Here is a 67,244-nt window from a genome sequence, read left to right as displayed (position 1 = left end):
GAACCAGCAGTCAGGTGACTGTGACTCAGACACCAGTAGTGTCCTTTACTCCAGGATCCACAGTCACTCTGACCTGTAAAACAAACACAGCGGTTCATGGCAATACCCATATATTCTGGTACCAACAGAAACCTGGAGAAGCCCCCAAGCTCATCATACAATATATAAACCAACTTGTATCACCAACACCAGCTCGGTTTAGTGGCAGTGGAAGCAGCACTGACTTCTCTCTGACCATCAACGGCGCCCAGCGTGAAGATGCAGCAGTTTATCACTGTCAGAGTTACCATAGTGGCAATGTGTTCACACAGTGATTGAGAGCCGTACAAAAACCTCCCTCAGTCACACTGCGTAGACACTGAGCTGTTACAGCAGGAACCTGCTGCAGCTGCTGAGGGGGAAGAGACTCTGACACAGAGCGCTGAGCACAGAGCTGGCTCTAACCAGGGGCCTCAACCAAGAGCCAGCATTAGATTCCTCAGCATTATTAAACATACAAGTACTACCTCAACTACCACGTTTTACATACAACTACTACCTCAACCACAAGATATAACATACACCTATTAGTTGTACGTGTATGTTATATCTTGTAGTTCAGGAAGTTGTATATTATCAGATAATATACAACTTCTACCCCAACTACAAGAAATTACATACAAGTACTTCATAAAATACAATATTTTGCATACAACTGATATTTCAACATATTGAATACAACGACACCCCCCCCCCCCCCCCTCAATCACTCTGCATGCCTGCCAATCTCTTGCCAACCTCCCCCCCCCCCCCCGCTCATCCACCTCAACCAGCCTCCAGTCAGGTCCTGTAGCTCCTCCTCCTCCTCCTCCCCCTCCTCCTCCTCCTCCTCCTCTTCCTCCTCACCCCCCAGTCCCTCTAGCCCCTGCTCCTCTCACAGCTCCTCAGACCCTACTCCCCCTCCCAGAATCTCCGTTCCTCAGACCACAGACTGCTTTACCCCCCCACCCCCCCACCCCGGGTTAGGGACTTCAGCTATGGACAGAGCCTTTAGGGTGGCTGCCCCCACTCTGCGGAACTCGCTCCCCGGGAGATCCTCAACGCTGGATCCATCTGCATTTTTACAAGCTGACTGAAGACCCACTTACTGGGCCTGGACTTTGGAACATGATCTTTACTTATTGATTCATTTATTTATTGTTTGATTGTTTGAAAATATAATATTGCATATTTTCTTGTTCTGTGTCCACAACACTTAAAGTAGCTTGGGTCCCGATGAAAGGAACGACTTTATTTGTATTATTATGAATAGAATATAGTCTGCTATATATTTCATAAAACCTGAAGATAATTTAGTTCATGTAATCAGTCCTTATTGTATAGCGTTGGTTTGACACTAGAGGGCGTCATTGAGCTGGTATGGAGACATGCACACATACTGCTTTCCCTGGAATCTCCAGAGACTCTTCTGAAAGTTTCAGCCCTGCATTTCCACTGACTTTCTGTCACTCGACAGACACAGGTGCACATCTGCTAAAACTGGACATCATTTGAATAGCTACGGTTCACTGCTCACAGAATACGTTTAAAGAAACACATCTTTTAGCGATGCCGGTTTGTTCTTTGACTCGTAGACAGACATTATGAATATGTTACTGTTTCCACCACTCAGCATGCTAGGGGTTCTAAGGTCTGTTTGGGATATACTGATTGTCTCTTGAGACATACTTTCACATGTTTACAAGTATGTGCCTGCAGAAACCTGGACATTTCTCTGAACTTCAATTTTATGAAGTGACATAAAGTCATTCTGACACACATGGGTCATTTCAGCAGCAGTGGCTCTATGACTGACACTGGTCCACTGAATACACTGAGCACACTTTACAACGACATCCACACAACCAACACTTTGCTCATTCAGAGATACACAGCTTTAAGCCTTCATTCAAAATGGTGATGAAGCTTGTCTAATAAAGATAACCTTTATGGGATATACTCATTGGTGTAAAGATTAATCGACAGACACAGCAGTTACACGATTAGAAAATATCACAAGTAATATTGTATTTTTTGCGTTTTTATTAAATGTTCAACATGTGACAAATCCAAGCAAGGGGTAAAAACCAGAGAGAATAATGTTAATGAATCAAACGCGTGTTATTTTAATGTAATTCAACAAAAGCTACAGTGCCAGCTTGGACAGAGAGAGATAAAGCAGACGTGTCAGAGGAGATCTGTATCCTCCAGTACCTCCATGCTGGAGCCTCTCTACTCTGAACACTCTCCAGGATTCAGGGTTTGAGTGACAGGCTGCGTCTGGCCATTCTTACTGGCCTCACAGCTCACTGAGCCCGCCTTCCTCCACTGGTCTGCAGGGAGGGTCAAGGTGCTGCTCCAGCTGTAGTGTCCATCTTTCCCCAGGACCACCAGGCTATCTGACACCCCCCCAGACCTGCTGCTACACCCCACCTTCCAGCCAAGCTTCCAGTCTGAGGGGAAGCCCCCACTGGCCACACACAGCAGTGTAGCAAAGCCCTGCTCCAGCTCCACTCTGGAGGGAGGGAGGACGCTCAGCGTGGGCTGCACCACTCCCACTGGAAGAGAGAGAGAGGAGTGGACAACAGGCTCAGTTAACATCAGCCCTCATAGGAGCACAGAGGGAAGGGACAGCTTCCTGTTCACCAGCAGTTGGTGACATTAAAGAGGAAGGAAACCATTGTGTTTAAAATCTCTTCATTAAAACGGTAACAACATGTTTATATTTAAAACGATTGAACTTCAAAATTTAGCAATTTATTGGGTTAACATTAATCGACAAGTGTGAATTTCTTCAAACTTAAGTGTGACTGATTTGCCAATTCAATAAATGAATAATGTCACAGCAATAATGAGGTCTTTCATGAAATATATTGTAGAACATATTTAACATATGCAGTGTATTTTAAAAGTCAGAAATCTGTACGACAATATATTTACACTTTGTCCTCAGGTTATCTTTAAAAAAAAAACGACAAGAAATTGAAAATATAGAAAGTTCCAAAAGATAAGATTATCACGCTTAATTATATTTAGAGAAAGTTAAATATGGCAGGCAAAGAAAAGTGTCCTTGTACTTACAGTCAACGATGAGTTTGGTGCCTCCACCAAAAGTGTACCACAGTGATACAAACTCATTAAGAGGCTGTACAAAAACCTCCCGCACACTAAAGACTCATCTCACTGACACACAAACACTGGCTTTTCACTAAAATGGATGAATTAGTCAATATTTGATTCATTGGAAATATTATAATAAATATATAGTAATTTTATGAATGTATAGTAATTTAATGAAATACATTCATCATTCATTTATTGTCATAACCTTTTTAAAGGCTCTTTTACAAAAAGTGTATTGTTTTAAAACATGTCTATTCATTTGACTTCATAAAAAACCTTCAAGCCAATGTTATATTCATGCATTTATTATGTACAGAACAATATGTTTTTATCTATTATTCTGGGTTCAGGTAATAATGTAACGACAATTTATTTCAAACAAATAGAAAGTTAAAGGATTTCATACAAACCAGGATTGGTGTCAACCAGATAAAATGTTATGCATTATAAATTCCAATAGTTTCTTGTAAATCTGAATTTGTATTCCAATAGTGTGAATGTAGAAGAGATACAGCGGTCCCCCCAGAACGTCTGCAGTCACTCTCACCCCCAGTCTGATGAGTGGAAACAGGTCATTTCCATATAGAGGAAGCTTTGCATGCTCAGCTGAAACTGGGGTTCTGAGAGGGTTTAAAGTCCTCTGAGTTCAACACTGCAGGACTCAGAGCTGTCACTCAACACCCCAGAAACCGTGGCAACCATGAATCACCTCACCCAACTTTTCTGGACAGTGGTCTGTGGATCCTTAACAGGTTGGTTCATTCCACTCAGTCTAAATGTGGACCACCCTTCTCTGTTTGCTTGTGTTTTCTATTGGATAACTCAATGTTTGGTTTGTTTGTTTTCTACAGGAACCAGCAGTCAGGTGACTGTGACTCAGACACCAGTAGTGTCCTTTAATCCAGGAACCACAGTCACTCTGACCTGTAAAACAAACCCAGCGGTTTACACATATAGTTCTAATCAGTATCTAAACTGGTACCAACAGAAACCTGGAGAATCCCCCAAGCTCTTCATAAAATTTGCAAACCAACTTGTATCACCAACACCAGCTCGGTTTAGTGGCAGTGGAAGCAGCACTGACTTCTCTCTGACCATCAACGGCGCCCAGCGTGAAGATGCAGCAGTTTATCACTGTCAGAGTTTCCACTTTCCTAACAGTGTCTATGTGTTCACACAGTGATTGAGAGCCGTACAAAAACCTCCCTCAGTCACACTGCGTAGACACTGAGCTGTTACAGCAGGAACCTGCTGCAGCTGCTGAGGGGGAAGAGACTCTGACACAGAGCGCTGAGCACAGAGCTGGCTCTAACCAGGGGCCTCAACCAAGAGCCAGCATTAGATTCCTCAGCATTAGTAAACAAACAAGTACTACCTCAACTACCACGTATCACACACAAATACTACCTCAACTACAATATTATACATACAACTACTACCTCAACTACTACAACTTTGTATGCAACTCAAACGTCAACTAATTGAAAACGGCTACAACCTCAACTTCCATACATTACATGACCCCCCCCCTCAGCAGTAAGAAGACAGAGTCCCAGAAGGTCGGGGATCTGGTCCTTCCATGGACGGCTGCTCCGTCTGCCCCTTCTCTCCAGTCCCCAACCTGGGGGGGTCCCAGACTTATCCCTATCACTGGTTCCTGTTACCAGGCTGGCCTTGCGGCGGTGGAAGGATTGAAGGCAGTGCGACCGATGTTAGCAAGGCCGTTGGCATGAATTTATTCAGGTACAAAAAATGTCCATCAGGAGGCAACAAATGGAAAATGAATAAACAAAAAAACCGAAATCAATAATTCAAAATAACTTTAAATAATCTAAACTTTCAATCTAAAAACAACAGTGCTCCCCTCGGCACTAATTAAGCCCTTGGCTGGTCTAAGAGCCAGGTGTTGTCACCCGCTCACCTCAGACCCTTCTGCCCCACCTACATGATTTGGACCTGAATATATCCTACATGGCCTGAACCATACCACTTTTAATTCAATTAACCCTCCCCTACACATCCCCTCCCCCTCCTCCACCTCCACCTCCTCCTCCTCCTCCTCCTGGACTTTGGAACATGATCTTTTCTTATTTATTCGTTTATTTATTGTTTTTGATTGTTTCAAAATATAATCTTTCACGTTGTTTTGTTCTTTGTCACCTACATTTAAAATAGCTTGCGTCCTGATGAAAGGAATGACTTTCTTATTATTAGTAATATTAATGGATTTCATGGAATCAGTCTTTATCGTAATTTCAAAATATAATCTTTCACGTTGTTTTGTTCTTTGTCACCTACAGTTAAAGCAGCTTGCGTCATAATGAAAGGAACGACTTTCTTATTCTTATTATTATTATGAATCAAGTCAAGCTGAAGATAGTAGAGTTCATGGAATCAGTCTTTATTGCAATGGCGTTCGTTGGACACAAGATGACGCCATTGAGCTATTATGGAGAAATGCACACATACTACTTTCACTGGAATCTCCAGAGACTCCCAGCCCTATATTTCCACTGACTTTCTGCCACTCAAGAGACACAGGTGCACCTCAGCTAAAAATGGACATCATTTGAGTAGCTACAGTTCACTGCTCACATACTGCGTCTTTGGTTTAGTTGCTGTGATCATGACTGGACGCCTGGCCACACCACCTGACAGCGACTAGCTCACTCACCAGCACATCAACCTCAACACCCTGGTCACTCATTTTCTATGTTCCATTTACTCAAAATCTAACAATGACTGCCCAACTAAGATATTACTACTGTTGGTTTAAGAAAAAAACAAATACTCTTGTTGAGCTGGTCAAAGAAAAGTATTTTATTGTATCTTCTTTTGACATTTGCTCTCCATTGTAATCTCTCCTTACTTGTCCTACCTACATATCATCCCATTTAAGTTGATCAACAAAGTGTGGGTTCCCATTTTATCACAGTTTAGTACTGCTGTTCTTTAATAACGAGGCATATATCGTAAAAGCACATATTTTTCACATGGCAACCGTTATCATGTAACCATTTGTCATTATTTTAGTGACTTGAGTGAAGCAGTGTAATCGTGACTGTGCCTGCCTTAGGTTGTCCCAATGTTTAAGGTGGGATCTTACCCGTCATTGACTAACCAGCCTTCCAAACTCGCCTATTACAGGTTGCCAAATAGATGCAAAGGCTGCCATGTGCATTGAGGAAATAGAATAATTTTTATTTTCCTAGATTTGTCTACATGTGTACCAATGAGTGGAGTCTTCTGCTTAACCAAGCAACTGTCCTCACAGTATACAGCATCTGCCTTCATCCCTCCAGTAGGATTTAGTGATATGAGAGCCAAGTGTTCTTGATGAAGCCACCTCAGCATACACCTTTAGAAGATCAGTTCATGTGTCCATACAGCTGGTGAAGCAGCTGCAGAAGTGGCTCATGAGTTAGGCCTAAGAGGGAACATGTTGCCTGCTTTTCTGTAGACACTGTAATGCTAAATTAAATATGTTCCCCTCAACTGGCAAATGAGAAACACAAAACAAGGCTACTTACTGGTAGCTGGTGGTGGTGGTGGTGGTGGTGGTGAGGTTCACCGGAGTCAGGAGAGACCATGGCAGCAGTGTAGCTTGATGCCCGTCGTCCTGCAGTCAGACGTAGGCTTGGTTTGCGGCCTTGGGCGGCTGTCATACCAAGAGGTGTGGGGGGACCCTCTGTCCGTTCCTCCCTCCCTCCTGACCAGGTGGTACGGCCAGGATGGACAGAGGCTCCCCGACACTGGTTTGCATTAAAATTTTGTAGTACGAGTTTATGTGAATATGAATACAGATGAATACAGAAGAAATTAAAATATATGTCCTTTCCTTGTAAATCATGCTTGGTACACAAATATATATGAAATAAACAAATGACACTACATTGTCAAATGCTCAGAATCCAATATGAACTGTATTTTGTATTGCGTGGCATGGAGGTGCAAAGCGGGAATTAATGACTATATGTGCATGTGTGCAGGTGTGTGTGTGTGTGTGTGTGTGTCTTCTCATGTCATAAGAAGTAGGTGTATCAGAATGGGAAGACATCGTCAATAAAAACAGCTGAAAACGAAGCGGTATGAAACTAAAACTGTGACTCTGAAGAAAGTTTAAATGATATCGAAATTCCGTTCAGATATTATGGAAGATACAAGTGTGTAGATTTGTTAAACGGTTTGAACGAAGATAAACGGTTGAAAATTGATTTAGTTACAACTGTGGTGTGTGTGTGTGTGTGTGTGACGGCTGGTCTATAATCTGTGCTTTGATTACTGATTCTCCACAGGTGTGAGCCCGTCTCAGCCCAAGAGTCCAATCAGCCTGACTCAGGCCAGGTGAGGCTGCTTCAACCAGCCATCGACCACACACACTCCACCCCCCCAACACCAGAGAGAGAGGGGGGGGGGGGGGGGGGATGGATACCCAGCCGAAGCCAACTCCCCCCACAAGATACGAACAAATATATAAATAATAAACCGGGTCAGCATACCCAACAGTTCACCAGACTCTGACCGAGGTTACTAAACCGTACGTAGCACAATAATAAATGCTGTCCAGTCAGAGAGCTCACATTCAATAAGGAGATTTAAAAGTGGGTTGATGTGATTTATCTATGAACCAAGGGTCATAGGGTCAAGGGAATATTTTAATGATTGTTAAAGAGGTGAACAGAGTGGAGTCCATGGAATCAGCTTTTCCATTAACTACTCTAGCACTGCGCTAGTAGTCAGTGACGACCCTAAGCTGCCTGACCGTCTTAATTAATTTTATTGCTGCTTTGACTGGAATGATACAACCAACAGGCATCAAAACCTCCTTTTGTCATACAGGAGGATGAGGTTAGGCGACTACTAAAAAAGATGAATTGCAGGAAAGTTGAAGGCCCTGACCTCGTATCCTCCACTACCATCAAACGTTGTGCTGATGAACTGACCCCAGTACTCACAGACATTTTTAACTGGTCTCGGATGGAATGCAGAGTCCCCACATGTTTTAAGTCAGCCGTTATTATTCCTGTGCCCAAGAAGCCCAGCATCACTGGTTTAAATGATTATAGACTGGTAGCTCTTACATCTGTCATAATGAAAATCTTTGAAAAAATCATATGTGATCATCTGTCCAAAGCTGTCTGTCTAGACCCCTTTCAGTTTGCATATAGGACAAATAGGTCTGTTGAGGAAGGCCGTGTCACATGGTATCCATTCTATTCTATGTACTGTCACGAGCTCACTAAAAAAAATCCCTAGCAACTTGTACAGAGTTGTAGGGCAATAAAGTATTGAATCTGAATCTGAATCAGCCTTTATTGCAATTGCGTTGGTTGGACACTAGAGAGCGCCATTGGGCAGGTATGGAGACATGCACACACACTGGTTTCAGTGGAATCTCCAGAGACTCTTCTGAAAGTCTCAGCCCTACATTTTCTCTGACTTTCTGTCTCTAAAGAGACACAGGTGCACATCTGCTGAACTAAACTGGACATCATTTGAATAGCCACAGCTCACTGCTCACAGAATACGTTTAAAGTAAAACATATTTTAGCGTTTGTCGGTTTGGTCTTTGACTCATAGACAGACATTATGAATATGTTACTGTTTTCCCCACTCAGCCTGCTAGGGTTCTTATGTCTTGGGGAGGGATACTGAATTGACATCTCTCTGAACTACTATTACATGAAATGACAGAAAGTCAGTCAGACACGTGGGTCATTTCAGCAGCAGTGGCTCTATTAATGACACTGGTCCACTGAATACACTGAACACACTTTACAAGGAAATCCACACAACCAACACTTTGCTCATTCAGAGATATACATCATAGCCTCCCCCCGTGGGGAAATTTGTTTGATGAAGATGGCAGAGGTTTTATATGCTCATTAGAAGCCACATTAATTCGAAAATACAGCAGATAAACGATAGTAAATGATGACAAGGAAGAATTTATTCTTTATATCTTTATTAAATGTTCAACATGTGACCAACACAAGCAACGGGTAAATATCTGAAGGCATAACGTTAATGAATCAGACATGTTATATTAATGTAAATCATCAAAAGCTGCGGTGCCACCTGAGACAGAGAGACATAAAGCAGACGTGTCAGAGGAGATCTGTATCCTCCAGTACCTCCATGCTGGAGCCTTTCTACTCTGAACACTCTCCAGGATTCAGGGTTTGAGTGACAGGCTGCGTCTGGCCATTCTTACTGGCCTCACAGCTCACTGAGCCCGCCTTCCTCCACTGGTCTGCAGGGAGGGTCAAGGTGCTGCTCCAGCTGTAGTGGCCATCTTTCCCCAGGACCACCAGGCTATCTGACACCCCCCCAGACCTGCTGCTGCCCCCCACCTTCCAGCCAAGCTTCCAGTCTGAGGGGAAGCCCCCACTGGCCACACACACTAGTGTAGCACTGCCCTGCTCCAGCTCCACTCTGGAGGGAGGGAGGACGCTCAGCGTGGGCTGCACCACTCCCACTGGAAGAGAGAGAGAGGAGTGGACAACAGGCTCAGTTAACATCAGCCTCATAGGAGCACAGAGGGAAGGGACAGCTTCTTGTTCACCAGCAGTTGGTGACATTAAAGAGGAAGGAAACCATTGTGTTTAAAATCTCTTCATTAAAACGGTAACAACATGTTTATATTTAAAATGATTGAACTTCAACATTTAGCATTTTATTGGGTTAACATTAATCGACAAGTGTGAATTTCTTCAAACTTAAATATGACTGATTTGCGAAATTCAATAAATGAATAATGCCACAGCAATAATGAGGTCTTTCATGAAATACATTATATTGTAGAACATATGTAACGTATGCAATGTAATTTAAAAGACAGAACTCTGTACCACAATATATCTACACTTTGTCCTCAGTTTATCTTTAAAAAAACGACCAGAAATTAAAAACATAGAAAGTTCCAAAAGATACGATTATCACGCATAATTATGTTTAGCGAAAGTTAAATATGCCAGGCAAAGAAAAGTGTCCTTGTACTTACAGTCAACGATGAGTTTGGTGCCTCCACCAAAAGTGTACCACAGTGATACAAACTCATTAAGAGGCTGTACAAAAACCTCCCGCACACTAAAGACTCATCTCACTGACACACAAACACTGGCTTTTCACTAAAATGGATGAATTAGTCGATATTTGATTCACTGGAAGAATTATAATCAATATAAATTAATTGTTTGAATAGATTTAATGAAATAAATTTAGTTACATTTATTTTCATAACCTTTATAAACGCAAAATTACAAAAGGTTTATTGTTTTAACACAAGTCTATTTTTTTGACCGATTAAAAAACCTAAAAGCCAATGTTATAATCATGCATTTATTTTAAACAGAACAATATCTTTTTATCTATTATTCTGGTTTTAGGTAATAATAAATCTAAATTAGAGAGTCAAAGGATGTCATACAAACCAAGATCGACCTCAACCAGATAAAATGTTATACATTAAAAATTCCAATAGTTTCCATTAAATCTGAATTTGTATTCCAAAAGTGTGAATGTAGAAGAGATACAGCGGTCCTCCCAGAACGTCTGCAGTCACTCTCACCCCCAGTCTGATGAGTGGAAACAGGTCATTTCCATATAGAGGAAGCTTTGCATGCTCAGCTGAAACTGGGGTTCTGAGAGGGTTTAAAGTCCTCTGAGTTCAACACTGCAGGACTCTGAGCTGTCACTCAACACCCCAGAAACCGTGGCAACCATGAATCACCTCACCCGCCTTTTCTGGACAGTGGTCTGTGGATCCTTAACAGGTTGGTTCATTCCACTCAGTCTAAATGTGGACCACCCTTCTCTGTTTGCTTGTGTTTTCTATTGGATAACTCAATGTTTGGTTTGTTTGTTTTCTACAGGAACCAGCAGTCAGGTGACTGTGACTCAGACACCAGTAGTGTCCTTTACTCCAGGATCCACAGTCACTCTGACCTGTAAAACAAACCCAGCGGTTTACAACAATGATTTTCTGTACTGGTATCAACAGAAGCCTGGAGAAGAACCCAAGCTCCTAATAACACGTGTCAGTACACGTGAATCATCAACACCAGCTCGGTTTAGTGGCAGTGGAAGCAGCACTGACTTCTCTCTGACCATCAACGGCGCCCAGCGTGAAGATGCAGCAGTTTATCACTGTCAGAGTATCCACTATCTTAACAGTGTCAATGTGTTCACACAGTGATTGAGAGCCGTACAAAAACCTCCCTCAGTCACACTGCGTAGACACTGAGCTGTTACAGCAGGAACCTGCTGCAGCTGCTGAGGGGGAAGAGACTCTGACACAGAGCGCTGAGCACAGAGCTGGCTCTAACCAGGGGCCTCAACCAAGAGCCAGCATTTGATTCCTCAGCATTAGTAAACATACAAGTACTGCCTCAACTACCACGTGTTACATACAACTACTACCTCAACTACTGCATACAACTACCTCAACTACAACTTATTACATACAACCACTACCTCAACTACCACATATTACATACAACTACTACCTTAACTACTAAATAACAATACTACCTCCACTACGAGATGTCACATAAAACTTTGACCTCAACTAACACATATTTACTACAACTAGTCTTGAACCTCAAATTATATATACAAGTTCCACCTCAAATAACACATATAAGATAAAACTACTGTCATATCTTCAAGATATTAAACATATTAGATTAGATACAACTTTATTTTCCCCCATAGGAGAGGTGTGTTTGTTGCAGCGAAAAAACACAGGATACAAATACAATACAAAACAATAAGAATGCAAAGTATTAATGCAAACAAAAAAATAATTACCAAAGCAACTAAAAAAAATTAAACAATACAACTAGAACTTCAACTACAACATGTTAAATACAACTAGAACCTCAACTACAACATATTAAATACAACTCCTACGTATTGAATACAACACGAAAAGAGTCGACTCGTCTTTATTGTAATGACTGGTTGGCCACAAGAGGATATCATTGAGCTGCCTGTTTTCACTGTAATATCAAGAGACGCTTCTGGAAACCTCAGGCCTAGATTCGATTTCCACTGACCTTGTGTATCTCAATTGACAGAGGTGCACTTCACTTAAGACTGGAAAGCACTTGAATAGCTACAGTTCACTAAACAGTTTCACATATATGAATAAGCCACAATCCCATCGTTTTTAACTGTCCCTCAAAATGGAACTATTAACTCAATTTGAACTACCCACATTTATGTCACATTAATATCGAATGTTCTTATGTATATATATATATATATATATTATAAATGTGGGTAGTATATATATATATATATATATATATATATATATATATATATATATATATATATATATATATATATATATATAGCTTTAATGCCGCCAAAGACAGCAGAGGGAAAAGAGAGGTAGCCTATACGGTGGGTTGAAGGGTTAACAACGTATGTTTTTATTTCAGGAGCAGGAAGGACATGAGAGCATCTTTCTCAAGGACACACACATGTCGAATCCCTGTAAACAACAGGGATTCAAACCGGAGAACCAAATCGGCTGGTAGTTTAAAAAAACACCTCAACCATCCTTTCCCCTATTACTGTTATCAATCAGTTATTCCCAACCGGGCAATGCCTCCATGCAAAACAAAAGCGACAACAATAATTCAACAAATTGCTGTTGTTGTATCTTATGAAGGTTAGGCCTACATGTTGCTGGCCAATAAGGTAAAGGCTGGAGAAGATTTATGAGTTAGCTTCCATTGTTAACGCCTATAGCCCAGTGGTTTTCCAACTTTTTTTTGTGTGACCCTGCTTAGAACTATATTCAGCAGAGTTACCCCATCAACGGCGCAACAATATTTTGGGGAGAAAAATTAAAATAACAAATTATGTATGTGCGTTCTATTCGGCAGTGTAAACATTAAAAGGGTGCAAATACTCAATTTACTCTCACAATTTAGTTAGAAAGGTTGGCCTGTGCTGTGCTTCATGCAACTGTTCCCTTATGTCTCCCCACAAACGAAGCACAAAGCCAGGGGAGGGTCAGAGAATGTAAATCCGATTCAAAGATATTCTTCCTGAAACTGTGTGTGTGTGTGTGTGTGTGTGTGTGTGTGTGTGTGTGTGTGTGTGTGTGTGTGTGTGTGTGTGTGTGTGTGTGTGTGTGTGTGTGTGTGTGTGTGTGTGTGTGTGTGTGTGTGTGTGTGTGTGTGTGTGTGTGTGCGCGCGCGCGCGCGCGAGTGTCTAGCTATTGCTCCTCGTCCATCGTCCAAATACAAGGATCAGGACTTTATGGGATCAACCACGTGTGACGTCTGTCGTCATTGTCTGACTGCAAAGAATTGAGCTGTCCCGAGGTTAGCTTGGCCGCTAACTTGACACGTCTTGACTCCTTGATCTTAGCAGACGTGGTTAGCCTACCTTCCGAATTAGCATGGCACGGCACTGACAGAACCCAGTGTTTACAGCGCAAGAGAATGCCCTCTTTCCAAGCTTTCTGGACTCGTTTCAAGTGGATGTTAAAGATTCTATTATTTTTTTCATATTGCTAATTGCTTATTATTTTATTTCTGGCGGAAAAAAAAATCAATACTTCTCTGACCAGTTGGCAGATTACGTTTTAGGTTTTGTTTGATTCAGTAAATTTGGATTCATGTGGGTAATAAAACATTTACTCACCCAAACAGTATTGTGTCTTTACTTCATTAGCCTTTGTCTTGTGGCACACAACATGCAACAGGCTTTCCTTCGCTTGCCTGATGGGTTTAAAACAGTGGCAGCACATGTGTCTAGGTCGCAATTAAAATACTCTGAGTGGAGGCCAGGTCTGTGCACGAGAGGTAGGCCTACCACAAGTAAATGTGTGACAGGTAAACTTGTGACAGTTGTAAGTGTAAATTGATGAGAACGCACTATCAATTCATTGTCATTATTATTAGTTAGTACGTTTCAATTCCTATTATTTATTACTTAGTTACAGCTTATTGTTATCATTATAATTTTTGTAAGTATATTTTCAGGTTATTAAGTAGAAAATAATGTGCAGTTTCGTTGAAAATATAACTCACTGTTCATTGTGTCCCAGCTTTATGTTCCACTGGTAGAAATACCAGTGGAACATAAAGTGTAAATAAATTGGGTCATTGTAACGCGTAAGGCTAATAGATAATGAAACACGGTCTGTATGAGTGGAACGAAAACGAAAGGCATGTGGTTCCAAGTAATCATAACAAATGATTGAGAGTTGAAGCTACCGGCTGGAGAGTCATGAAGCACGCATGGATGCATTTAGCCCTTAATATGCTCATCCTGTTAGCCCCACGATGTACAGGGAATTGATTAGCCGGTGCTTCCTATTTGCGGCTGGTTGAGCCCTTCAGTGTAAAGTTGGACCGCAATACGAGCACACACACACACACCTACCAACTGCACCCACGTACAACTTACACCGGCATCACACACACACACCCTCCAGCACACACCCCTTCACCTGAAATACAAACAGCTGCCTCACTTTCGAGGGACTATTGAGACGAGGAGCTTGACATGGAGATGTTACGTAGGATGTTTAGGAACATGGTGTCGGTAAAAGTCCGGGAGTATGTGAAGGACTACTGCCGGCGGAACGGCCTCTTGACGCTGTCTGTGTTCGCCGTGGTGACGGGCTGCGTGCTGGGCTTCCTCCTGCGGTCATTCAACCTCTCCACGCAGGTACGGCAGGGCGCATATTTGTCCCCACCTCCAAGGCCTGGTAGACCGACAGGGTGGGAATAGATGGATGGATGCAGGAAAAGCTGAAATGTTTTATGGGCGATTCGGGTTTAAAATGTTGTATAAAGTAAAGTAGAATATCGTGATTGTAGCAATTCGGGTATAGTCATCCGACCCCACCACCCCACCCCTAGGGATAATTAGGATCACCATACACAATAGTTAGTATTAGGATACAAATATAACAGGCCTACATAGATAAAAAGTGTGTGACAGCTATATACTTCCATACGTAGAAATATTGGTATTATGTGCAGATCCCCTGGCCTACAACACATGTGCTTCACATTGAGGCTGTATGACTTAATTGTTAAATACTTTTACCCTTTTAAATTTCATTCACATTGTTCGCTCGAATTGTTCGATTGTTTACTATTTTCTATTTAAAGCGATGCCTTGAATTGTGTAGGCTATTATTATTGTTATTATTATTGTTATTATTATTATTAGGCTATTATTAATATTATTATTATTATTATTATTATTATTCTTTTTATTCTTATTGTTCTTTAGGTGAGCTTTCACTTACTGAACCGGTTTATGTAGGCCTACAACTGGCTCTCATCCACCACTGAGGGCCTTACCTGGCGGGAGACTAACGATCACAGGGCGCCGTCTGCATCACGTTAGCAACACGTTGGCAATACGTTAGCATAATCAAAACCATCGATAGAAGAGTACCGTTGTTATATCATGCAACAAACATGAATTAAAGTGGATACCATGCATTTCCAACATATAAATCAAACCCATTTCACACTTTTAGAATTTAATATAAATGGTTCAGTTGATCCTCCCAATCTCTGCTTTTCTGCAGGCCAAGATCTACTTCTCCTTCCCCGGAGAGCTGCTGATGAGGATGCTGAAGATGTTGATCTTGCCCCTCATCACCTCCAGGTACCGCGCTGATATGACAACAGGACAGCTTTGTGATCCGGGGGGAGCCTGTCTACGGCTGTGTAGCCGCGGGGAACGTTCACGTTCTCTCTGACCATCAGTCTGGCCGTTGAAAGTCTCTCCCAAAAATGAACAAGAGGAGAGAGGAGAGGAACAATCAGCGATAGGGTAGGGGGACCAGTTGTGCCTTTCGTCCGGGGAGAGCCCCCGTTTCTGGCAGCGTCAGCTGTCCCCAGCCGAACCTGTCGACATTTAAAAATAGGGTTTGTAAATGCATTAATGGATTTTGAATCGGGAAAGGTTCTAGCTGGCTGATGAATATACATTTTAGGGCAGTTGGTAAAAAGTCTTGCGTCTATCTGATAGGCTGCAGCACGTCACCTCACTACATAGGTTCTATGTATCGACTTTCTCCCATAAGCAGGCATGAGCCATAAACAATTGGCTTTCAGTACAATTTAGATTTGAACCCTAACACATCCATCTCCCTCCCCCACCACCTTACCATCATGGGAGGGAGTTTTAGTCGAGATAAACTTCATAACAATGTGGCACCCAAGGAACGGGTGGCCTTGGAGTCAACCGAGACTGAATATCAATGTTAAAAGATGAAAATCTGCACTTTTCATAGGAGAAGGTGTTTTTGTTACACTTACGACTGAACTAAGACAAGAGGTTAGCACGAGAGAGTCCCTCTGATTTGGTGGTGCTTTCTGAACAACGTAGGGCCGTAATAATTTCCCGGCCGGACTGAAATACCATGTGACACGCAAACTTCAATGCCTGGATGGCTAAGTCTAAGTCAATACAACGCTAAGTCAATATGCTGATGCTGCGAATGGAAAGTGAATTATATAACCTCACTGGGAGCCGAATAAAAAAAAAAAATCAGACTGAAATCCAGTCCAAAAACGGAAAGGATTTTGGACCCCCCCCCAATGCTCCTACCTCCGACTACTCCTTGATCCCCTGTCTAGTCAATTAGCAGATGTGTTTATCCAAGCGACTTGAAAGTGACCATTTCTGAGTATGTAGCCGTCATCCTGCTCAAATATTCCTCTGGGTAGAATCTGGGATCGGGGTCCGAACACGAGTCCTTACGAAGGGAAGTCCCTCCCCCCGGACCACCAGACCTTCCTGCCCCTGCCGGAACACGAGTCCTTATGAAGGGAAGTCCCTCCCCCCAGACCACCAGACCTTCCTGTCCCTGTGCTTACGAAAGGGAAGTCCCTCCCCCCGAACCACCAGACCTTCCTGTCCGAACACGAGTCCTTACGAAGGGAAGTCCCTCCCCCCCCCCCCCCCCCGAACCACCAGACCTTCCTGTCCGAACACAGAGTCCTTACGAAGGGAAGTCCCTCCCCCCGAACCACCAGACCTTCCTGTCCGAACACAGAGTCCTTACGAAGGGAAGTCCCTCCCCCCGAACCACCAGACCTTCCTGTCCGAACACCCGAACCACCAGACCTTCCTGTCCGAACACAGAGTCCTTACGAAGGGAAGTCCCTCCCCCCTAACCACCAGACCTTCCTGTCCCTGTCCATACGAAGGGAAGTCCCTCCCCCCTAACCACCAGACCTTCCTGCCCCTGTAGCCTCATGTCCGGCCTGTCTGCCATGGACACCAAGGCCAGCGGCCGGCTGGGGGTCCTGACCATCACCTACTACCTCTGGACTACCTTCATTGCCGTCATCGTTGGTATCGTCCTGGTGCTCATCATCCACCCGGGAACCGGCTCGGAGAAGGAATCCGGTCACCATGGCGGCTCCGGCCCCGTCATGACCTCGGCGGACGCCCTGCTCGACCTCATCAGGTACCTGGCCCCGTCGACCCTTGTCTGCCTCACACCTGTCCTAGCATTCCAACGCCTGTCCTAGCATTCCAGCGCCTGTCCTAGCATTCCAACGCCTGTCCTAGCATTCCAACACCTGTCCTAGCATTCCAGCGCCTGTCCTAGCATTCCAACGCCTGTCCTAGCATTCCAACGCCTGTCCTAGCATTCCAACACCTGTCCTAGCATTCCAACGCCTGTCCTAGCATTCCAACGCCTGTCCTAGCATTCCAGCGCCTGTCCTAGCATTCCAACGCCTGTCCTAGCATTCCAACGCCTGTCCTAGCATTCCAACGCCTGTCCTAGCATTCCAACACATGTCCTAACATTCCAACACTCATCTAGCATTCCAACACATGTCCTAACATTCCAACACTCATCTAGCATTCCGAAACCTGCCTGGCATTGAAACAACTGTCCTGGCATTCAAACACCTGTCATATCCGTGTCCTGCCATTCCCACACCTGTCCTGATAATGTGTATATGTTCTATATCCACCAAATAGGGCATGAAGAAAATGTGTTTAACGTTCAGTGTGGAGATGACCGTCCATTCTTAGTGTTCATTGTATAAGCCTAAGTGGCTTGGCAGTGGTTTGTAGGATGGACTGTATAATACCTCATAAAACCACATACTACCCCCACAACAGAACAAAGCGTTCAGTGCAGAGGCATATATATACTTACAAAAATTATAATGATAACAATAAGCTGTAACTAAGTAATAAATAATAAGGAATTGAAACTTACTAACTAATAATAATGACAATGAATTGATAGTGCGTTCTCACCAATTTACACCTACAACTGTCACAAGTTTACCTGTCACACATTTACTTGTGGTAGGCCTACCTTTCGTACACAGACCTGGCCTCCACTCAGAGTATTGTAATTGCGACCTAGACACATGTGCTGCCACTGTTTTAACCCTGCTACGTCCCAACGTGAACCCTCAGAGGACGGCCGCAGATATTACGCAGAGAAGATTCTAAAAAAACTTTTCTCAGCTGAAGGTTGGAACTGGCGGTCTCAGCTTCTGTTTAGAAGAAGGTTAATGATTTTAAAACCAAAAGCTCCTGGGGGCAGTTGTCATTGTTTAAAACTAAGCCTAACAAAGCATGGTTCCACGGTCGTTGGTGAGCGTCCGGCTCTTGTCTACATTGCAGTAAAATTAAAATGAAAAAGTGAGCAATACATAGTTACAACAACACAAAGTTTTATACCCAATGTTATGCCCAGACCGGTATGTTTATATCTTCTGAGGTTTGGGGAGCGGTTCAAGAGGAACCCCGAGAAGGTCCGTCCTGGGACTCCTACGACCTACAGCTTGACCCAGAACAAGGGGGCCCTTATAGGCCCAATTCTACCCCTTACCCCTTCCCTTTACCCCTCCCCCTTGTTTTGAAAGGGTAAGGGGTAAGGGGTAAGGGGTAAGGGGTAAGGGGGAAGGGGAAGGGGAAGGGGGAAGGGGAAGGGGAAGGGGGAAGGGGAAGGGGGAAGGGGAAGGCGAAGGGGTAGAAATGGGATTGGGCCTTAAGGCCGAATCTCGATTCTTCTACTTGCCCCTTTTGCTTTGTCTTTGTCTTGGTTAAGACAAAGACAAAGACAAAGCAAAAGGGGGCAAGGGGAAGAATCGAGATTCGGCCCAAGTGAGCTCTCAAATCATCTTAAAAATAAGGGGTACATAGCACTCAATCTTATCCCTTAATCTTGATCAAATTGGGTATTGAGACACCACTAGCTCTCACATGAAGGCGCAACTTCAAGGGTAAGGGGGAAGATAAGGGGTAAGGGGAAGTATTGAGATTGGGCCTTACTCTTACCCCTTCAAAACAAGGGGGAGGGGTAAGGGGAAGGGGTAAGGCGTAGAAATGGGATTGGGCCATATCGTCATCCTGTGCGCCTTTATGCTTTCTCTGAACGCCCTCGCCGCTACACCCGTGTCATTCATCCACACAGCGATCCTGTTCGGCCTCCTCGGACTGTATTAAATTCAGAGGGTCCAGTGCTCGGGTGGTCCAGCCACAACGGAGGGCTGCGTCTGAGTCCTGTTACGGGTTTGACAGACAGGGCATGAGAGATCCTTGGGCTTCAGGGTCTGTCCTCTTCCTTCTGTAAAACTCTTCCTTCAGTTGAGGCACTTTCGGCAGGTTTTCACACCCTTTTTATAAAACCTTTATTTTTTTTATAAAAAAAACCTTTTGTAGGGGTGGGGTTAATATTTTGTTCTTTGGTTGAAAATGTGGCGGAGAAGGTACAAACGTAAGTGTGTATCAAATAAATAGCTATTACATATCTTTATTTTATTATAATCATTCTTTTATCTGATTGCTTACTGAAATCATGTGCAAAGATTAAGCAATGACATATATATTAACATGACATCAACAGACATTGATGTCATGTCTAATAGATAACTGATATTCACAAAATAACAACTGTAAATTCAATGTATCACAACCTTCAGGAAATCATCATTCAACTTATTCACATTAGATTATCAGCCTTGACCACATCATAAAATTGTTCTGAACAGTATTGTGTCATTTCTATTACAGGAATATGATCCCATCCAATTTGATCGAAGCAACCTTTCAACAGGTGAGCGGTTAGAAGTCTTGCTAGCTACGAGCGGCTCAGTATTCCTCTGAAGTCCAACCCTCATGTTTCATTTAGTTCTCATTCATTGTTTGGCAAAGAGAGAACAAATGAAAAACATCTCTGTAACCTTGTCAGTTAGCCGGGAGGCTAGCTTACAGACCCTGGACAGCACAGGCATACAAACACATGTATACACACACACGCACACACGCACGCACACGCACACATGCATATGCATACACACACATATACACACACTAATGCATATACATAAACACACACAGATACATATACACACACACATACACGCACACACATGCAGACTCGGGGCAGTTCATTCATTAAAAAGCATCAGACGAGGTTAAATGACGTCATCGTTCTGACCCCCCCCCCCCCCCCCCCCGCCGCAGTATCGGACGGATCTGATCCCCATCGTGCAGACCGACAGCGGGAAGGAGTCCCAGGCCAACTACGTGTATGTGATGCCCGACTACCACAACCCCCAGCTGGGCCACCCCGTGTTCCTGGAGATCACCCCAGCGCCCAACATCAAGTACAAGATCATCCCCGGCAACAGCAAGGGCATGAACGTGCTGGGGATCGTCATCTTCTCCGCCACCATGGGTGAGAAGCACATGCACATGCATATGCATGCATGTGCACACACACATGCATATACACACACACACACACACACACACGTATATACTCACACATGCATATCCATGCATACATGTGCTCACACACATGCATATACTCACACACATGCGTATACACGCACACACACACACACACACGTATACTGTATACTCACACATGCATATGCACACACATATGCATGTACACACAGACATGCATACACACACACATGCATATACACACACACACATATGTATATACTCTCACACATACATATATGCACACACATGCACGCATGCATACAATACATACATACATGAATCCTATATTAATACATACAGTACATACATATACCTGTATGTATGTATGACGTCATATATATATATCTATATGAATATAGATATATATAGATATATAGATATATTTATGCATGTGCGCACACACACACATTAAAATAAGACACGCAAACACATGCAAACAAACGCAGATGTGAACAAGGAAACCAACAGCCATTCACAAAGCCAAAGTAAGGAACTCCCAGAGGTTCTCTGTGACATCACATCCTGCCCCCTCTCTCTCTCTCCCCAGGCCTCCTGCTGGGCAAGATGGGCGAGCGAGGCGCGCCGCTGGTCAACGTGTGCCAGTGCATCAACGAGTGCGTCATGAAGATCATCAACGCGGCCATGTGGTGCGTGGCCACTCTGGCTGGCAACCGTGTTGTGCGCACGCCGACAACAGGCGACGCAACACAACAGACACACAACACAACTGTACACAGCAGAAAACACAACACAACAAAACGGACAACACAACAGACGACACAACAGACAGACAACACAACAGACAACACAACAGACAGAACCAATCAACCAGCGGCTGCTCGGGGATTAAGAAGGACGGATCTGTTCTAGAGATAAGCGGCTGAGGGCAGGAAGTGTTTCGGTCAGGGCGCTCGCCTCCCAGCACACACAAAGGTTGTGGGTTCACACCCCAACGTCTGCCGTCCACCTGAAGGGACCTCCATAAGCAGCAAGGCTTAACCCTCTCATTAATGGCATGGATCTAAAAACGTATGCATAAACGTAGCTTTGGACAAAATCGTTGAATAAATAACTAAATATGATTCTCTGCGAAGGTAGCAAAACGCTGTTATTTTGAAGGCCTCAGAATTAGTAATTCAGCGATTGATCTGAATAAATGTTTAACGGCAATAATATAAAAACGCTAGAGTACGGTATGGCAACAAAAATATGAAAAACACGTATAAGACCGATACACAATGCACAAAACAATATGCAAATAAAAAAATATGGGCGTAAAGAAATATGCCTGTGTTTTGGTATGCATTTGCATATGATTTAGCTCGACACGTTTTTGAGAACGTCTGAATCGCTCTGTGTAGCCGATCTCGTTCTCAAACCGGGTCGAGCTAAATCATATGCAAATGCATACCAAAACACAGGAATATTTTTTTACGGCCAGGCGAACAATCCCTCTGAATACGTCAGTGCGATCACGCAAACCCGGCTGGCATTAGCCTGGAGAGATCCGGCGGCTAAACGTCGGGTGTTGCTGCTACGTTGCGGCTAGCTGCGCTATGCTATGGGTGTTGGTCATTTTACCAGGTGCAATTTTAGTGGCGAAAAGAACCAACGTAATTCCACGGTAATTCCCCAGACTTAGATGGAAAAAAGGAAGAGAATCACTTAGTGATCCCTTGACCTTTGACCTGCAGCCTGCAGCCGCCCGGCGGTGGCGAGGTGGGCCAAGCTAAGCGGCTTAGCGCGCCGCTAAGCCAATGAAACGAACACGTAACGGGCCGTTGGCGTGTACAGCCCAGAGGGCGCACGCGAGAGGGCCCGCCCACGGCCCATGTGGGGATCTGCATCACGGAGCGCCACACATTCACGCACCGGGGATTAAGCTAGCAACCGTCTGGTTACCAGTCGACTAGGGCGGGCTGGGCGAAAATCTCAGATTTTTTCAAAACAAACCCGATCATCGATTTCAATCTATTCTTTTTTTTCCAGAAATGACAAATGTGTATATTATTTAAGTTTGGATTTGATTTGAACTCTCAAGCACTCCTTCTCCTCCACACTAGCCCCCCCTTCTCCTCCCCATACTCCTCCTCCTGATGGCGTGTTGTCTCGTCTGTCTTAGGAACTCCCTCCTCCTCCTCCTGACAGCTCCTGGTCCGGTCCCCTCAGGTACTCACCTCCACCTCCTCCTCCTCCTCCTCCTCCTCCTCCTCCTCCTCCTCCTCCTCCTCCTCCTCCTCCTCCTGACAGCTCCTGGTCCAGTCCCCTCAGGTACTCTCCTCCTCCTCCTCCTCCTCCTTCTCCTCCTCCTCCTCCTCCTCCTCCTCCTCCTCCTGACAGCTCCTGGTCCGGTCCCCTCAGGTACTCTCCTCCTCCTCCTCCTCCTCCTCCTGACAGCTCCTGGTCCAGTCCCCTCAGGTACTCTCCTCCTCCTCCTCCTCCTCCTTCTCCTCCTCCTCCTCCTCCTCCTCCTCCTCCTCCTCCTCCTGACAGCTCCTGGTCCGGTCCCCTCAGGTACTCTCCTCCTCCTCCTCCTCCTCCTCCTCCTCCTCCTCCTCCTCCTCGTGACAGCTCCTTGTCTCCTCCAGGTACTTCCCGTTCGGGATCGTATTCCTGGTGGCGGGGAAGATCCTGGACATGCACGACCCGGCCCACCTTGGGGAGAAGCTGGGCATGTACTTCATCACCGTGCTGGCGGGCCTCTTCGTCCACGGCCTCATCCTCCTCCCGCTCTTCTTCTACGTCCTCACGGGGAAGAACCCCTTCGCCTACATCAGGGGGCTGCTGCAGGCGCTGGTCATCGCCCTGGCAACCTCGTCCAGGTGCGTCTCCCCCCCTCCTCACCAATCAGACACTTCTCCCTCCCCCCTCACCCACAGACACGTCTCCCCCCTTCTCACCCAGACATGTCTCCCCCCTCCTCCCCCCTCCTCACCCACAGACCCGTCTCCCCCCTCCTCACCCACAGACATGTCTCCCCCCTCCTCACCCACAGACACATCTCCCCCCTCCTCACCCACAGACATGTCTCCCCCCTCCTCACCCACAGACACGTCTCCCTCCCCCTCACCCCTCCTCACCCACAGACACGTCTCCCCCCTCCTCACCCAGACACGTCTCCCTCCCCCTCACCCACACACACGTCTCCCTCCCCCTCACCCACACACACGTCTCCCTCCCCCTCACCCACAGACACGTCTCCCTCCCCCTCACCCAGACACGTCTCCCTCCCCCTCACCCACACACACGTCTCCCTCCCCCTCACCCACAGACACGTCTCCCTCCCCCTCACCCCTCCTCTCCCACAGACACGTCTCCCCCCTCCTCACCCAGCAGACACGTCTCCCCCCTTAGCCACAGACACGTCTCCCCCCTCCTCATTCAGCAGACCCGTCTCCCCGCTCCTCACCCAGCAGACCCCCCTCCTCCCTCCTCACCCAGCAGACATCTTCCACACATTGTATTCACCGTCGTCTCACGAACGCTCATTACTAAGTGGAAGGCATTGTGGAATTATTCTTTAAAATAAATGTAGGATTATCCCGAGCTATTCTAGTCCCTCGATGATGTCCCCTTTCCAATTGTCTCCAAGCTTTTCAGGATTTTTCCCAGACGAAACTCGCCCAAGTCTTAAGAACTCGAAACTTGCTCCCTGGATTTTGCCTTAAGAAAATGAGTGCTCGTTTTTACCCTGATGGTGGCATGATCGAATCCCTCTCTCTCTCTCTGTCTCTGTCTCTGTCTCTGTCTCTGTCTCTGTCTCTGTCTCTCTCTCCCTCTCTCCCTCTCTCCCTCTCTCCCTCTCTCCCTCTCTCTCTCTCTCTCTCCCCCCCCCCCCCCCCCCCCCTACAGCTCTGCGACCCTCCCCATCACCATGAAGTGCCTGCTGGAGAACTGTGGCGTGGACCGGCAGATCGCCCGCTTTGTGCTGCCCGTGGGCGCCACCATCAACATGGACGGCACGGCGCTGTACGAGGCCGTGGCCGCCATCTTCATCGCCCAGGTCAACGAGTACGAGCTGGACTTCGGCCAGCTGGTCACCATCAGGTGAGGAGGTGACCGTTGACCTTTCTCACGAGTTGAGAGAGGAGGAGATCAGAGAGGAGGTGGAGGTCAGAGGCTAGGTGGAGGTCAGAGAGAGGAGTTGGGGGGTGATAGTCCTATCGTCTGTCGCATAAAGTGAACTATGTCGAGACACGATACGACAACAATCAAAACTCCAAATTCAATGTATGTTCCTGTGGGAAATGTAAATTCCTCTCTCTCCCTTTCTGTCTCTCTGTCTCTGTCTCTCTCTCTCTCTTCTTCCCACCCCCCCCAGTATCACGGCGACCGCTGCAAGCATCGGCGCGGCCGGGATTCCCCAGGCCGGCCTGGTTACCATGGTGATCGTGCTGACCTCGGTGGGGCTGCCCCCCGCTGACATCACGCTGATCGTGGCCATCGACTGGGTCCTGTGAGTGACGGCCTCGGCCTTTAGGGCCACGCCCCGGCGCACCACACTGGGGGTGGCCATGAGGTCTTATGATTGGATAAGACAGGATGTCTCAAGGGCTGATTATGATCCCACGTCACGCAACACAAGGACCACGCAGACGCTCCTGATTTGGTTCTGCGTCGAGTTTGAGTGAACGGACCAATCACAGCCCTTGCTGCTGCATCACCTCTGCGGAAGGTTACAATTTTTGGGAGGCGCACGTCTGGCCCTTGCAGTGGACGCAAGGAGGGTCCGCGAGGACGTAAGGGGTCCGTAAACCCCTTGCGTTGCGTGAACGTGGGACCATAATCAGCCGTTTAGGTGTTACTGACCCTAGAGGGAGATGCGGGCTCCCACGGCAGAGGTGCACAGGAATACCGCAGTGAGAATTAAAAGAGAAAGAAAGAAAGTTATTATTATTATTTTTTTTTTTATTTTTTTTTAAAGAACAAACCTGGGACCACAATGGAAATTAGCCTTTGGGCTTTATTTAGTCATCCCTGACTATTGGTGTGTTTCAATGTGTGACACAGAGTGCTGTTTCATATTTTATCTAAAGAAATTGTCACATAAAATCGACCAATCAAAGGCCGGCGACACGCCGCTCCACACGCACCTGACTTGGAGCTCTGTGGTTTCCGTAGCGACCGCTTCCGCACCATGATCAACGTGCTGGGCGACGCCCTGGCGGCGGGCATCATGGCCCACCTGTGCAAGAAGGACTTTGAGAAGGCCGCCGTCGCCGCCGCCGCCGCCGCCACCGCCAACACCACAGTGGGACCCAACCGGGTAAGAGAGGGAGGGGGGGGGGGGGGAGGGGAGGTAGGTGGAGGTCAGTGAGAGAGGAGGTGGAGGTCAGAGAGAGAGAGGAGGTGGAGGTCAGAGAGGAGGTTGAGCTGAGATTGATGAGATGAGAGGCTGAGGCTGACATGAAGACTGAATTAATATGAGAGCATGGTGACTATAACTGCTCTTTATATCCGGCTGTGGGTGGACTATTTACTCTACACATTGGCAAGGTGAAGGGTTTTCTAAGGTGTGTTTGTTTGTGTGTGTGTGTGTGTGTGTGTGTGTGTGTGTGTGTGTGTGTGTGTGTGTGTGTGTGTGTGTCGATATAGAGGGACACGGCCATCTCCTTCGGGAACCAGAGTGTCACGATGTCGGAGGCCCCGCTGATGTCGCACCGCTGCGACTACGTGTACGAGGTGGACCGCGACCAGGTGATGGAGAGGCCCCTAGCCTGCTACAACCTCTGCCAGGTCTGAGCCCGCGGCCGAGACGGCCGGGGGCAGCCACCCCCTGGAGGAGGCAGGCAACGTGGGCAGCATGTGCAGAACAGGACTGCAGGGGACGCGCACACACGCGCACGCACACACGCACGCACACGCTGCACTCCGCTGGGATCAACGCGCACAAACCGGAAAGTTTTCAGATGACTTCATTTTAAATTCATGGGCAGGATTTGAATTGTTCTTTCTGAAGAAAGATGAATGAAAAGGGGATGGCTGACAAAGAGCTGTTATGGTAGTAAAATAGCCGGGAGTCAACCTGAGCTTTCTATTTCTTGATGGCCTGTACTATCATTCGACTGAAGAGGTTGGGAAACGCACTCCATTAGTGATAAAGGAACAATTGTGTTGCCAATCGCTTGGAAAAGGGGGATCGAATAGTCTTTCGGTCAGGATATGCCTTAATCTGTTCTATGGACTGTGACACTCACTGGGGATTGCCCAAAATTTGAAAATATCCTAATAATTATATCAAGAAGCTGGTAAGAATAATAGCCAGAACTTGATCCAAATAACACCCAGAAGCTGGTTTCCGGTTTAGATTTCCTAAAGGAATTCCTGTAGGAATCGTTTGAGATTGCTGATACATAAACGGGTTGTTTTGTAAAGTCCTTCCCCAACTCTCTCCATCAAGTAGTATTGTATTTGAACCAGGCCAGAGAAAAGGGAAGTGAAATCAAAGCAGGGATAAATCGTTTTTGTCATAACTGTTCATTTATGATGACTGTGGCAACCCGGCCCGGGCCAATTAAGGAGATGCAGAGCACCTGAGGAACAGGTGGAGAAGCAGGGCTTAAATAGCCTGCTTCTCCACTCATTCGGGGCTCTCCCAGCCATGTTGCTCCTGTACGGAGAGACCGGTCCTCGTGGGTGACGGGGATTCCACCCCCAAAGGATGGGACTGTTGATTCCTCCCAGGTTTTTACGTTCTTTTGTTTCTTCAGCGAGACTTTGTTTGAGTTTGGAATAAAACATGCCTTTTTGGTTTTTCCCCGTGAAATGGTGTCCTGTTTGGGAGGAGGTGGTTCGCTCACCGTGCCGGGTTGCCACATAACAATGGTATATAATTGTTATTGCCTTAAAACCGAGCTCCCGCTCCACTCTGAATGCACAAACTTCCAGTTGGCTGTAGTTCACTTACCCACCAAATGGGCCAGTAATGAGACGGAATATCGGATTATTACAAATATTACCTTCAAGTGATCCAGTTCACCACCGCACCCTAGTCCATGCTGGTTAATGGTGGCGTTCATGTGAAAGAAACGCCGCCAACCACTTTCTTTTATTCATTAATATTTTTATATCCGAGGGATGACTCCGATTAACAAAGCAGCTTTAACTTAATTGCTGCTATCACCGTTGAACTCGATTGCCACAACAAACCAAATTGATTAACAGAAAATCCCTTTTATCAAGAGGTAGGCGGGAGTGTGTTATTCTTTAGAAGGTTAAATTGACAACTGCAGTGGAAATGCTTTTGGGCTTACGAATATACAAACAAAGTTAGCAAAATCGGAAAACTGGAGCTTCTCAAATCTGCATAATAACAGAAAAGCGATCAGACCAGACGTTTTTGATTCCACACTGGAAAACCTCCCCGGTTTTTATTAAAAAGAGCCAATGTTAGAAGACATCTAATGAAATCCAAAACAAAACACAAACAAAAAACAGACACAACTGTCATCCGGACATTGATACCCAAACACAGGGACAGATAAATGGACTCCTCCATTGCTGTTGTCGAATACTCAAAACACCTTTCAACATAAAGGCAGAACGTTAAAATCAACGCCTTCCCCAAAAGGAAACATCAATCCATGAATTGTGTGCAACTTAAAACTCTTAATAGTGTAACATGTCAAGTGAATAGAAAAACGAATGACAACAAAATGACAACATTCAAGAGTGGACCCAAGACATTTCTCGTCGTACCTTACCTGCCCCAAGTCATGTCCCGGAATATTGCACAAAGTTAAAGACATATAGGCTTGTGATGGGTCCACAAAGGGGTTTTATGTTCAACTTGGTGTCAAGGGCAGGAGAAAGCCAGTGTTGTCGTTGAAATTGATAACAATGGATAACAAACATTAGTTTCAGACTTGGGTAATACTTTGTTTCGGTCAATGCGTGTTCAAACAAAAAAGGCATCCATTGGTATGTTGATCGGTAGTATTACGCCAATCAGGCCCCATGGGTCAAAGTGAACCGTACTAACAACTACAATTAAAAAGACTCAAGGAAAATGCAAACAAGGAAATGCAGCTCGACGGCGATATTAAGAAAAATCATACTAACGAGGTTGTGGACTGCATGCTTGATAGTAATAAATGGGCGAGTAAAAGTGTCGACATGATAACTTGATTAAAAACCTCAAATTGATATATGGCCTATATGGGAATGCTGTATTCTTGCTGGGCTCAAGGACCCAAACCGTGCTGACGTGCCCTTCTTGTGGAAGCTAAGCTAGTATGTGTTAGTTACTCTGAACTTGAGTCTCACCTATATACACAGGGGAGGGACACTATAGCAGTAGGATCTCTTCAGAGGAACAACTACTTGGAAATAAAAAATTAACCAAATATTCGTTAGATGCATCGTGAACACCTAAACTGATTTATGTGTGGTGGCTGTCGGCCATGCCCGGAGTGCTCAGAGACGGACCACGGCGCATTAAAGTCAGAAGACGTGTGCTTTGTGTCTTACTGGCCTGGGGCCATGACCGTCTCCAGTAAACTGAGCATCCCGACTGCTGCGTTGAATGGATCAAGTGCTTCACATAAAGCCAATGCCAACGCGTTGATAAGTCCCTAACAAGATGGCGACTTGTTCAACCGGTAAGGTCAATGTCGGACCGATCTGAATAAGTGTCAACGTTGCGTTGGGGGGGAAAGTATCGTGAGGAAAACTAAAGAAAAGCAAAAAGCAACCAAAAACGTTTGGCCAAACAAAAGAAAATTTAATGATTTATATTTAAACAATCAAAAGCAAAAAGAAAATGAGAAAAACAAATCAAATTTAAATGGTTGGACATGAGAGGCGATTATATCTACCATCAAAATCAACAGCTTCAAAAATAAACTACGTCTGAAATAAAAAGGTTCAAATAAAATAATAAATTCAAAAAGGTTTGAAAGAGGGGAAACAAAAGCAGAAGGCGGATGCTATTCCCTGGTTTTCTGATACAACCTCATTAATAGCTCACACAATCTCAATTAACCCAAAACATCAGAGCCAGAAACTGTAGATTTCCTTCTTTGGTCCATTTTAAGACAATCAGGTCTGAAAGACAATCAGGTCTGAAAGACAATTAGGTCCCCCCCCCCCCCCCCTACAATTCTGCTCGCTCTCAACAGAACATGACCAGACGTACGTGAACAGACCCGACGCAGTCGTAGGATTACAGTACAAAACGCGGTCCTGCCTTGAGCCACCGCTGCAGTCTAAACCCTGTGTCGGGTACTGAGTGCGGACCCCTCAGCAGTCCTGGTTAACGGGCGGACGTGTGAAGGTAAGTGCTCTGCTAGGGGGTGGGGGTGGGGGGGGGGGGGGTAAGTCAGACTTAACCGATTTAAAATTAAGGCATCTACTAAGGAGTGCCACAAACCGTGGCCACAATACTAATTGAAATTAAACGAAAGATAAAAAGGGGACAAAATCTCCACAGTTGCCTCTCACCGAACAAAAGTCCCTTAATCTCCGAGCCCTTATCTCGACAGGGCGGCAGCAGGCTGCGTTTTTCCTCTGCTTAAAACTTGAAAGACTCCCTAGTTTCTTGAGCTGCGTTGGTGATGTCGAGTCCCAACACGGTGGCCCAAAATCCGCCTCGCAGCCAGACCGATAGTAAACCCATCATTAATCCTAGTCACGCCATGCATGTCCTCCGACCAATTGAAATCAGAGGGCAGCCTTACCTCAAATTCTTAAACATGAAACGAAGAGGGGAAAGCAAAAAAAAGAAACCAAACTACGTGTGATCAGGCGATACTGTAGACCAACATGCACACGGTGAGTGAGAGTACACCAAAACAAAAACCGTCGTTTCATAAACTCTGCCATTGCATCTCCTTTGCCCCACCACCCCGGATCAGTCTTTCCACAAGTCTCTTCCCCCCCCCCCCCCCTCAGCTCCCCAAACCCAAGGCTCTATTTGTGGCCCTTGCTGGTCTTGAAGGACACCTGCAGGATCTTGTCCCCCAGTCGGTAGCCGTGCAGGCTGGAGATGGCCACGGCCGCCTCCTCGTAGTTCGTCATGGTGACAAAGCCGAAGCCCTTGCACTTGTTGGTGTTGAAGTCGCGGATGACCTTGACGTTGGTGACGGCGCCGAAGGGCCCGAACATCTGCCACAGGATGCCCTCGTCGGCGTCCTGGCCGAGGTTGTAGATGAAGATGCACCAGCCCGAGGAGCTGCTGCCCTGGACGCTCACACCGCTCATGCTGCCCATGTGGTCCACGCTCATGGGGGAGAACCTGGGGGAGGGAGGGAGGGAGGGAGGGAGGCAGCATTACACACCGAGCCACTCAGGACGGAGCGCTGGGCAGGGGCAGTGGGGGGGGGCGCCCCTGCCCAGCGCTCTGACCAGGCATGTCGGGGTACACTTTGGTAATTGGGCAGACGCAGACGTGTGAGTCAGACAGACGCCATAACTGTGTGCATGTGAGGTGGAGATGAAACGCTTTCTCTCTGCAATCCCGGCTTTCATGTTCAAGATTCAATGAAATATCGGGGGAAGTCTTTCACTGTTCTGTGTGCGGTTTAACTGCCGATTAAAAGTGTGCTTGTTCCCCGACAACAGAGGAGCTGTCACGTTAAAATTGTACCAGGGGCGAAAATTGTACCGGCCTACGTCATCAGCTGTTTACATCTTGACAACCTGTCTGGCAACAGACGACGCGATCGTCTGTTGCCGGGCAGGTTGCAAAAAACATTCGGCTCATGTTTCCAAAAGACGAAATAACATAATACAGATAACGGATCGCTAGATAACACTTGTTTTTACTTTATATTTGTATTGTATTTAATTGTTTAATCGAATAGCAACAGACGACGCGATCGTCTGTTGCCGGGAAACGGGCGATCGCGTCAAATGACGTAGGAAGGTTCTTGAACGCGTCATTTGACGCAAGATGTAAACAACTGATGACGTAGGCCGGTACAATTTTCGCCCCCGGTACAATTTTAACATGACAGAGCCGTTACCTGTAACTTTTCACAGAAAGGTAGGTGCTTTGAGAATAGCAAAGTCAAAAGACACGGTACTCTTGGTGCGCTACTCAGGGATGTGTGATGGTTTCAAAGTAGGGCTGGGAGATTAATCGAATTTTAATCAAGAGTAGATTTATAGAAGGGGAAGAACAGCTGGTTAAATATCTATATATTATTTTAGATTGGAACAGATTTCTTTTTGACCCTTTTGTGTATTTTTTTTTAGTTACAAGGTACTTTTTGGGTGAGACATGCTGAAGAAATACATGTTTTCAAACTCAAAATTAAATCGTTTGAATAATCATGATTTCAATATTGACCAAAATAATCTTGATTATGATTTTCCCCATAATCGAGCAGCCGTATTTCAAAGTGGAAAATTGTGTTGTGTGGCCGCAGCTCAAGCAGCTACAACGCAACCGGCAATCCATGAAAAAAACGACGGTAAGTGAAAAGACTTTACATTGCTTTCATGGTTAGAGAACCCTTCACTAAGAACAAGAGATATTAGCAGTCACAATGCTAGATGCTGTATCGGTATACACTCAGTATCGGCCGATACATTCACATTTAGGGGTCGTTTAGCAAGACGCTTTTATCCAAATCGACAGACAATAAGTACATTCGTCATAAGTAAGTGAAACAACACATCAAGACGCACTATACTGCGTGGTAGATCTAACAGAGAGGGACGGCGTGTCGGTTAGAAACCTCGCTCCCACCTGAACCTCTGCGCCTGGTGGTGGACGGGGCCGCCGAAGCCGCGCCGCGACTGGCCGTGGTACATCTGGGAGACGAACGGCGCGCTCTTCACCTGGTTGGGGTTCGCCGCAAACTTGACCGTGATGGGCTCGGCGGCGCCGGGCGGCTTCTGGCCGTTCAGGTCCTTGATGGCGTTCTCCGCCTCCGCCCGCTTGTCGAAGCGGATGAAGGCCACGCCGCGGGACAGGCCTGTGGGCGGACAGCAGGCCCAGGGGTTAGAGCTCAGCACCCTGACAACGGCCGGGGTAAGACCTCAGCACCCTGACAACGGCCGGGGTTAGACCTCAGCACCCTAACAACAGCAGGGGTACGACCTCAGCACCCTAACAACAGCAGGGGTTAGACCTCAGCACCCTAACAACAGCAGGGGTTAGACCTCAGCACCCTAACAACAGCAGGGGTTAGACCTCAGCACCCTAACAACAGCAGGGGTTAGACCTCAGCACCCTAACAACAGCAGGGGTTAGACCTCAGCACCCTAACAACAGCAGGGGTTAGACCTCAGCACCCTAACAACAGCAGGGGTTAGACCTCAGCACCCTAACAACGGCCGGGGTTAGACCTCAGCACCCTAACAACGGCCGGGGTTAGACCTCAGCACCCTAACAACGGCCGGGGTTAGACCTCAGCACCCTAACAACGGCCGGGGTTAGACCTCAGCACAAGACGTTGAAAGTGTGTAAGAGTGCACGTGTGAATGCGTTTGCGTGTCTGTGGTATGAAGTCATTTTAAGACGCCCCGTAGAAGGGGCTCCTCTGACAGCAGCATCCTACCGGTGGCCTGGTCGACCAGCACTCTGGAGTTGATGATGTGGCCGTAGCCCGTGAACATGTCCTCCACGTCCTTCTGGGCCATGTTCCGGGGCAGGCCGCTGATGTACAGGTTGGCATCCTTAATGGTCTCCGAGCTGGGCCGGGCGAACGAAACCTGAGCAGCAGGAAGCAACGGAGGCCTCGTTAGGTCAAAGGGGACCAATTGCCGAGCTAGAATGTATCATGAAAGTCACTGACAAAATGGAATCCTTTTTAATTTAAGTATGTCTATGTCTAAGTAAAACACAAGAATGCTATCTATATATATATATATAAATGAACTCATTTATTTAGAACGGTAAGCCAGTCCCATTAAAGTAAGCCTAATATTTTAGTTACAGGATGAACTTGGCAAAAAGCAACTAAATAAACCAATTAAGCAACAAAGAAAAGGCAAATAAAAAGGACAGTTCCTGGTAGCTAACTAGCAGCCAATTAACCTGGCACAGCTGTCCAGAATGTGGGACTGCCCGGTAACAGGTGACCTCATTAAAGGGCACAAGAGAATAGCGGCCAATCAGAAATCTAATTGAAGAGTAAAAATGACTAGAAATTAAAACGCTTACGTATGAATCAAATCAAAAGAGGGATGAGAATGGGCAAATCTAGCAGGGGCAACTAGCTGGACGTACATGTAAACACTGTCCTGTAGGGTGTTACCCCCTGGGGTGAGAACGGTTACGACCTAAGGCCTAGGAAGCACAGGAGCCAGGAAAGAAATTAAATGACATGAGATCTTTTGGGTGACAGTTGGAGAACACCTGATGGCACTTTACCTTGATAGTTTTAGACTGTAGCCTTAGTCCATTCAGTGTACTGATAGCTCTGTCTGCATCACTAGGGTTAAGATAGTTAACAAATCCGTACCCTAAACTGTGGCCTAGAGAAAAAAAAGAAAACAATAAAACAAAAACAAAAAAAACGTTTTATATAGTTCAAAAAAAATAAATAAAATCGGCATTTATATATATATATAAAATATTGGACAAAGAAATATCAAAACCCCCCAAACAAACAAACATTGCATAAAGTTTCCAAACAAAAAAGAAGACAGTTGGAATTGTTCCTGGCGTAAATGAATCAATCAAAGCAGTATGGTCCTGATGGTGGAGGTGGAGGAGGAGGAGGAGGAGGTCATGGGAGTGGGACCAAACCAGCAGCCCTCATTCAGGGAGGGGCTACTTTGGTATCTGGGGCCTCTGCTAGCCACACTGGGGTGGTCACATGTACCGTCAGGGCCCAGAGATGGGCCGGCCAGCACCACCGCTTCTAGGCGAGGTTGGCCAACACTAAATCAAATGTGCCTGTAAGTAAAAAGGGGAGGGCCAATCCCAACACTGCCAACCTATTGGCTGCTCCATCCATCACTCACATCTGTGTGGATATATTTTAAATAATAATAATAATAAATGACTTGGCTGATCTACACAACACACCTGGTGGGCCAGGAAGGCCTTCAACATCAACAACGGGGTAAGTGAGTGGGGGTGAGGGTGGGGGTCGGTGTGGGGGGGGCGCACCTGCGACCTTGTCCCGGACCAGCTTGGCGGACTCCACCTCTCCGATGCTGCTGAAGAGGCTGCGCAGCTCGTCCTGACTCATGCTCTGGGGAAGGTAGTTGACGATCAGGTTGGTCTTGCCGTCCTTGCCCTCGTCGCCCACCATGTGGTCCTCGTAGCCGTTGGACATGTCATACACCTCCTGAGGGGACGGACACGGACACACACACACACACACCTTAGAAAACGTTTCACTTTTCAGATGTGTAGAGTTAATAGTCCACCAACAGTCCGATATAAAGAGAAGTTATAGCCACCACGCTCATATTAATTCAGTCTTCATCTCTGCTAGGACATTATAACAGGTGTGGGAAAACCCTGATGTCTGCACTGCAGTGTGTGGGGGACGGTCAGGCACCAACAAAATCCACTTCTCCGCTCTTCTACAGCGTCAACCCTCACGGTTGTAGTAGCAGAAGGATTTATTTTTTTGTTGTCGGTGCTGAAATCAGTGCGAATATCGACACTACAACAACAGGCCACATTTCAACGTCTTGTGCCCAGCGGGGGCCGACGGTCGCCACTGGCTGGAACGTGACCCAGTCTGCTGCGGCACCGGCGCCGCCGGCCTCCTCACAGTGGGCCCATTCATGCCCCGTTAGGACTCCCATTGGGTATTCTGGCGGGGTAGCCGAGAACGTCTGACATCATGAATGAGAGTCCTGTGTACCGACAACAAGCGGGCCATGGACAACCAACATGGGGGTGTCTGCCTATTTTCTAATCCAGCCTTTGTTTTTTTTTGGTATCAGAAAAGGAGGCGTCGTTTTTTTTTGTTTTTGAGATTCAAGGGGGTGGCAATTGCTTAGCCGACATGTAACGGGATAAAAGCACTGACCCGAAATAACATTAGAATGAACGGGAGGGAGCGTGTCGTCATACTTACTTTCAAGTACCTAATATTTCCTCTGCGAACTGCCATTAAGACACCGCACTGCTCCTGGGGCTAAGGATACATTGAACCAGTTAGTGCACAGAAAATCACAGAAAACATGCACCACGGGTAGCGCCGTATCGACCACGGTCTGACACCACGTTCACATGGGCAAGGTAATGTACAGATGTGAACCCAAAGACGCCGTCAATCAATACAAACCCGGACCACATGGAATTCAGGGTTCATTCATACATCAAAAACGAGGCGCGCGTCCCATGTTATGATGGGCGTGGCCTTGTTAGCCGCCATGCTAGGCTACTAGTACATGTCGGGCCTACCGCCGCTAGCCCAATGCTAAGTCTCGCATTACAACATAACAAAAAGAGACCCCAATACACGAGTGAATGCAACCGGTGTATATTTTATATGTACGGTGACGACAAAGACGCTCGAAACAACTTATATGGGATAAAAAACGATGCTCCCGATGCTCGGAGCCGTACTAAAAAGGTAGCCCGCTGGTTAGATGGCCCCGAAGGCAGCATGGCCGATATTTGGTACTGCACTCGACGAAATCCTAACGCAAACAGAACTCAGAGGCGATTAATTTGTCGTCAGTGGTCGGAAGCACTCACCAGATGTAGAGGGTATTTTTTTTATGGACTGGTCGAACGGCAATGGTTCTGTTTATCGCGGCAACGACGTTCACTAACGTTACACAGTGCTACAATACCCTGGTGGGGAATAAACACTACAGCTCTGCGTGACCAGTGTTGCCGCGACCACTTCTGCGTGCCGCGCCCCCTTATACGTACCACGCCCCCTAGGTCGTTCTTCACAGCCAGGTGACATATAATAAATATAGATATATACATAAATCTAAAATATTGAAACAACAAATGTAGCTGTTATTGTAAGCACAATAACATCCCATTTCATGTATTAAGCACACGCATTTGTCCAACGCGCTGACAGTAAGCGCATTAACCAATTAAAATATACCCCAAAAAGTAAACACCGAAAAATTTAAAATAATTTATTTGCATATTTTCATTGAACAATTAGTATTTTCCCACACAATGATATATTATTGCAAAATAAATGTTCTGGCGTGTTTATGGACATTCACATTCACTAAATTGTGTATATTAATACCTTGTTATCAGAGTTTAATTTATGTTAGTGTGTGTGTGTGTGTGTGTGTGTGTGTGTGTGTGTGTGTGTGTGTGTGTGTGTGTGTGTGTGTGTGTGTGTGTGTGTGTGTGTGTGTGTGTGTGTGTGTGTGTGTGTGTGTGTATACGTGTTTGTGTGTTGTGTGGGGCATGGGTGCATGCCTGTTGTAATTCAACTTGACGGCTTCTCCAGAACGGTGTAATCCAGCAACAGTTGGTTGTTCGTCATCATGTGGGCCATGATAGCGATGCCCAGAATCTGCAACGAGAGGAGAGGCTTTGGTTTGGATGAATATGGGAATATAGACAGTCATATACATATGAGACTTCATAAAAGAGGGTTTAAAAAAAAATCTAAACAGATGATTGCATTTCAATGTTGCATTTCTCTGCAATATTCAAAAGTTTGTTAGCTAGTTATCTGTCCCTAATCTGTTGACATGATTGTGTTTCTATTAAGAAAACGTATTTCACCCGTTATATTCAGCACATCTTTATTTAAATAACATAAAATCACAAAGATGTCACAAATCACCGCAAGTGTTCCTCCTCGGTCCCAAGGATGAACACGGTCATGGGACCCCTTTAAACAAAATGGATGAACCTGAACAACAAGCCCCTGGAGCGCATGGCCTCTGACCTCTACCGGGAGCAGGGGCAGCAGGGACCAGGTGATCAGACTCAGCACAAACCCCAGTGCCTCCTCCAGCCGCTCCTGACAGCCCTGAGGAGGAAACCATGGGGGTGAAGGCCAGGCAACTTTATTTACACAGCACCTTTGACACACGAGGCAGACTCAAAGTGCTTCACATATAAACACTGTCTTGCAATAAAATGAAACAATAAAAATAATTTAGAGAAACTAAATAAAATGAAGGCAAAGTTAAAAAATGCATTGTAGAAGGAGTTCAATGGTTAGAAGTGCAATGTATTTAAGATCTTAGAAGTGACGGGAAGGGAGGGAAGGGTTGGACTCTGGTCCAAACCGTCCAGTTATGTAAGGACAATGTGTGTCAGTTAGTAGATTGTAGTGAACATTTGTAACAAACGTTGTAATGTACATATCACTACAGTAGTGAACATGAACATCATTCCCTAAGTCCACTGTGAGTTAACCGTTAGTGAACGCTTACGACTGTGTTCACAAATGTTAATGAATGGTTCATGCACGGTTCATTAAGGTACCCTCATGGTAAAGGGTTGCCCTGACGACCACGTCACCTGTACATAAGGTTCCCAGTGTTCCTCTGAGCTGCTGGTGCAGTGGAAGCAGGAGGAGTTACAGCAGCTCTGAGGGAACGTGGCCCGCCGACTCCGGTTGAACCAGGGGGTGCTGAGCCAATCACTGTAGCCCTGGACCCCACAGCACTGGAGCTGTGCAGGGGATGGGGCCCAGGGACAAAACAGGGTTTTATTATGTTAGGTATTTATTACAATTATGGATGATATTCACTGTTTAGCGTTGGGACTTTTGTATAGGTGGAAGTAAGTACGAACAAAAACACACGAGGACACACGGACGCAAACACACACACACACACACACACACACACACACACACACACACACACAAACACACACACACACACACACACACACACACACACACACACACACACACACACACACACACACACACACACACACACACACACACACACACACACACACACACACAAACACACACCTCTTCTTGTGTACTGTCCACAGCCCTTGCAAGTGGGTCTTGGCTACTGCCTGAATAGTTGTAGAAAACCTCACTTAGAACAGACAACTCTGAATCGACCTGTAGGAAAAAAAAGCATAACGGATCAAATGTACTGGACGCTGCAGGCCTGGGTAAATAGTGTTATTCTAGACCTTTGATAACGGATTTTGCACACCTTGTCAGAGTAGTAGTAGGCTAGTGCTGAAGCTGTCCCCTGGAGACACACCGCCACCACCAACAGATAAACGAACTGGGGGGAAACAGTTAAAAAGATAAAAACGACTACACAGATGTAACTAACACATCATAATTATCATTCTCATCATCATAGACGTAATTCTTAATAACATTATATTATTATTATCATTTACTATTTTCCTTGTTATGATTATTACCAAGCCCTGCAAAAAGACCGAGGTTTGAGCAGCAGCCATGCAGCCAATCACGCCGGCGACCAATAGGAGCGTGGCGGTGGAGAGCGCGAGCACTCCGGGCATGAGGATAGAGTATCCCGAGAAGAAGGGGTGGCTCTTGCTGAAGTAGAACAGTAGATAGAGTCCACTGAGGGACAACAATAACCCCACCACCTTTTGGGAAAACAGTTGGAGAAATGTTATTAGTATGCTTATATTATGATTATAATAATAAGGCGTCCCTCGAAAAACATAGGAACCCTATTGAATTCGTTAGCATTATTATTATTATTTCCTGGCTTTTTCTGCTCCTACACCCAACTTTCTTACAGAGATCAGCATACTTTTACTTTCCAGGTTGTCATTTTCAAAGCGCATATATAACTGCAGGTCACTGAACGTCTTACCCACAGAAGTTGACTTGTAATCCGTAGACTTGTTGTTAAAGTATCTCTGGAGAAATGCATCTCTTGGAAGCGGACGCTGCTGTCTTGTTTAATCATGCGTTTTGAAAGGATATCATGTCAATCGGACAGAGGAGGAACAAAAGGAACAATGCCAGTAAATAAAGAAGAGCCAAACAATCATCGTCAAACGTAGACCTATATGTGTTAAAACAAAACCTCTTCAAACTTCCTGAAAACGCTGATAATACGGAAACACTCGAAGCTTCCTATAGCCTAATTAAACTCGGCACAACCCAACTTGTCTTCATTGACTGTTGTTTATTTATTGTTAGCCGTCTCTGGTCAACCTATCACGTAGCCTATAAGTCATAAGCCTTATGGTTCAATATTTTACGAGACTATATCTTTTTATGGGTTATGCCTGCCCCCTTTGAGTCACTCACACACAAACTCTCTTGACACTGACAACCCCTCAGCACACCGGTTGATACGGTCATATCAGTCAGTGCCTGAACTTATGTGAAATTCGGTCAATAGCTCACTTCAAATTGCTGTCATAATGCAAGCCCTGCAACCGAGAATATGCATGTGTACGTTTTTAAAATGACATTTTCTCTAAATCTATACAGTAAAATCACATGGTTCCTTGTGTACAAGTAGTTAGTACAACAGTTAGTATGGTCATATCAGTCGGTGCCTGGCACACAGCACTAAGGCCAACTCATTTCAGCTGCGTCTCCCCCGCCTCTCCTCATAAAGCGCCCCCACCGTGACGGATGTTAATCGTTTATTTTGCGTTGGATTGCGTGGGCTGAACAATCCGGACATCGTGGCCACCGACGGGGACCCCGCCACCGGGACCCACGCAGTGAGTAACGCGGGGTACTTCCTTCATGAGCACTGCACATGTTACACTCTCCCCATCTCCTCCTGTCGTCTGTTCTCGCCCCTCTATTGTACATGTTTTACCGCTGGAGGTTAATGTGGATTTGCTGATGGAAGTGGTAGTTTGTGTTGAGTGGTTTATCTATGGGATCGACTGACTAACTAACGCTGCGGACCGCTACAGCACCGACCACCACACTGGGAAGTGTCCTCTGCTCACTGTGGAAGCAGCATGGAAGAACTGCAGAAACTCTGATGGAAACTACAGGACCTCCACGCTGTTGAACACAAACTGTTGTAGGCCTACTACAAACAGAGGCGGTCCCACTCGGTTAAAGATCTCGTGGTCAATGCGGCAGACCGCTGGACCTGGACGTCACCTTCTGCAGATACTTCACTGCCCTCAGGAATCCACGGATAACTTGAAACATGTCCGACTCCACATGTCCGAAAAATCCAGGCTGGAAACTTGTGGAAGGAAGAAAGGGTTCCGTTTTTGCTCAACCCATAACCCCACTGAGCCCTTCTGTGGAAACCTGTCTGACTGACCCTACTGACTGGGGGCCTTTTGATGTGTGTTTGGTTGGTCTGGTAGAAGGTTTGCTGCTTGTGATCTGCAAGGTGGTCCTGGGTTAGATGCGGTGTCTGACTTGCACACCACTCTCCCAATTCTATTCTTCTCTTTACTACTTTTATACTTTCAATACACTTGTTGCTGCTGCTGTTGACCGCTGGTGGTGCAATGTGGTTTTTATTCGCGTATGTTCTGTGGACTATTTGTATTTTAATGAACATGTTTACTGCCTGTTAGACCTCGGATTGGCAAACCTAAACTCCTTCACTGGCAAAATGTAGATGCAAATTAAATGCCAAAATTAACATTTCAATATTCGTTTTGCGTATTTCACCAATAACTTCGGAACTAGACGGACCTCATATATAATTTGCTCTTCAAAGATGCGGTCAGGCGCCCCTCCGTTATATAACGTTTTCTGCCCGGTACGAAATAGACCGACCAATAGCAACCCTTTAGGCTATCTAATGTGAGGTTGGATATACGCAACATGTAGAGGTGTTTCAACAACAAAGATGGAAGTTGGTGAACTAAAGACTGTATATGCTCACTAAAAGAACGAACGACTACTACTCTTAAAGATTTTGAGGAATATATGTATTTCTGCATCACCCGTTCCAATGCTATGATTAGTCGAGGCCTATCCAATATAGCATCGACCCATTTTAGATCGCGCCCTTTAGACACGCCCCTTGGAAATTGAACAACGCACTTCAACGCAAGAGGATCCAGAAGGATTTCACGAGTCCATTGGAAGATATCGAGGAACATGAACATCACCAATGAAGGAGAGTAACGTTTCCACTTGCTATAGGAATTTAGTGAAGCACTAAATAGTTAATAATAATAATAATAATAATGATAAAATGTGGTCACCATTTATTGACTTTTTGGGTAAGACTTCCGCTTTAAAACCGCATTCATTTACTTTTCTTGTGTGGTTTCCCACTATTCATTAAATGTTTTATAGAAGTAAAAAAGTAATCAATAGAACTATACACATTTGTACAACAATTAATCATTATACAGGATTTGAACATTTTCTATTTGAGCTCATGCTTCATAATATTTCCAAGGATTGCAGAGTACCAAATGATTTAGGAACAGTGTTTTTTTGTTTGTTCAGGAGCGGATTGTACTCCCAGAGGCTTCAACAGAGCGGGTCTGGAGCTGGGAGCTGCAGGTGGATGGTGGCCAGGAGCCGTTCAGTCCTACAGGAACAGACGGGTGAGCTGTGGAACTGCACATCCTATAAACTCCTCCTTGGCGTGGTCAAACGGTTCAGACTGGAATTCAGTCATTGGTTGTGATTGGCTTGTTAGCCAAGCGTTCTCAGCCACTAGGACTAGTGTCCTTATGAAGATTAGATGTGCGTGTGTGTGGCTGGGTTTGGGAGTTTATAGGAAATGATACTTCTCAAGAATGCACAGAATGGGAGAAGATAAGCTATTGTCATCTGAGTGAGCGAGGAGAAAATATCTCCAGTGTTTAAATAGATTTAGTCTTGTTTCAGTAGAGGTGATGGAGGCGGTCGTCTGGAGGGGCTCGTCTGGAGGGGCTCGTCTGGAGGTCCGTGGCGGTCGTCTGGAGGTGCTCGTCTGGAGGTCCGTGGCGGTCGTCTGGAGGCGCTCGCTGCAGGTGGAGGGAAGGCCGGGAGCCGTGCAGCCCAACGGATGCAGAACGGTGAGACGCGGAGCTGCACAGCTGCACATTTTTTCCTAGGCTTGGTGAATTGTTTAGAATGAAACCTTTGACATACAGCAACTCTGAGGTGTTCTGAAAAATGTCAGATGCATTCTCAGCCACTAGGACCAGCTCCAGGATGTAGGCTAGGCGTGTGTGGCTGGCTGTTGGGTTAAATAATAACTCACTCAAGACTGCACAGTATGGCATCAGGGAGATCTGTGGGAGCTAAAGCAGAGGAGGAGTTGATTATCTGCATCATGTACGGGGAGAAATGTGCAGTGTGCAAATGGAACGTGTCATTCGCCTTTCAGAAGGACTGAGGCGGAGGCCAGCCTGGAGGCGGCGGCCAGCCTGGAGGCGGCGGTGGCCTGGAGGTCCTGGAGGCGGAGGCCAGCCTGGAGGCGGCGGTGGCCTGGAGGTCCTGGAGGCAGAGGCCAGCCTGGAGGCGGCGGTGGCCTGGAGGTCCTGGAGGCGTCCAACCTGGAAGGGGCGGCATGGAGGGCCAGGTGGCGGCTCCTCATCCAGTAAAGTTAAACTCATCTTCAGTGCATCCGTGATGAAAGGGGAGAAATGTTCCAGTGTGCAACTGTAACTTGTGTCTCACATTTCACAAGGGCCTGGAGGCGGCCAACCTGGAAAACCTTGAGACGGCGGAGGTCCTGGAGGCAACGGCGGGCCTGGAGGTGGAGGCCAACCTGGAGGTCCTGGAGTCGGTGGGCCTGGAGGGCCTGGAGGCGGCTGTTGGGTCCAACCTGGAGGGCCTGGAGGCGGTGGTTGGGACCAACCTGGAGGTCCCGGCGGAGGCGTCCTGGAGGGCCCGGCGGCGGCGGCGGCGGCGGCGGCGGCGGCGGCGTCCTGGAGGGCCCGGCGGCGGCGGCCTGGAGGGCCCGGCGGCGGCGGCGGCGGCGGCGGCCTTGAGGGCCCGGCGGCGGCGGCGGCCCGGCGGCGGCGGCGGCGGCGGCCTGGAGGGCCCGGCGGCGGCGGCGGCCTAAAACTCGTAGGGAAAGAAAACATACTTTCCTCAAGTACAAAAAATATAGATCAATAATTTGTCGGTAATACTGTATACTGTTCAAAACAATAGTCGTGCCATAAAGCATTTTGAATGCAATTGAAATGGCGGTTGGATGTATTATTGCAAACTGAAACCCTCACCGAAGACCCCCCCCACCACCTTGACTAAGACATTGTCTGGGGGAAACACTGAACTGGGTTGTATCACTTAGTAGTGAGTACACTAGGGTAGCTGGGTCATCTCCAAATGGTAACTGAGTGTTTGCTCCAGCAGGATTGAAGGAGTCACTGGGGATGAAGATCACTGCTCGGGGGCTGACGACCCCCCCCCCCTCCCCCCTCATCTTTCTGGAGAAGGTATATAAATCTACAGCTGATGTGATCAAAGTTCTGCAGTTCAGATCCGCTGATAAATGGTCCCATACCGTATCCACAGCGTCCTCATGGTCAAACCTCCACCTCTTTGAAGAGACCAAGCAGCTTGATGACTGACTGGTTCTTTATACTCAAGACCTCGTCCCGGAGCAGAGGACGGACCTCGTCCCGCAGTGCAGCCGACTAGAGACTCCATGTGGAACCGGTAAGATACTGGATTGACCATCTTGAAGACATTTTCATTTATTCAACAAGGTTAGTTTTGTTTAGTGGGTATGTTGCTTTGATACTAGGGGCTTCTTCTGTAACAAACTTTCTAGAGAATAAGACTTCATATTAAAAGAGTATAAGACTTCAGCCAATCAGCGGGATGTCCTTGAACAAGAGCCAATGGCTGAAGGTGCTCAAACGCATTCTTTTGACTCGCTCCTCTACTATTGCTGTAATCAAGCTGGATGGCTATTTTGCTCCTTCTACTGACAAAATCAAGTCTGCCACCTGGTGGACAATGAGGGCGTAGCAACTCGGGGTACATTGGAAACATGATAAGAGCCTGTTTTTGATGGTTGGATCGTACACCTAAATGTTTTTACATCAAAATATCGCCGAACCCCATGTTGGACAATGCTTTTTTTTCAATCCTTTCTATGTTTAGCTTTGATTTATCCTTACCTTTTCATGTGACCCATTCCCCTTAGGTTCAATAAAGTTGACCTCTCCTTCAGGCGACTTAAAGGGAGACCAGATGTGCGACGGCTGGGTGTCATGGTGCAGAGACCCAACGCTGGTAAATATTTACTTCCTCCTTGAACAGACCTAACGCGTCAAGCGGCAATTATAGAATCCCTCCTGATCTTTATAAAGTCTTTTCTGTGAACATCTCCACTGACTAGTGTGCTCTGAATTAAATTAAAGTTAATTAAATGCAGTAACTCCAATGCACCTGGAGGCTCGTGTTGACAATTTTTGAAACCTGGTTCTCCAGCACTAGGACAGTTGCGGTAAATAAATGCTTGTTTTTTCGCTAATTTAAGTCTATGAAATCCAATGCTGATTGAGACCAGATGGGGCTGTTCCTGCATTTATAGACATTTGATTGCCCTTGAAACTGATTCTACTTTTTGCATCAATTTACTTCACAGCACTGAACTACACCAGTGTGTCCTACTCCCCATAAACCCTGAGGATCCCTGGCTACACCAGCACATTAATCCACACCCAACATTAACACGCAGTGCACACTCTATAGAGCTTGTAAGTCCGCCCCTTGCGGCGGGACCTCGTGAGATCGTAAGATATGACTGGGTTTCAATGGAGAGGAAGTAATTATTATCTCCATTATGTTGCACCACATTTTGGGGGAAGAATGTTTGAATCAATCTTTGTCATTTATTTCTGTACTCCATATCTGTAATCCCAGCTGTTTAACACAGTAGCTGGGAACCCTCTTTATAGGGAGCGGCTAGAGGGACGAGGCTGGAAGCAAACCTGAGCCTGGATCTTAACCTTCTTTCTAAACCTAATGCCGCAATTTAACCGCAAATAAAGTGAGGCCTAAAGTAACTTGACTCTCTTACCTAAACTTGCTTGCATAAACTCGCTTGCCTAAACTCGCTTGCATAAAACCTAAACTCGCTTGCATAAAACCTGAACTTGCTTGGCTAAACTCGCGTCGCTTGCCTAATACCTGAACTTGCTTGCCTATACTCGCTTGCCTAATACCTGAACTCGCTTGCCTAATACCTGAACTCGCTTGCCTAAACTCACTTGCATAAAGCCTAAACTCGCTTAGCTTGACTCGCTTGCCTGTTCTCGCGTGGCTAAACTCGCTTGCATAAAACCTAAACTCGCTGGCATAAAACCTAAACTCGCTTAGCTTGACTCGCTTGCCTGAACTCGCTTGCCTAAACTCACTTGCATAAAACCTAAACTCGCTTAGCTTGACTCGCTTGCCTGTACTCGCTTGGCTAAACTCGCTTGCATAAAACCTAAACTCGCTTGCATAAAACCTTAGCTTGACTCGCTTGCCTGAACTCGCTTGCCTAATACCTGAAGTCGCTTACCTAAACTCGCTTGCCTAAAACCTAAACTTGCTTGTCCAAACACGTTACACAAAGTTAACCATCCATAATCTTTAACCCAAACCAGACTTGTCCCTGGGTCGCTCCACTTTAATTTAGAAGTTTCTTCTTTCACCTCATCTGCGTTTTGAGTTTCATTCTTTGAGGGCTTGAAGTGCTTTGGAGGATATTTGAACCTTTGTTTGCCGCATCAATAAACATGCTTTATCTTCACCCATTTTGTTCTGGATTGCATTTCTATGTGTAATCCGGCCAAATGTTCAGTGTCCTTGCATGTAATGTCTATGGTCTGACGATAATCTGACCTCTTCATGAAGCAGAATGTGTGTGAATGTTGTCCCGTGAGCTCCAGGCTCTCTGTGGGCCTGTCAACGTCTCTTGAGCAAAAGGTTGGAGAGTGAATTCATTTTTGTGCCATTTTCATGTGTTCCTGAGTAGTTCAGACCTGTGGTGTTTCACATGAGACCTTAATGGGAACTTTTCTTCTTCTGCCTGCATATGTAATGCCTACATTAGTAGGGTGATCACTGTTGATCCCAATATTGATCATTAACCACCTCATTCTTTTATGATTTTTTTCGATAAGGATTACAAATCATGTAATTTATGAGCATATTTGCAAATGGCTCCAAATATCGGATTGTGTAAAAACGAATGAAATGTAACCTGCTTGATTTAAAGAAAATAAAACATCCAAATATTATAAACCTGTTTTGTGTTGCTCTCTTACAATGTGGAAATGAAACGCAGATAGATATGCTGGGATTTGTTTAATTTACTATTATCATTTCCAGGATAAGTTAATAACCTAGTATAGCCTACCCGGAAAAGAAGGGATATGATGGCCAGGGCAGGCTGTTTCGGTGTCCTGTCAACATATTGTGAGCGGATTTGTGAACATTCTCGGTGAGGGAAATTCAATTGTAAACGTTAATTAACATGCAGGACCATTCAGCGAACACTTCACATATTTCTCACCAACAGAACGGTCACTCTGTGCGCTTCTTGTGATTTTAAAGTCCTGGCGCCCCCTACTGGAGTTCTTTGATAATTCTTGCCCGCGGTGACCTCGGTCACCTATCTTCCTCAACTCTCCTTTCTAGGTCAAGAGATCTGACATCTGTCTCTATCTGTGTCCCTCTTTCTCCTTCTCCCTCTCTCTGGCTCTTTCCTTCTCTCTGTCTCTCTCCTTCGCCCTCTCTCTGTGTGTCTATCTCTCCCTATAGACACGCGTAAAAAGGGCACCGCGGCGCCCTTTTTACGCGTGTCAATTGCCGCCCCCATAGCACCAATGCCCAGCTTGAGCCATTTCGCAACCAAAATCTGTGGTTACCGCCGATATGTCATAGATTACCGTTAGATTTAAACAGCAAAGATGGAGACATGTTAGTCAACAACATAATTAATTGCACCAATTTAAAATTCCAAAAATACATGCGGAGCCGAAATGTACCGATCAAACGCCACGTCACAAGGCATACAATCAAATGATTCCATTGCTCTCGTGTGGGAGGTCGCTTTCGAGCTGCACTTGGTGTGTCCACTCTGATTTTAATTCAACCATCGTGGTTAAAATGTTGGCTTTTATTTTGAAACTCCACATCAGAATGTTCTGAAACTTTTTGCGTGACCCCATGGAGTGGTCTTGAACTATAACCCTGAAGTGAAATGAGCCTGAAATAACAGGGCATTTTCTTTTAAATTGAATCCAAAATCATATGTAATATGTCTCATATTGGAAACTTTGGTTGGCTTTTATTTTGAAACTCCAAATTAGAATGTTCTGAAACCTTTTGCGTGACCCCATGGGGTCGTGAACTATAACCCTGAAGTGAAATGAGCCTGAAATAACAGGACTTTTCTTTTAAATCGAATCCAAAATCATATGTAATATGTCTCATATTGGAGATTTTGGTTGGCTTTTACTTTGAAAATCCACATCAGAATGTTCTGAAACTTTTTGCGTGACCCCATGGGGTCTTGAACTATAACCCTGAAGTAACAGGGCATTTTCTTTTAAATTGAATCCAAAATCATATGTAATATGTCTCATATTGGAATGTTATAAATAAACATTTTACATTCCTTACTATGTTCTAATGTTAGGTAACAAAACAAATCATTTACAGTACCACCTCTTTCCATTTCTGCTTTTAGTTGTTTCTCCATCTGCACTTTTGTCTGCTGCAGTTGGGTAAGAAAGATTTGTTCTTTACCCAGTTGAAGTTGTACTTCTGCTCTTTCGGTTTCCAGTTTCAGAAGCAACTCGTAGCTGTTACCATCCTGGTTTGTAGCTGAGGAACGTTTGCGTTTTTTTTGTAGGAACGTCTTGGACTTACATCCACAGATCTATCTTGCTCCTCTATCACTTGATTCAGGTCCAGAAATAAACGTTTCCTCTGCAGGAGAATTTTGCTCACATTCTTCTGAAGTCCAAGTCTCTGTAATTGTGGCCTCTCCATCTCCTTCTATGCCTTCAATGCCAGATACAGAGCTTCTGATTTTTCATCCAAAACAATGCCCAAACCAAAAGTTATTATAAATTATTCGAATTTATATATTAATAAGAAATTAACGTGTCAAGAGTTTGCGTGGGATCCTTGCGCCAGGGGCGTAATTATGTAATTATTTGACGCGACCGCACACAATATTCATTCTTAAAAACGACAAATGAAAATGAAAACCCAGTTTTTGAGGTGGATCTTTGCCGCCCTCTAGCGATCAACTGCGGACACTGTCTTCCTCTGCGACCTCTTTCGATTGCGCCAGGGGCTCAAGGATCACACGCTAATCTTCACCAATTTTAGAAGGTATGTGATACCGAAGTAACACAATCCAAGCCTGTACCTGGGTTAAATATATACCTCTACTTCACAAAATGAATTTTCTCTAATGGTGCGTTTAAATAAAAAAACACAATCACACACACACACACAATACAATACAATAGATAAATACACAGATCCAGTATCTGGTGTCATTAGATATTGTTAAGACTTATTCAGTCTTCACCTGTCAGATCTGGCTGGCATCTCGGTTAGAGAAAAGCCTTTGGCCTCCTCTCCTACCTGAGCGTAGCTACTTGACCAGATCAGCGTCCATCTGCGCCCAGGCGGACTCCCCCAAAGGGAGCTTTGTAAACATCACACATGGCTGAGCCAAAAGGCATTTTCTTCTAGTACTGCTTAAAGTGCATGCTTGTTTTGGTGTCATCAGGAACGTTGTAAATTGCCCCTTTCAGTCTGTGACCGCAGTTGATCGCTAGAGGGCGACGAAGATCCACTTCAACCAATACGTTTTTTTTAAGCTGGGTTTTCATTTTCATCAGTCGTTTTTAAGGATGAATATTGTGTGCGGTCGCATCAAATAATAACACTTCGATACTGTGTTTGCAGAAGTCTATCGACATTGAGGATGGGAATACTGTCCAACGGACCGCCGTCCTACGTGCGTTACAATGCATTACATCATCTATCCTCCATTCATTATTTTCCTCAGCTCTCTTCCGGCAGATTCGGTCCTCTGGATACAGAGAGCTGATTGGCCCCTTGACTCAGGACGTCATCGTCCAGCATCGCATCGATTCGACCGCAGGGGCCACAAACCGAGCATCGAGTTCCAGCTCCTTCGAGCTGCCGCAGCGCAAGGAAGGCGGCAGGCGCGTATTAAAAAGCCACTACTCGAACATTGTAGCTTCTTCAAGCTTTATTCACATGCACCATTTCGAACACAGCCCAGACAAACGGCTGGAAACACACCAGGTCAGGACGAGGTGGGGTTTCAAACTAGAGGAAGTGAAGTGAATGTTGGCAGAGGTTTTCTCCAAGAGACAGCAGACCAGAGTGTGACCTTGGGGGAGGGGGAAAAAATGATAAGTATCCAAGCCAAACCCCCTTTCTATTTCGAGTTTTAATCCTACCATACAACTAAACGATGAGCTGCATTTGGAAGAAAACTGCTGCATGAAATAACAAGGCCCCAAAGTTGCAGTTTTATTGCCATAATTCCAATAAAGTGAGTCTCTGCAATGTGGAATAGAGTGATTTAAGCTACACGGAGCTTTAGTGAGTTTCGCTATAGAGCTGAATAAGGACACACAAATAATATGGAAATAGGCCGAGCACGAAATTACAGACACACGATAGATTAAACACTATATTCTCCCTCTAATGTAGACCAAAACATCGGAATATGGTCCCTGCAATGTGCCGTTGGGTGGGGTTCATTTGAATCCTGATAGAGAAAACGGACACACGTGAAACTCAATGTCTTATCTGTTGCTACAAAATGGTTGTTGTCTGGCTTTATTGGATATATTTTTTGCTTGTCGACAACGAGTACTAATATGTACACACCGTGTAACGCTCGTTTATCTGTTCACCTTTTGGAAACATTTTGGCAATATTTAAAATACGTTAAAATACAACATTTCTTTTTTCACTCATGCTACTGCGCTGATAACGAGGGGAGGCCGGTAACGGCACGCGATCTGAGACCGCTCCCCATTATCTCTCCTTTAATAGCACCAAGTTGTTCGACACCCAATAAAAAGGGGGGGGTTTCGCTGCCGAAGAACCTCCCAAGATAGCATTTTTATGATCCACTACAAAATGGCCAGAGTAACTAATGCTATTAAGGAGATAGCTGACCACGGTCCTAAGCATACCATTAAAACCCTTATGTTCATAGAGAGATGAGACGATGTTTGGGAGTTATCAAACTCTTATGAGGAAAACTGCATTTGCAGTAGTGTCATTAAAAACCCAGGATAAAACCTTCATATTAGAAACTTAATCATCAAGTACAAAACAATATCGATCATTTCACATTTCGATAACATCTCTTCAGTTCTTGTTTCATGGCTGGATGCGTCAACGGGGAGAATGAAAGGTTGGCGTTTTATTTCAATTAACACTTGTTTCCAATTTAAGTCTGCTTAGTCTCTTAAAAGAAACGTTGGAAATAGGCTAATCAAGTAAACTCTGTGGGATCCAGAGGTCCCGTTCGCTGTGGTTCTGTAAACGGGCGCGCGTCCGTTCCAGGACAGCAGCTGGTTTGGCAAAAACATGGCGTTGGTTCGGGTCAGAGTGCGTCCCCGGTGGGAGCAGTTTCCTGTCTCACTTTGTGACGAGACGTTCCCTGAGACTTTTTTTTTTTTTAATCTATAGTGGTGACAAAAAACTCCCTTAATTCCATTTTTGTCCAGAAAACGGTTTGTCCTCTCCAACACAAGTCTGTTGACCACTGCAAAGACAGCCGTCAGAGTCTTTTGACACTAAACTTAATACAGTACCGAGTACAATGCCTTACGTTAGAAAAAAAGAATAAAAAGACAACGGAAAACAAATCGCACGAGTACACTTTCACGCATTTCGATTTTAGCCTCTAGGTAGTTTAACGCAAGAACATTGCCGTGTTCCAATATCCATACTATCCGTACTTACTAGCCTAAATTTAGTACGTAGGGCGTTCTGATTCAGATCGGGCGAAAATAAGTGTACTGAAAGGACCCGGATGGTGTACTCAAAACGGTCGAAGCGTGGATCGCCGTACACATTTCGTACTCAACGGCAGCCATCTTAGCTACGTAGCGGAAGAAGGCGGAGCCAAAGTCGACGCATTTTCCACATAGCCTGCATTATTAGAGTCATTTTGTAGTTTTTATAGCTTTTTATAGCAGCTAGGCGTAAAGAGTTCACCGTTCAAAGCGGGATGTTTATTGCGGGGGAGGAGCCGCGGCGGCAGTCGTGATCGTAGTTTCCGGTTAGTGCACCACGGAGTATTCGATTTGGAACAACACTGACATCTGAAAATCAGCCCACTTAGTGAGTGCCGATTGTGTACTTCGTTTAAGTGTACTCATGGAAGTATGGATATCGGAACACGCCACATGTCCCCTATTCTACATTTACTGCCCCCAGCACCTCTCCTCCTCCTCCCTCCCTCCACCCACCCACACCCCCTCAGCCTTCAGCCGGGGACCCAGCTCTGCGGGGAGGTCTTCGTGGAGCCCGAGAAACCCCCGCCGTTCCTCTCCGTGTTCTGGGCCGTGGCGAGGTGCGACTCGAAGCTCAGGTCCAGGCAGTCGGCGTCCATCAGCTCGTTGCGGATGATGGCGTCCATGTCGCACTCCAGGTCGCCGTTGAACACGTCCAGGTCCAGGTCGGCGGGGAAGCGGTGGGGGGGGGGGGGCGGGAGCCCGCCCGCGCCCAGCGGCAGCGACCCGGACTTCACCGGGGACCTCTGGAGCCGCGCTTTGGCGTCGGCGGGCCCGGCCGCGCTCGACCCCGGCCGGCCGTTGGTGTGCGTCGGCAAGCCCGCTTGCCAACCCGCCACGGAGACGCCGCCGCCGGGGGCGAGGCCGGCCACGAGGCTCAGCGGGGGGTCCTTGCGCAGCAGCAGGGCGTTGCGGCGGGAGTTCTGCAGGGCGCCGCTCATGGCCTGGGACATGAGCGGGTCCGACTGGGTCAGCATGACGTTGGCGGGGCCGTGGGCCTCCAGGCCCAGCAGGTCCTGCAGCGCCGCGTCGCCGAACAGCGGGCCGCACGAGAAGGTGGTCTGCTTGTTCTCCTGGATGGTCTGCATGGGCGACTGGCGCAGGCTGGCGATGGACGGCGGGCTGAACAGGGAGGGGGCGCCGAAGCTGGCCGAGGGGCTGCCCAGCCCGGCCCCGGGGCAGCCGAAGGGGAACACCGAGCCCGCCTGCGTGCCGTCTCCCCGGCCCCCGCCGCCGCCCTCGCCCTCCTCGTCGTCGTCGTCGTCGTCCTCGACGTTGTCGTCGTCGTCGTCCCCCTCGCCGGGGGGCGCCTGCTGGGCGCCTGCTGGGCGGCTGATGTTGTCCAGGAGGTCGTCCATCAGGTTGTCCGAGAGCCCGTCGTTGAGGTTCATGGTGCCCGCCAGGTCGGGGAGCGCCATGGGGCCCGTGGAGGAGGACATGCTGCTGGGGCTGGAGTACAGCATGGGGGAGAGGGGGGCCGAGTCTCCGCCGCCGCCGCCGCCGCCGTCGTCCTGAGCCTCGTCCAGCTCCGGGTTGGCGAGGATGGGCGACAGGCGGCCGCTCAGCGTGCTGGCGTTGGAGTTGGTGCGTGAGCGGAAGTCGGTCCAGGCGTCCAGCTCGTCGCTGCTGCGCGACGTGGGGCTGCCCGTCCACTTGGACAGGCTGGACGAGCTCTCCGAGCTGCCGTCCTGCGCGGCCATCAGGGACGCCTTCTTCTTGGTGGCCCGCCCCCGGGCGCCCTTGATGTACTTGCTGTTGTCCATGGAGACGGCGCGGCGGCGCGGCGCCTTGCCCCCCTTGCCGCCCTCGGGGTTGACCATCCACCAGGAGCTCTTGCCCGTGCCCTCGTTCTGCACCTTGACGAAGCGGCTGTGCAGCGAGAGGTTGTGGCGGATGGAGTTCTGGAGAGAGAAGACGTTTGCTTTAAAAGGGGGACACGTTATACCACCAGGTGAGAGTGTGATTAGCTGTTACAAGACGAACGGGCTGGTGACGTTAAGCAGACGCTTTTATCCGAAGCATCTTCCAATAATACATTTGTCAGAAGAAAGAGAACAGAACAATATATCGCTGTCGGTACAGTAAGGATGTTCATCGAACCAAGTGACAAGCACTAACGATCACTGGGATAACCCATTCCCCTTATGCAACAAAGATAGCTAGCTGAATGGTCTTCAAAACGACACAACCAGGAGCACTGCAGTGCCCTCTACTAGGTCCTCATCCACACTACGGAGACCGCACTAACGGTGCCAAAGGCTCCACACACACACACACACACGCGCGCGCGCGAGATAGAGAGGCATAGATTATGAGAGAGTATAAAGCTGGTTACTGCAGAAAGGTATTAGGCTCTCTGGCATTATCAACTTGTATTGCCAACATGGCTAACCCTGGCTAGACCTGGTATTGCTAATAATAAATGGCATCCAGGTTTTCCGACTTGCTGTACTGAAACACATTCAACTCAGGAATGACGTCATTCTCAGCTCCGGCTTCCGAGGTGAATGGAATGCAGCACAAGTCAGAGTGTGAGAGATATGGAGAGAGTATAAAACCGAGAGACCAGAGAAAATCTGCAATCTGGTGCTGATACGGGTGGAGAGGAGACACAGGGAACTACAGGGAGTTTGAGGACAAGATCATTATCGGCTTATGAAGTCAAACCCCATGTTAAAGAATATCATGAGGGACTGAGTATTTAAGTAATAACACTGAAGTAATGCAAGATAAACGGGGTAAAACTATAGCATTTATCTGAGAATGCAAAGATATAATTTACTGTTATCATTTCATAACCCTTTTCATTGGTTAATATTTAGATAATTATACAGTGAACTTATTAAGAAAGATGATTTAATGCTTGTATTGATTTGCTACATTCAATAAAATCCCAGCAATAGCCTTATCCGGAGGGCTGATGGATGAGCTCAGGTTGACCTTTGATCAAACGAAGAAAAGATCCACAAATACAGCCAGAAATATGTTACAAATTAAAAAAAAATTAAACCGAAAACAAAAGCTAAATCTGATCGTGACAGAGTGTTTTCAATTTAAAAGGGGCCGCATGAATTATGAGGCAGGTTTGAATGAAAGCACTCCCAAAGCCTTGTAATCAGTCCCAGAATCCAATGCGTGTAGCATTGCTCACATGGACACCAGCCGTCGATGGACCGCTCCACTCCCAGAGTCCTCAAAGCTAATTATAGGATTAGGACAGCGAGCAGGCACTTTCTTCACTCGGACCAGCACATGACTGACCCAAAGGTCCCAGGGATTGGACGTCCCTCTACTGGGGGGGGGGGGGGGGGGGGGGGGGGGGATGGTTTCCTGTGTAACACTGGAGTACCAGAGTCTCAGCCACAGGTTAACAACGTCTGGTCATATATTCTGCTTCTAATGGGATACCCTTGTGGCAAGAAAAACGGCTTTCTTCAAATGACCCCTTGCATTTGAATCACTTGCATTTAATTAATCTACTGGTTAAATCTAGCGAGATGTCACCAGGTGATTTGGACAATATTCAAACGCTCCAGTTTCCCGTCATAATATCTTTCTAGATTTGGTTTTCGTTGCGGTCTTTGCATTCGTGGTCATTTCAGTCATCAGGCGAGCGGCCATTGGCGAGCATCTGCATCACACACTCTACACACAGACCCCTAATCCGTCTGTAATCCGCTGGAGCAACACACGTACCTACAGCTACTGACCCTCAGTCCTCCATAGTGAGGGCCAGAGGTAGCCTGGGTCTGCCCAGGACATGAATGCCCTGAGCCCCCATGGCCAAAAGATCCAGAGAACCACCAGCTAGTGATTCCTTGGTGCCCACTACCAGAGGTGTCAAGTAACGTACAAATACTTTGTTACCTTACTTCAGTAGAAATTTTGGGTATCTATAATTTACTGGAGTAATTCTTTTTCTGCCTACTTTTTACTTCTACTTCTTACATTTTCACACACTTATCTGTACTTTCTACTCCTTACATTTAAAAAATGGCCTCGTTACTCCTATTAAATTTCGGCTTGTTTTTATTCCGCTGGCGTTCAAAAAAACACAAACAAAAAAAAACGATCAAGATAATTCACGCCATCGGATAGAGTGAATTTGATTGGCTGGATGAGAATAGAAACATATACCATTCTGACACCCTATTGGTTTATACGCGATCCATGGCACCTGCGCATGACCAGAGAGCCCGTCTACATTCTCTGATATGACATAAATCGCGGCACATTCCAGCTACGAAATAGCAGACGTATACGAGCGAAATGTCCCAACCAAGCACCAGTGAGGAGGTGGGTAGCCAAGAAGACCAGCCAACCCTTCTACATCCCTGGCCGTAACTGGAAGAATTTTTTGAAATGGTTGGATGCAAAAACAACTCAGTTCTTACTCGTTACATCTTAAATTCCTGCAGCTAAGCTTGGACACATACATTTTCATTTCCAATAAAGGCTTTTGATAACATGCCTATGAAGTTTGACTTTTTGCACCATTCCAATACTTACAGGGAACTAGTCATCATATCTTCCGCTCCATGAAACACATGTTAATGCTCAGTAGTACACATATATGGTTCTTTAATGTATTTGCATTGTACTAATATGCGTTCATTTTCAATGGGCATAAATGTGTCTGAAATAGGTACATCCAATTTTTTTCAACATTAACATTATAGTCATTAGATGGCCTTTAGAAAACAGTTTTGGGGGGAAGTGGGGCAGTGTGCTACAGAGGTGTGCTGCGTGTGTGTCACTAATTCACGGATGGGATAAATGCAGAGACCAAATTCCTTGTATGTGTGACTTATTTGGCAAAAAAGCTGATTGTAATTCTATAGGCCCCTGTGGCACGGCCTAAGCTTTTGTCCTTAATGGCATTTTTTCGCCCTTGCATTACTTTTACTTTAATACTTTAAGTAGTTTTGAAACCAGTACTTTTATACTTTTACTTAAGTAAAAAGCTTGAGTTGATCCTTCAACTTCTACAGAAGTATTTTTAAATGCTAGTATCTATACTTCTACTTGAGTAATGAATGTGAATACTTTTGACACCTCTGCCCACTACACACTCGTATTGTACACCCCGTTGCCGGGACACGTCCCCAACCCGGCGCCTCCCCTTGGGGCCGTTGCTCTCTTCCCCCTCACCCCCAATAGTCATGGCCTCCATCATGCCATTGGACCTTGGTATCATCTGACCATGCAGAGAGTAGTGCTGGTACCTCAGTCCCTCCACGCTAAAAGACTGCACATGCTTCTTAGTCCAAACAAAGCCCAAAGCCGATCGTGATGGACGCAAAGCAATGTTAATGACTTTTCCGCGTCCGGTTCGTTTCGCCCGAGTCCGAAACGAAGCGAACGCAATAAAATGCAGCCGCGCTACTTTCAGCCTCTGGGGACGTTGTTACTCTCTTAAAAGGACGTGGGTCCACATCTTGTTTGTGTCTTGCGAGCGACATGAAGTGAACTCTGTGCTCTCGTTGGCTCTGGGCCTTAGGGTCTGTTGTGGGGATCAGGGATGCGAAGGCTGCCAGCTCCGAGCTACAACCTGGCTCACAAGCTGTGTTTGATCCAGGCTAAGCTCAGCTCCTGGCCTGCGGGCCTGGCGGCATCGCGCCAGCTGCACCCACGACCGAGCAGCCCTTCTCTGGACCTTCTCTCCTCTCCCAGGAGGGGGACGGGCTGGAAAGGAAGACCTAAACATAGCCGGCTTTAACGACCACAAACAACAACTGTCCATCTGGACTACCGCATCCAGAGGAATCCAGCAACGCGGTCAGACCCGAAGCCAACTAAGCTGACCATCATCATCATCATCATCAGTTTTTCCCGCTGGGCGCATATCTGGCCTTGGGGCGCTACTGCTGGAGAGTTGGAAGCCTCTGTTCCAGCAGCAGCTGTCACGACATCACGACATCAGTCAGGGTTAGGTACCTTGTCAAGGACACCTCGACACTCAGCTAGGAGAAGCCGGGGATCGAACCAGCAACCTTCAGGTTACCAGCCAACCCGCTCTACCTCCTGAGCTACTGCTGACCCTAACCCGTAGCTGACCCTAAACCGAACCACACCAACACTGCTCGGGAATCAGATAACATTTCGAGCTGGAGATTCTGAACTACCGAAGATCTTTTTCTTTTGTCATTGCATCAGTTGATACAGCTTTTTTTAAATATCAAAACGACATAATATTTCACTCACTCTCATAGCCTTTCATGCCGAAAATATTGCTACACCGACTCTCTGAGCGCACTTGAGGGGTCCCTGAAATTAGAACGGAATCAAGAAATCATCGAAATCAAAATATTCACTGCCCTGGTATACGAGGGGGGCGGAGGGGAGGGGACCCCCGCTGACAACTGTGCAGGGTCACACTGTAGTTAAGTGTGCCCCTGTAAAGTGTAACACAAGGTGACTACGTGTAGTTTGAGTGCGGAGGTTCGCAGCGCCTTATCCACTGTCGGCATCCAACCGCCACTTCCCCCCCCAGCCTGGAACAAGCACCCAGTGGGCCATTATACGTGATTGTATGTTACATGCCCTTCCTACTAAATGGGGCCAGGGGGAGGCTGGTTTGATTTATTCGTTTATTTCTGTTACGGGGAGTCCCGTGATGACCGTGATTAAACCAAATGAAGCCATCACAACAACGGCGCGCCCATACGTGCGCGCTCCCGTCGGCCACTCTGCCGTACCTGACGGCGCTGATTGGCGCGTGACACCGTCAGCGCCTTGCAGAACACGTCGATGTCAGCATATTGTCTTTGTTTCAAGAACAACATGAACCCCTGCGTTTTTACTGAATAAAAGGAAACCAAGCACACATGCAAACCTAACAGATATACAAAACACAAATCACACTCGATTGTATACGTAAGTACCTGCTTTCTGTTACAGACATCATTCATGCAATACTTTCTTAACCTCATGTATTCAAATAAAACAACCACAGTAACCGTCGCAATAATGTAGGCCAAAATGACATATACAGTTGTGCAGGATTACACGTCTCCCTCTCTCCCCCTCCCTTCCCAGATTTAAATCCGGGAAAGCTCGGAGATTTGATCAGAACTGAATCCACAGCAGATGAATTGGTTTTCCCAGGCCAAACTAATCCGGTTGCAATTCCCACTGAACGGACACAGGAGCAAAAGCCCTACCACTGTGTGTGTGTGTGTGTGTGTGTGTGTGTGTGTGTGTGTGTGTGTGTGTGTGTGTGTGTGTGTGTGTGTGTGTGTGTGTGTGTGTGTGTGTGTGTGTGTGTGTGTGTGTGTGTGTGTGTGTGTGTGATCATTGCATCATACAAGTCTTTCGATCGACCAGTGTACAGTTTATATTCAATATAACACCCGACTTGGATATCTAGGCCCCCCTCCCACACACACACACACACACACACACACACACACACACACACACACACACACACACACACACACAGTTTAGCTGTCCTCAGACAACCTATACGCCACGTTGATATCAGTCGAATGTACTTGACAAAAGCCCAAGGTGCTTATCTGATATGGACATAACTGTGTCCACTTTTATTGCGTTGCATCTCACCCAGTGCAGAGCAGCACACAGTGCAGTTGATATGCTAATGAACCATGCGGGGTTTTGTTGTGGGGTAGGTCTTGTTTTGGTGTCACAAGCAGCACGTCACCCCCTTCTCGCACCACCGACCACCGCTCACCTTCCAGCCCGCGGAGCTGTTGCTGTCTCCTTTGTCCTTGAAGTAGGGCACCGACCTCACCATCCAGTCGTAGATCTGGGACAGGGTCAGCCGGTTCTCCGGGGAGCTCTCGATGGCCTGCGTGATGAGGTCCGCGTACGAGTAGTTCCCCCAGGCGTTCCTCCGGGCGGAAGACTTCCTCAGCTGCTGGGAGGCAGAGCCGCCGTGAGCCGCCGCGGCGGAGGGGTGGATGGAGGAGGAGGAAGGGGACCCGTCCTCCACCCCTTCCTCCCTGCTGCTGGACGGGGTGCTCCTCCGTACCTCCACGGGCAGGGAGGAGGCTCCGTGCGGCGGCCTTGGCCCGAGCTCGGCGCGGTTCTTCTCGGACGCCGCGCCATTCTCCGCGTCGTTCTCGTCGTCCTCCTCTTCGGGGATGACGTCAGTGTCATTCGTCCCCGGTTTGCTCGCGCCCGACTCCGGACGCGGCAGGGGCCAAGTGCACGACCGGGGCCTTTTCTGGGGCTCGAAGTCTGGGTCTATTTCAACGTTTAGGTTTTGTTCGTCCTGCGACGCCTCGGCCATGTTATTTGCGATATCTCGGCTTTGGCACAAGATCAATGAAATCACGGGACACGAAGACACGGGAGTCGCGTCCCGTCAATTTCTACGGGGTTTTAAAACGGCGATTACTTATGCACGATATGCAAATTAGGCCCTCCTAGGATATTCTCGCAAGGCAAAAACACGTGCGTCTTGTATTCTCATGGGCTGTCCGGAACCCGCTGCAGAGCGTCCGCTGGATCCGTCCTTCAAATCAACCAAGTATCACCATCTTCCATGCGTATATCGCCCACACCCTGGTGAAAATCCATCTGGATTCGGGGGAATGTTCGCGTTTCCCAGAGCCAGCGCGTCGCTCTCGTCTCGGAAGAATCCCGGGCGCGTTCCGTTACAATCCGACGACATGCATGCCTCAGATTAATTCATTAGTATGGACACATCACCTCCTGCACCCACAGCTGCCATCTTGACCGTTTCCTTTCCCCCCCACCACCACCACCACCAAGTTCTTTATCATCCGTGTCTTCTCCTCCTCGCCTCTCTTGTTCTTCTCCTCCTCCTCCTCCTCCCCAGATACCATCAAGGCGGAGGTGGCTTCTAATAGGCCCGGCTCACAGGCTACCGTTGAACCGCTACAACGCTCCGACGCGGCCCAAGAAGAACCCCGGAGGAAGGTTGAAAATTAACGACGCTCTCCGCGAATCGTTTGCATACTGAATAAGTCCACAATGGCGAACGGACATGTTTACAACCCGTTCATTCAGTCGAATCGGTGGTGGTGGTGGCGCAAAACGCGTCCTTCTCCGAGCACAGAGGGGGTGGGGGGGAGAGAGGAACGACCTGCCCCTTGCCTTGCAAAGAAATTAAAGCGACAGTATGTGCCTGGCCGTGTCCTCCCGCTTGCCTCCTCCGTGCGTTACCTTGGAATCTACTCGTTCATAGGGAATGCGAAGTGACGTCACGAAGGACAGCACCGACGGGAGCGGTGATGTTCCAGCGATAGAGGGGGCGGCGGTTTCCATCGTATTTGGACAGAATAAACCTTTACAATTAAAAGTACTTTTAAAGCAAAGTACACGGACAAAAATAAAGTAGCCTAGTATTCAAATGATGAAATGCGGTCCTGAAACTCAGCCTCCTCTATTGCAGGAACATACTGTGGACCAAAAGAGCCAACGACCTCCAAAGATGGCACTTTAATCACAATTTTACAACGGCGTGACGTCACCGACACAGGCCAATGCGATCAGAGTCCGTGTGGTCCATGGTGTGTGAGCCCCCTCGCATGGAACACGATTAGAGAACGACAAAGGGGAAGATTGGCTTGTCCTGAAACACAATGTTTCTAACAAGGTCAGAGGAGCTTTGACATGACGTCAGCCGTGATGAGAGTTGATAAGGACGCACGAGTCCCGTTGTTTTAACACAAACATCCTAATCAGGCCTAATCACGTCCTATTTAACACCATCAGGTTGAAGACCTGCTAAGCCGGGGCTGATTATGGTCCCGCGTTCACGCAACGCAAGTGGGTTTACGGACCCCTTACGTACTTATGTCCACCGCAAGGGCGCCTCCCAAAAATTGTGACCTTCCGTCGAGGCGAACCAAAACCCCGACTCAGAACCAAAGAGGTTCACGACTGCGTCAAAGCGTCTTCGATGTCATTGAGTTGCGTGACCGTAGAACCATAATCAGCCCTTTACTTTACATACATGTCCTAATCAGGCCTTCACAACACTTAACACACACATCCTAATCAGGCCTTCATAACTCTGAACGTCATCAGTTTAAGGCCTGTTACTTTACATACACATCCTAATCATCCACAACGGCATCAGGTTAAATACTAGAGGATAAATAACATAAGTCCTGATACATTCGACCAACATTACCACTGGATGAACTGAAAGCATAATAGGCTAAACTTAAAGGCTTATTCCCATCAGAGTTTAATAAAGAATATTTTATATTGTAAATGGCAGTACGTTTGGTAAGCTCATGATTGAATACGCCCGTTCACTTAATATTAACTCAATTTTTTTTAATATAAATTTGCAGGCATTGAACCGTACTTGTGAAATGTACAATTATACATTATTATTACTATACAGCCCACAAATTACTTTTTTAGATTTAAAAATAATCCAGTTAAATCCTCATTATCCATCCTAATTGGCCTGTTTCCATGAACCTGTGTACTGCTGCTAAATGGCTCCATTCCTTCAGTCTCCCAGGGCGTCCCAGCAGTGGGATTCAATCAATAAGGTCATTGGATGTTTACGGTAGAGAGAAAATGTTTAGCATTTTCCTGCATTTCTACCAAATTGCTTGTTGTTGTTCAATACATTGTTTTTAACCTTTTCGGGTCGAGACAGAGACAGAGAGACACACACACACACACACACACACACACACACACACACACACACACACACACACACACACACACACACACACACACACACACACACACACACACACACACACACACACTTAAAATCTCCCAGGCAGCCCAAAGGTCCATCAGAAATAAAATGATAAAATATGTATATACACCCACCCACAGGCAGATTTATATATATGCCCATACTGTAAAGTGCAATGTAGAGATAAAATCAAGAATGTCAGTAATAAATAATTGTCTGAGGTGTGTGAGTGCCAGCACTGGGCTCTGAGTGGAGGCCCATGGAGTGGGTTCTGGAAGGCCCAGCAGGGACTAGCATGAGGCGTAGCCGCCGGCGCTACAGGCTGGTGGGAGCCCCTCTCTCCCCACCGCCAGGGGTCCGTCGTGGGGCTTATTTGGCGCTGCGGTCGGCCTCCACCCAGTACTGCTCCGTCTGCATCTCCGTCAGCCGGGACAGAGTGCGCTGGAAGGCAAACACCTCCTCCGCCCCGCTGAAGATGGTGAGGTCACTGGCCGAGTCCTGTTGGGGGGGGGGGGGGGGGGGGGGGGATCACCATCTCATCAAAATAATCCTACCCTAAAATACATATCCTCTCATTTTAATTTGACTGAAAATCCTAACGTGTTGAATCCTCTTACTTTTAATTCAATTTAATAAATAGGTTAATCTGCTTTTTCTTTTTTTTTTTCATTTACGTATTCCTTCTCAAACCACTTCAGACACTTCAAACCTCCATTCATGTTTTTTCTTCTATGTTCTTATCTTCACACGCACTAGAGTAGGACGCGTGTTCACTAGGGCTTTGGTCCCGTGAACACATGTCTCACAGGAGCAGGTGGAGGGGTAGAGGTAGAGGGCCCCCCCCCCCCCCCATGTAAGGCTACAACCTTGCATGGTTAGCAGCACGACGAAGGGGTCGTGCTCGAGGGAGAGGAGGGGCGAGCCGCAGGAGGTACCCGTTTGAGGCCCAGGTCGTCCATGAGAACGTGGCTCTCGTGGAGGTCGTGGTCGTCGCCGCTGACGAAGATGTCTTCTAGAGCGTGGTCGGCGAGGATCACCACCCGCACCTGATCACAACAACAACAACAACAACAACAACAGCCTGTTGGACCACAACACCAGTGGGGTATTCCACGAACGGAGGTTGAACAAACACAGAGTTAACGCTGAACTCTAGGTTGGTTGAGCCTGTGCCGACTAAACCAGAGCTGTCGGTTCCACCGCACGGGTTATGCATTAGTTCAATCACCACGGGGGGTTGGTTAACACAGGGTTAAGCGCGTCCACGCCAAACTTAAAAAGACGTGATGTATGGATCATGGAAACCCTGATCGAAATGGCGAAACGGGCCGCTTATTTCAATGAAATGGAACTCCAGGTTCTCCTGGAGAGCTATGACGAGGAGAAGGACATTATCACAAGCAAAGGGAACGCTAAAGCCTCTGCAACCCGGAGAACCAAAGCCTGGCAGCGGATCGCTGACCGCGTAAATGCGTTAGTTACACGTCTAAAGCATGATCCTTAATATTTGAGCCATGAATCTATTAATATCCCAGTTTAGCATTCTTAACGTTCCTACCACATAACCCTTTTCTTCTAAAAAAATATGTACTCCGATGGCTCCCAAGCGGTCAGCGGATCAAGTAAAAATGAAGCACTATAACATCATACAAACTGGTAAGCTTTTTCTGGTATATTTGGGGGGTACCTGGAGGTACCTCCTCAGAGAGTCAGGGGTCATGTGAGGGTACCCCACCGGTTGAATGTAGGTCAACCTAGGTCTTTTCAGTTTTTCTTGTATTTTAGATTTTGTTTGTCTTCGAAGTCACACATGCAAACCGTGTGCGTGCCACAGCGCAAATGTTCCAAATGTTTCTGGAACATTTTGGGGGGTGGGGGGGGGGGACCCCAAAAGCCTCAGCCCGACAGCCGTGCCAGAGGTGGGCCGGGACCCCAACAGCCTCATCACCAGACCCGGGCCTGGGGTGGGCCGGGGACCCGGTCCTGGTACCTTGTGGTCGTAGAGGGTGTCCACCAAGGTGATGAGGCGGCGGGCTTGGGTCTTCTTGTTGAGGTCGAGGAGGGGGATGTTCCGGATGAAGACGGTGTCGAACAGCCGGGACAGCTCCAGGTAGTCGCTGGCGCCCAGCGGCTGGTATCAGACACAAAAGTTGCTCTTTTGTTTCGAAACTCAATTACATTTATACTTTATTTGTACCTCGCAGTGCCCAACCAGGGAAACAACGTAACAAAAAAGTAATACAATTACAGCATTACCATCAACATTATTTAAATGGGTAACATTTTAGAGGTTAATTTAAAGGAAACAATATTGCAAACTACTAGATACAAACAGAGTTGCCCTACAAAGTTTTCAGATTTGGTGGAATTATATATAAAAATTGCCATTTCAAATCCCATTTACAGTTACAGCTTTCATCAAAATCAAGTGCGCAATACGCATTGTTGAAATGACCTCAAATGCATCTCTGATTCAGATGGCCTCCTTTAAACTAATTTCATGTTATTGTCGTCGTTACCTTTGTCCGCATTTTGCGTTCCTGTTTTGAACTAAAAGCGGACAAAAAATAAAGTTGGGTTGAATGACAGCGGTAATGTGACACAGTGCGGCTCGGAGAAGACCTACTCTGTCACACAGCTCCTGGAATGTGCAGTCGGCGATGGTCCCGCAGGCCTTGGCCAGACCCACCTTCCTCCCCTGAACGCTGAGCACCCGCGGCCGAGTGACTGGAAAACATGAGCACAACGCCGCCTGACTGCATGTCATAGCAGCTACACTACCAAAAACCATCTTTTACCATTGCACTCATTAATTCTCTGATGCAAACAGCAGAACAGGGATGCCCCAACCGAGGTGGCCTCAGTATAGAGGACTCCCAGGTATAGGGTCTACTTTAAGAGATCTTCAGGTCTTACTGTCGTTCTGTTTGAAAGCCAGCTCGTCAAACATCTTGTCAAGGGCAGCCTCCACGTCAGGGTCGCTAGAGCTGTCACCAATAAAAGAAAAGATAATTAATACTATTCAAACAATACATTCTATTTGGATGCACGCAATACTCAAGGACCCCTTACTTGAAGATAAGGAAACCCTAATTATGATAATAATAATAAGATAATAACAATTTATAACCAAAGTCTAAGGAATCAAACATCAAGTCCTCCCGGGTTAATTAACGTGGAGCTACTCATAGTGTTGCGTTTGGTCCACGTCGCGGGCGTCTCTTACAGGAAGTAGAGCTTTCCGGCTGAGGGTCTGTTCCTCCTTCGGTAATCTATTCCTGAATCCAGGCGCAGGGTTTGGCAGTATTGCTGCATGAGAGGGTGCACAGGGGATGCTTTCAAAAGAACCCAAAGAAATGATGGCCGTTATCAAACAGCATCAGGCTTAAATCCAATAAGGAATTCAATTAGCCGCACATGAATCTATATTGTAAGATTAAAGTCTATATTCGTTGATACAAAAATGGATTGATTAATCCAACGAGCCAATGTTTGGTGACATGAATCTACGGCTCCGATAAATGTTTTAGAATAATAATATAAAAAGTAAAATTGTCATAAAACATCCTATAATGTCCTGACAAAAAATAGATAATTATTACAAATGGTGAAATGAAGATGAGGTTAGCAGTATATAAAATAACATAAGAAACATTTAGCAATATTCATATGCCAGCTTGTATATTATTGTACGTATATTGTACATTGTTTAATATATCAGAATTCTTCCTCTTACCTGCAGCACAGCAATGAAAGGCACAAAGTTGACTCTCTGCAGGCCATTCTTATACAGGTCTAAAGAGAAGAGACCACACTTCAGCTTTTCTGTGCTGAATCCCAGGTGAGTACATGACACCATCGCGCATGGTTTTAAGATAAGAGAGCATGGCATTAACTCTGCCAGTGTTAGGGGTTGGACTGCCCCTGGTGGCTACCCATGACTATAATGTATGTTCTCATGATTGCATACAACAAGTTGGACAAAAGCAAACCTTTAAATACATGCCAGTGCAGTCCAATTCTGTCTGACATTTTTCATTTTAGAGGAACTTTTCTTCTACATTCTATTCCTCAGACAAATCAAGCTTTGATTTTCATTGAACCGTTCTTGTGAAATGTACAATTATACATTATTATTATTATTATTAGTATACAGCCCCCAAATGACTTCTTTAGATTATATAATCTAGTGAAATCCTCATTATCCATCCTAATTGGCCTGTTTCCATGAACCTGTGTACTGCTGCTAAATGGCTCCATTCCTTCAGTCTCCCAGGGCGTCCCAGCAGTGGGATTCAATCAATAAGGTCATTGGATGTTTACGGTAGAGAGAGAATGTTTAGCGTTTTCCTGCATTTCTACCAAATTGCTTGTTGTTGTTCAATACATTGTTTTTTACCTTTTCGGGTCAACACAGAGACAGACAGAGACAGAGACACACACAGAGACACACACAGAGACACACACAGAGACACACACACACACACACACACACACACACACACACACACACACACACACACACACACACACACACACACACACACACACACACACACACCCCTACACCTACCTTCAGGGGGCCGGTTCGAGGTCGCTACGACGACGACACCGTTCCGGAAGAGGTTCTCAAAGAGCTGCTTCAGGATCATGGCGTCAGCGATGTCGGTGACCTGGGTGATGGGGATGGGGCGGGGGGGGCGGGGGGGGGACATTGTGAACCATATCACCTCACAATGCAAAATGATGCACCTGTGCAACCTCCCAATTAATGGGGTGACTGGAGGGAATCGTACTGCCAACTAGTGCTCCGGCCTGTAGTGGACCAACGGATTAATATGACACATCAAAACACCCTTATCGGCTCTTACAGTGAGCTTT

The 67,244-nt window shown here is 46.5% G+C and overlaps 5 protein-coding genes, 2 long non-coding RNA genes and 1 gene segment (V, D, J or C); 3 read left to right on the top strand and 5 right to left on the bottom strand.

Annotated features, from left to right (window-relative positions):
- Positions 1 to 9,116: 9,116 nt before the first annotated feature.
- Positions 9,117 to 10,178, bottom strand: LOC130382946 (immunoglobulin kappa constant-like; the record flags this gene model as incomplete). The annotated part of the segment is given in 2 exon segments: positions 9,117 to 9,619; positions 10,145 to 10,178. Coding segments are annotated over 2 exon segments (360 nt in total), but the record flags the coding sequence as incomplete, so codon positions are not given.
- Positions 10,179 to 14,673: 4,495 nt separating this feature from the next.
- Positions 14,674 to 26,649, top strand: slc1a8b (solute carrier family 1 member 8b). Of its 2 annotated transcripts, none has more exons than XM_056590850.1 (11): positions 14,674 to 14,838; positions 15,716 to 15,795; positions 17,390 to 17,608; positions 20,185 to 20,227; positions 20,638 to 20,851; positions 21,455 to 21,554; positions 23,496 to 23,729; positions 24,760 to 24,954; positions 25,229 to 25,363; positions 26,029 to 26,137; positions 26,503 to 26,649. In XM_056590850.1, exons 1-11 carry the CDS (start codon positions 14,674 to 14,676, stop codon positions 26,647 to 26,649), a joined length of 1,641 nt encoding a protein of 546 aa, XP_056446825.1. The 2 variants fall into 2 exon arrangements, with proteins under 2 accessions (XP_056446825.1, XP_056446823.1); XM_056590848.1 differs by having other exon boundaries at positions 26,029 to 26,173.
- Positions 26,650 to 27,881: 1,232 nt separating this feature from the next.
- elavl1a (ELAV like RNA binding protein 1a) lies at positions 27,882 to 36,680 on the bottom strand. 2 transcript variants are annotated; one of them, XM_056590876.1, is made up of 7 exons: positions 36,524 to 36,680; positions 35,898 to 35,957; positions 34,973 to 35,153; positions 34,229 to 34,332; positions 33,414 to 33,567; positions 32,600 to 32,828; positions 27,884 to 31,141 (listed from the first exon to the last, which is right to left on the bottom strand). In XM_056590876.1, exons 2-7 carry the CDS (start codon positions 35,931 to 35,933, stop codon positions 30,817 to 30,819), a joined length of 1,029 nt encoding a protein of 342 aa, XP_056446851.1. In that variant the 5' UTR covers positions 35,934 to 35,957; positions 36,524 to 36,680; the 3' UTR covers positions 27,884 to 30,816. The 2 variants fall into 2 exon arrangements, with proteins under 2 accessions (XP_056446852.1, XP_056446851.1); XM_056590877.1 differs by lacking the exons at positions 34,229 to 34,332; positions 35,898 to 35,957; positions 36,524 to 36,680 and having other exon boundaries at positions 27,882 to 31,141; positions 34,973 to 35,060.
- A 257-nt stretch (positions 36,681 to 36,937) lies between these two features.
- On the bottom strand, positions 36,938 to 40,219 carry tspan37 (tetraspanin 37). Of its 5 annotated transcripts, none has more exons than XM_056590889.1 (7): positions 39,589 to 40,024; positions 39,164 to 39,355; positions 38,944 to 39,018; positions 38,748 to 38,846; positions 38,282 to 38,434; positions 37,596 to 37,784; positions 36,938 to 37,319 (listed from the first exon to the last, which is right to left on the bottom strand). In XM_056590889.1, the coding sequence occupies exons 1-7, from the start codon at positions 39,682 to 39,684 to the stop codon at positions 37,233 to 37,235; spliced, it is 891 nt and encodes a 296-aa protein (XP_056446864.1). In that variant the 5' UTR covers positions 39,685 to 40,024; the 3' UTR covers positions 36,938 to 37,232. The 5 variants fall into 5 exon arrangements, with proteins under 5 accessions (XP_056446864.1, XP_056446866.1, XP_056446868.1 ...); XM_056590891.1 differs by having other exon boundaries at positions 37,665 to 37,784; XM_056590893.1 differs by having other exon boundaries at positions 37,701 to 37,784.
- Positions 40,145 to 40,895, top strand: LOC130382965 (uncharacterized). The gene is made up of 2 exons (XR_008895662.1): positions 40,145 to 40,456; positions 40,658 to 40,895. It is a non-coding gene; the product is annotated as an uncharacterized LOC130382965 (long non-coding RNA).
- Positions 40,896 to 44,187: 3,292 nt separating this feature from the next.
- On the top strand, positions 44,188 to 46,908 carry LOC130382964 (uncharacterized). Its single transcript, XR_008895661.1, has 3 exons — positions 44,188 to 44,327; positions 44,821 to 44,909; positions 45,265 to 46,908. It is a non-coding gene; the product is annotated as an uncharacterized LOC130382964 (long non-coding RNA).
- Positions 46,909 to 52,173: 5,265 nt separating this feature from the next.
- Positions 52,174 to 60,865, bottom strand: foxo3a (forkhead box O3A). The gene is made up of 2 exons (XM_056590828.1): positions 59,397 to 60,865; positions 52,174 to 53,601 (listed from the first exon to the last, which is right to left on the bottom strand). Exons 1-2 carry the CDS (start codon positions 59,955 to 59,957, stop codon positions 52,174 to 52,176), a joined length of 1,989 nt encoding a protein of 662 aa, XP_056446803.1. The 5' UTR covers positions 59,958 to 60,865.
- Positions 60,866 to 61,027: 162 nt separating this feature from the next.
- afg1la (AFG1 like ATPase a) overlaps positions 61,028 to 67,244 on the bottom strand; it is a 9,902-nt gene continuing 3,685 nt past the window's right edge. Inside the window, exons 6-13 of the mRNA XM_056590852.1 lie at positions 66,937 to 67,036; positions 66,100 to 66,158; positions 65,590 to 65,672; positions 65,280 to 65,350; positions 64,990 to 65,090; positions 64,354 to 64,494; positions 63,299 to 63,409; positions 61,028 to 62,861 (exon numbers count right to left, since the gene is read on the bottom strand). Coding sequence (XP_056446827.1) covers positions 62,733 to 62,861; positions 63,299 to 63,409; positions 64,354 to 64,494; positions 64,990 to 65,090; positions 65,280 to 65,350; positions 65,590 to 65,672; positions 66,100 to 66,158; positions 66,937 to 67,036 — 795 coding nt within the window. The 3' untranslated portion in view covers positions 61,028 to 62,732. The remainder of the gene's footprint in view (positions 62,862 to 63,298; positions 63,410 to 64,353; positions 64,495 to 64,989; positions 65,091 to 65,279; positions 65,351 to 65,589; positions 65,673 to 66,099; positions 66,159 to 66,936; positions 67,037 to 67,244) is intronic.

This window comes from Gadus chalcogrammus, chromosome 5, assembly GCF_026213295.1.
Source record: "Gadus chalcogrammus isolate NIFS_2021 chromosome 5, NIFS_Gcha_1.0, whole genome shotgun sequence".
NCBI lineage: Eukaryota > Metazoa > Chordata > Actinopteri > Gadiformes > Gadidae > Gadus > Gadus chalcogrammus.
This window is presented reverse-complemented; position numbering and strand designations above follow the sequence as displayed.

Bases quoted from the DNA above. Each gene is read 5' to 3' on its own strand.
- slc1a8b (XM_056590848.1), top strand. From the start codon at position 14,674: ATGGAGATGTTACGTAGGATGTTTAGGAACATGGTGTCGGTAAAAGTC. The intron at 17,609-20,184 runs GTACCTGGCCCC...TTTCTATTACAG, and splicing joins GCCCTGCTCGACCTCATCAG to GAATATGATCCCATCCAATT. The intron at 26,174-26,502 runs GTAAGAGAGGGA...GTGTCGATATAG, and splicing joins CCACAGTGGGACCCAACCGG to AGGGACACGGCCATCTCCTT.
- elavl1a (XM_056590876.1), bottom strand. From the start codon at position 35,933: ATGGCAGTTCGCAGAGGAAATATTAGGTACTTGAAA. The intron at 33,568-34,228 runs GTAAAGTGCCAT...CCTGCTGCTCAG, and splicing joins TACAGTCTAAAACTATCAAG to GTTTCGTTCGCCCGGCCCAG. The intron at 31,142-32,599 runs GTGGGAGCGAGG...TCCCTCCCCCAG, and splicing joins CACCAGGCGCAGAGGTTCAG to GTTCTCCCCCATGAGCGTGG.
- tspan37 (XM_056590888.1), bottom strand. From the start codon at position 39,684: ATGATTAAACAAGACAGCAGCGTCCGCTTCCAAGAGATGCATTTCTCC. The intron at 39,356-39,588 runs GTAAGACGTTCA...TTTTCCCAAAAG, and splicing joins TTACAAGTCAACTTCTGTGG to GTGGTGGGGTTATTGTTGTC. The intron at 37,785-38,281 runs GTGACGTGGTCG...TTTCCTCCTCAG, and splicing joins ACTGGGAACCTTATGTACAG to GGCTGTCAGGAGCGGCTGGA.
- foxo3a (XM_056590828.1), bottom strand. From the start codon at position 59,957: ATGGCCGAGGCGTCGCAGGACGAACAAAACCTAAACGTTGAAATAGAC. The intron at 53,602-59,396 runs GTGAGCGGTGGT...TTCTCTCTCCAG, and splicing joins ACAGCTCCGCGGGCTGGAAG to AACTCCATCCGCCACAACCT.